At 39.8% G+C, this 72,089-nt stretch overlaps 3 protein-coding genes, 1 long non-coding RNA gene and 1 other non-coding gene across 5 annotated transcripts; 4 read left to right on the forward strand and 1 right to left on the reverse strand.

The window, feature by feature from the left end:
• Nucleotides 1–2,832: 2,832 nt before the first annotated feature.
• Nucleotides 2,833–4,347, forward strand: LOC138869786 (uncharacterized). Its single transcript, XM_070147457.1, has 3 exons — nt 2,833–2,860; nt 2,948–3,022; nt 3,887–4,347. The coding sequence occupies exons 1-3, from the start codon at nt 2,833–2,835 to the stop codon at nt 4,345–4,347; spliced, it is 564 nt and encodes a 187-aa protein (XP_070003558.1).
• Nucleotides 4,348–11,030: 6,683 nt separating this feature from the next.
• Nucleotides 11,031–12,260, forward strand: LOC104218394 (uncharacterized). Its single transcript, XM_070147458.1, has one exon. The coding sequence runs from the start codon at nt 11,031–11,033 to the stop codon at nt 12,258–12,260; it is 1,230 nt and encodes a 409-aa protein (XP_070003559.1).
• A 13,117-nt stretch (nt 12,261–25,377) lies between these two features.
• On the forward strand, nt 25,378–43,261 carry LOC138873191 (uncharacterized). The gene is made up of 3 exons (XR_011401192.1): nt 25,378–25,931; nt 42,354–42,680; nt 42,957–43,261. It is a non-coding gene; the product is annotated as an uncharacterized lncRNA (long non-coding RNA).
• An 11,925-nt stretch (nt 43,262–55,186) lies between these two features.
• Nucleotides 55,187–55,293, reverse strand: LOC138882012 (small nucleolar RNA R71). Its single transcript, XR_011403474.1, has one exon. It is a non-coding gene; the product is annotated as a small nucleolar RNA R71 (small nucleolar RNA).
• LOC138869791 (uncharacterized) lies at nt 55,265–56,755 on the forward strand. The gene has a single exon (XM_070147462.1). It carries the CDS (start codon nt 55,265–55,267, stop codon nt 56,753–56,755), a length of 1,491 nt encoding a protein of 496 aa, XP_070003563.1.
• Nucleotides 56,756–72,089: the final 15,334 nt, after the last annotated feature.

Consider the following 72,089-nt stretch of genomic DNA (forward strand, 5'->3'; position numbering starts at 1 on the left):
TGCTTTGTGATGACGGTGGTAGTCAGGATTCCATTTGATGCAGTGTTAAAATCTTTAAAGTGCGGCACCCATTGATCTTCAGGGAGAATAGCAGGATTTATGAGTGAGGAAGCAGCTCCGGTGTCGATTAAAGCAATAACTCGAGTTGGTTTATCCCATTTGGATAAATAGACCTTGATTTCTACTTGAGGAACGACTACGAGAGCGTTGATCTCCTCTCGGGCTTTGATCACTGGTTCTAAAATTTGGTAGTGATCATTGTCTTGATCTTTATAGACATCAAGAGAGAATAATGTTTCTTCATTAGGTTCATCATCCACAGAGAATATAGATTCAAGGTCCTCCTCTTTTCCGAGATGTATGCCGGTGTAATCTTCAATCTCTTCAAGGAGTTTGATAGATCTTCTCGATTGGGACAGTTCTTAGCAAAATGTCCAATTTGTGGCAAATAAAACATCTGTTTTCTTGTGAAAATTTCCTGGCCTTCTACATCTGAAATATTTTATGCGTCTCTTGAACCTTGATTTCCCATCTGGAATTCTTAGCCATTTGAACCTCCTAAATTCTCTCCGTCGCCTAGAAGTGTGGCAGGAACATCTTGACCCAGTGATTAGGTCAGATTTGCGGCATGCTTTGTCAAGTGCTGGATTGTGTTGGATAATTTGTTTTAGGGCAGAGCACTTTGTACAAATGTCATCTAATGCGACGAAAATAGCTTGCCTGATATAACCAATTTGAGGGATTGTTACAGACTGAAACTTTTCTTCAATGATGGTCATGGTTCGGCTTACCAACAACTTTGGAAGGGAAGAGACAAATGCTTGCTTTAGATTGATGTCTCCACCAATCTCGAAGTATATCTTCGCCATTTTTTGAAAATGCCTGTCAATGTCATTTCTGTCGAATGATACACACCTCATCTCGAAGAGTTTTCTTTACATTTTCTCTTGTCTTTGGCCAGTTTCTCCACAGAAAACTTCATGTAGGATTCTGATGTTGAAGGAAAAATCTTGGGAAGTAAGAAAAGTATTTTTGTTTTGAATTCCAAGTGAGTTCTACCAATCTCTGAGAATTCCTGAGAATCGTGAAGTGAGTTCTGACAGGATGATATACTTTTCTCGTTCCACCAAATTTTTGGACACCATCCAAGTATAGAAGTCTTGGATCCTTTGAGGCCATATTGAAATCTTGACATCATCTAAGGTGAAAGTGTGGAAGCCAGTTCCAACTGGTTTTGACGCCATGGGCTCATATCTTCTTTCTAGGATTGGTTCATCTGTCATGCCTTTTTGTTCCTCATCTACTTCAGATACTTCTGGGTTTCTTGGCTGATTTACAAATATTGGGGGATTGTCATCTTCGGAAGAGTTTGTTGTGGATTCATTGCTTGATTGAGAGCTATCTTCCATTGTTTCATTGTTTGATGAATTCAGAGATTCCGACCATGGAGTATCTTCTTCTGATATGTATCTTGGCTGGGAGACATAGAGGTCTGGAGCCTTCTGGTCAGAAATCATTAGATTTTTGGGGTTCGATCCTTTTGAAATTTCTCCTTGGTCTCGCCTTTTCTTTGTTTGTTTTTGCGCCGCAAGAGCGTCCTTCCTTTCGCAAACCATTTTAGCAATATCAAAATCATGTTCTTCTTTTAAGGGTTGGGTGAAAGTGATTGGATTTTGTGAGGTAAATGGAAAAGTAGAAAAGGTGTTGTTTAATTTATGTGGGGAATATGCTTGTGGAGACATAGGGAAGAAGGTAGGTTTTGAGGGGAAAACTGGGGTCTTTTGTGGCTCAAAGTGGTCATTTCTCAAAAGTTGAATTTGTTCTCTAATGGAAATAGTCTCTTTTTGTTGTTGTTGGAAAAATTGGAAAAGTGAAATTCCTGGAGGACAAATCTCGTATTGTGAATTTGCCAACCTCAATTCCAAGGCTTTGATTAGTCCGGCATGGTGAGACAATGTTTGCTTCATCTTTTTCTCAATTTTTCCACTTCGCTCATCATTTTGTTTTGTGTATGGGTCACGTTCTTTATGGTCTTGCCAATGTTGTTCAATACCTTGTTTTGGTGGATGGAGTTTTCTGATTGATAGTTCATTGTTGCTTCGATGTCACTTGTTGGGGGTTTTTCTCCAGTAGGTAGCACTATATTTTTCTTGGGAATTTTTGGAGCATGGCTTATACCCTCCTTTTCAAAAGGTTGGAGTGAAGGAAAATCTAGGGTATGACTGGAGCTTGAAGGACTTAGCATGAATATCTGTGATTGTGTGGGATTTTTGGTTTTTTGAGTTGGTGAAGTTTTAGGTTCAGGTGACTTTTTGGATTCTGGGGTATGAGCTGATGTTGATTTGGGTTTGGGTGTGGTTTTGCTATCCTCCCAGCTTGGAGTGAATTTTTTGGCCATTCCTGGGGTTTGTAACTGACAAGAAATTCATATTTACCTAGACGGCTTAATGAGCCAATTGAAGGATATTTATTTTCATATTTGGCTCGAAATTATTTTTCAGTGGTCTTCCACTTATTCTTGGATTTTGGTTTAGTTTTGTTGAGGCCGAACCTTTCCCAATGACGCTGGTGGTGTTCATCATATTTTCCAATTGGATCTTCCAAACAGTCTTGGCAGTCGCAATCAAGATCCCAAGGGCAGTGTCCCGTAAATGGGCATTTGAACCACCAAGCCCTTTTTCCTTCTCTGTCAAAATTTTGACACCAATCATGTTCTCCCATAATGCTTTATATAGTCCAAAAGAACTCTCCATCAGGTTCAAGGTATGTATCTATTGTATCATTGGGTTGAATCATTTGGCAAGAAAAGATGGTTTTATTGGGTTTTTTGAGATGGGAATGGTCAAAGCTTATGCAGACGGTTTTGTCATTTCTTTTGGTAAAAGTTGGTTCACCGGATTGCAGAGATTCTTCCGTTTCTCTTAACTTTTCATAATTTGTGATGTAGGAATCAAGAAGAATTTTGACAAGTTCATCTCTGGAAATTTATCTGGGTATTTGGGTGCACATGGTGTTTCCTTTGGTAGCATTAATATTTAAGAGTAAAGTATTTTCTCCTCCGGGAAGGCAAAGATCCATGGCAAGATTTTGGACTCGCCACGCCATTTGGTGATGAAGAGTGGCTTGGATGGAATCTTTGGCTTAAGGGGCTCCTTGGATTTGGACTTGAATTTTTAGTGCTTCGGTTAAGTATGGATCATAAAGGAACATGTTGAAATTTGGAAAGATAGTTATGAAGACAGTCCTAGCATTCAGTGTAACTTCTGTAGTACCCAAATTTGCATGTTGGTACTCCAAGTATCTTGTATCTAGAAGGGAAAGTTGATTAGGGGTTTATGAGAGGTAGTTCAGTGGAGGATACTTTTTGTTCATCGGGCAGGATATCTACTTCATAGAGGTAATCATATTTTTTGGACAAGGTTTTATATAGAGTAGGAGACATATTCATTTTTTGCTAGGGAAGAGGATGATGGAAATGACTCAGACATATTTAGTAAACTATTCCTCCCTCCGAAAGGATGTGCTGGCTCTGATGACCAGGCACCTGCGCCCCCTACTAGAGCCGCTCGAGGCCGGGGCTGGGGTAGAGGCCGAGGATGTCTACGTGATGCAGCCAGAGCACCCGAGCGAGCTGCTACCGAGGAGCCACCAGTAGTTCCAGCCGGAGCACAGGCACCTGAGATGCCTACTACTACTACTCCAGCTCTTCAAGAGACCCTTGCACAGTTCATGAGCATGTACAACACTCTAGCTCATGCAGGGTTGATTCCCCTTGCTCTAGCCTCATCTCAGGCCGGGGGAGGAGCACAGAATCCTGCTGCCCACATCCCCGAGCAGCGGGTTTAGGTTGATAAGATTCTCGATATCATACCGATATCTCATGTAGCCCCAGCTCAGCCCGAGGGTAGGGAAGCAGTCTCAGAGGAGGAGCAGCATAGGCTCGAGAGGTACAAGAAGTACAACCCTCCTACATTCAGTGGTCTAGCATTAAGTGATGCTCAGGGATTTCTGGAGGAGTGCCACTATATCCTATGCACTATGGGCATAGCAGAGTCGAGTGGAGTTTCTTTCACTGCTTTTCGGCTTCGAGGAGCGACCTATCAATGGTGGCATGCTTATGAGTTGGATAGTCCGGCTGAGACAACTTCCCTTATATGGACACAATTCTCGGACATGTTTTTGAGAGAGTATGTCCCTCACAGCCTCAGGGACACATGGAGTGCGGAGTTTGAGCAGTTACGCCAGGGTACTATGACTATTTTAGAGTATGTAGTCCGTTTCAGTGACTTGGCTAGACATGCACCGGCCTTGGTTTACAGTTCGAGAGAGGGTCCATTGGTTTATTGAGGGACTAATTCCTAGTATCAGGACTAGCATGGCTCGGGAGTTGGAGATGGATATCTTATATTAGCAGATGGTGAGTATTGCTAGGAGAGTGGAGGGCATGCTTGCTCGGGATAGGGAGGAGAGAGAGGCCAAGAGGTCTCAAGAGTCTGGCCTTTATTCTGGTGCCCGTGTCCCAGTTGCAGTTCGTCATGGCAGGGGCTATGTGAGTTGCCCCGTTCATTTAGCTCTTCCAGCCGCCAGTGGTATTCCAGCTCTTCCTAGACCTCATGAGCCTTATTATGTACCGTCAGTATCTAGTACGCCTCCTGCACGGGGTGATTTCAGCGGTCCATCTAGCAGACCTGGACCGATCCAGCCACAGCCGCCACATCCTCCCAGAGCTTGTTTTGAGTGTGGCGACACTCGTCATATGGTGAGGGATTGCCCCAGACTTAAAAGGGGTGCACCTCCATAGACTTCTCAGCCACAGCGTGCTCCACCAGGTCCTTAGGCTATGATTACAGTGCCAGCTACCACCCTACCTACTCAGCCAACCAAAGGTGGAGGTTAGGGAGGTAGAGGTCACCCTAGAAGGGGAGTCCATACTAGATACTATGCCCTTCCTGCTCATACAAAGACCAATTCTTCCGATTCTGTCATTATAGGAATTGTTCCGGTCTGTCATAGAGATGCATCAGCTCTATTCAATCTAGGCTCCACTTATTCTTATGTGTCATCTTATTTTGCCCCGCATTTGGGCATATCTCGAGATTCCTTGAGTTCCCCTATTTATGTGTCTACTCCCATGGGAGATTCTCTTGTTGTGGACCGTGTGTATCGGTCATGTTTGATTACTCTTAGTGGTTTTGAGACCAGAGCCGGTTTATTATTGCTCAGCATGGTAGATTTTGATGTTATCTTGGGCATGGACTGGTTTTCATCCCATTATGCTATTTTTGATTGTCACGCCAAGACCGTGACGCTGGCTATGCCAGGTTTACTGTGATTAGAGTGCAGGGGTACCTTAGATTACACTCCCAGCAGAGTTATTTCATTTCTTAAAGCTCAACGAATGGTTGAGAAGGGGTGTGACACGTATCTAGTCTATGTGAGAGATGTTAGTATTGATACCCCTATAGTTGATTCAGTCCCAGTAGTGAGGGATTTCCCTGATATGTTTCCAGCTGATCTTTCGGACATGCCGCCTGACAGAGATATTGATTTTGGCATTGATTTGTTGCTGGGCACTCAGCCCATCTTTATCTCTCCTTATCGTGTGGCCCCTCTTGAGTTGAAGGAATTAAAGGAATAGTTACATAAATTGCTTCAAAAGGGTTTCATTCGGCCTAGTGTGTCACCTTTGGGTGCTCCTGTCTTGTTTGTGACGAAAAATGATGGTTTTATGCATATGTGCATTGATTATCGCTAGTTTAACAAAGTCACAGTGAAGAACCGGTATCATTTTCCTCGTATTGATGACTTATTTGATCAGTTACAGGGTGCCAGATTATTTACCAAAATTGACTTGCGTTCTGGTTATCATCAGTTGAAGATTCGCGAGCCAGATATCCCGAAGACTGCTTTCAGGAGTTGGTATGGTCATTACGAGTTCCTTGTCATGTCATTTAGGCTAACCAACGCCCCAACAACATTTATGCATTGATGCACAGTGTATTTCGGCCTTATCTTGACTCGTTCTTCATTGTCTTTATTGATGACATTCTGGTGTACTCCCGGAGTCGGGAAGATCATGAGCAGCACCTGAGGACTGTGCTTCAGACCTTGAGAGAGAAGAAGTTATATGCAATGTTCTCAAAATGTGAGTTCTGGTTGGACTCTGTGGCCTTTTTGGGTCACGTGGTGTTGAGTGAAGGGATCAAGGTAGATCCGAAGAAAGTGGAAGAGGTGCAGAGTTGGCCCAGACCGTCCTCAGCTACAGAGATCCGGAGTTTTCTTGGTTTGGCGGGATATTACCGTCGATTTGTTGAGGGGTTCTCGTCTATTGTAGCACATATGACCAGGCTAACCCAGAAAGGTGCTCCATTTAGATGGATAGAGGAGTGTGAATAGAGCTTTCAGAAGCTCAAGACAGCTTTGACTATAGCCCTAATATTGGTATTGCCTTCAGGTTCGGGGTCTTATACAGTTTATTGTGATGCGTAGCGAGTTGGCCTCGGCGCGGTGTTGATGCAGGACCGCAGGGTGATTGCCTACACGTCCAGATAACTGAAGGTGCATGAAAAGAACTATCTTGTCCACGACCTTGAGTTAGCTGCTATTTTTCATGCCTTAAAGATTTGGAGGCACTATTTGTACAGTGTCCCTTGTGAGATCTACATTGATCATCGGAGTTTGCAGTATCTGTTCTAATAAGAAGGATCTTAATTTGCATTATAGTAGGTGGTTAGAGCTGCTTAAGGATTATGATATCACCATTTTGTACCACCCTGGGAAGGTCAATGTGGTGGCCTATGCTTTGAGTCGTCGGTTAGAGAGTTTGGGTAGTTAGCATATCGACCAGCAGCAGAGAGGCCTATGGCGTTGGATGTTCAGGCCTTAGCCAACCAGTTTGTGATATTGGATATTTTTAAGTCTAGTCGAGTATTGGCTTGTGTGGTCACTCAGTCTTCTCTTTATGATCGTATGAGGGAGTGTCAGTATGATGACCCCCATCTACTTGTCCTTAGGGACACAGTCCAGCACGGTGATGCTAAGGAGGTCACTATTGGGGATGATGGTACATTGAGGATGCGGGGTAGGCTATGTGTGCCTAATGTAGATGGTTTGCGTGAGTTGATTCTTTAGGAGGCTCATAGCTCGCGATACTCTATTCATCCGGGTGCCGCGAAGATGTACCAGGACTTGAGGCAGCATTACTGGTGGAGAGGATGAAGAAGGACATAGTGGAGTATGTTGCTCGGTGTCTAAATTGCCAGTAGGTGAAGTATGAGCATCAACGACCAGGTGGATTGCTTCAAAAGTTAGAGATTCCGGAGTAGAAATGGGAGCGGATCACTATGAATTTCATTGTTGGACTCCCACAGACTCAGCGGAAGTTTGATGTAGTTTGGGTGATTGTAGATAGGCTGACCAAGTCAACTCATTTCCTTCTTGTGATGACTACCTATTCTTTCGAGCAGCTAGCTCGAGTTTATATCCGTGATATTGTCAAACTTTATGGCGTGCCGGTATTTATCATCTCTGACCAGGGCACGCAGTTTACATCACGATTCTGGAGTGCGGTACAGAATGAGTTGGGTACTCGGGTGGAGTTGAGCACAACATTTCACCCTCAGACGGACGGACAGTCCGAACGCACTATTCAGATTCTTGAGGATATGCTCCGTGCATGTGTGATGGAGTTTGGAGGTTTTTGGGATCAATTCTTGCCAATTGCGGAGTTTGCCTACAACAACAGTTATCAGTCCAGCATTCAGATGGCACCGTATAAGGCTCTATATGGTAGGCAGTGTTGGTCCCCAGTGGGTTGGTTCGAGCCGGGCGAGGCCAGGTTATTGGGTACGGACTTAGTTCAGGATGCCTTGGAGAAGGTTAAGGTGATTTAGGATAGACTTCGCACAACTGATAAGTAGGGATTTTAGCCTATTATTTGCACTCTTTTACTTAGGTTTTGGGTCAAAATACGTGAAGGTATTCCCGAAACTAACTTAATGTGCTTGCTTGCAGGGTTTGTTCGAAATGAGCCAAAGAATCCATAATCAATTCATAAAAGAGTCAAACTTGAACAAATCCAAGACTGGTATAATAGCGCGGACCGCGATAAAAGTGTGGCCACGTAAAGATCAACGTTGAGGCGGACATAATTCACGGACCGCGAAATGGAGATTCAGAGAAGTGGTTTTGGGCATAGGCATGGGCACAGACAACGACAGAAAGATGCGGGCGCTAAATTACTGGAGTGGTCGCATTTTGAATTCCGCTGACAACGTGTGCTAAGGATCAGAGACTTTGCAAGTTATGCAAAAACGAAGAAAGCGGTCCGCATCAAGAATACGCGGCCGCGAAAATCGCCCACGCGGACGCGATGAAAAATACGTGGTCCACGAAAGAAGTTCCAGCCCAGTCTCAGATGTAAAGAAACGCGGATCGCGCTCAATATTATGCGGCTGCGAAAGCAAGTGGGGACCGTGGTTAGAATTATGCAGCTGCGAAACCTCTGCAGGGGCATTTTAATCTGAAAATTTCAGCCTAGTATAAATAGATCTTTTTCACATTTTTAGGTTATGTTATGTTTGGTTGAGCATGTGAGACGGCTAGTTTTTCGTATTTGGGCAATTTTTTACAAGATTTACCTTATAACATTAGATTTTCATCTTTTAATTTAGTATTATGGATTTTCTCTTCTCTTTATCTTTGATTTCTACTATTTTCATGAGTAGCTAAACCCATAGCTAAGGTTGTGACCCAACTCTAGTGTGGGTAATTAATGGGTCTTGAATTTTAGGGCTTGAATGTGTATGAGTTAGTAATTTTTAGCCTAGTTCTTGCTAGAACTATTGAATTTGTAATTGCAAATACTAATTTATGCCTTTATGACTTAGTCTCTACTTAAGAAAGAGGGATTAAGTCTAGGAAAATTAGGCTAACAAGAAATTGGGGTGAACTCAAGAAATTGATAGCCCCAATTAAAGGGTTAAACCTAGATATAGTAATACCCGACTTGAGATAAAATCACTTGAATTGCATGAATACCCATTTGGACTTGAGAAAGCCAAATTGGGCAAAATCATTCAAACTACCGAGAGGTATAGAGTGAGTACCCGGGTATGATAGATATATTACGGCCCCAATTAATCACATGATTGCCCTACATTCTTGCTACCCGTTAGATATCCACCTAGGTAGAAGTCACTACCCTAGTCCCTTCAAATCATTGAAAACAAACAACAAAAATATTGTACTTAGTTTCAAATACTGCATGTCATAGAATAGAAGTAGAAGTAGAAAACAAACCAACCATTTTTAGAAGCGCAATTAATAGCAAAACCCGCATCCCTACTTGGATATAAACCTAACTCCAAACAAGTTAACTCCCTGTGGATTCGATCCCGACCTTGTTGGGTAAAACTACATCGACCATCCTCGCTACTCAATAGTAGTGCAGGCTTGGACCCAATCAATTTTTGGCGCATTGCTGGGGAGTTAGACAATTTTAACTATATATCTGAGTATTTGTGTGTTTTGTTTTCCTTTCCTTCCGTTTTTCTAATTTGTGTGTAAATTGCTTTTAGATACCAAATGTCTCTTAACAGTGATGCCCTCGGAAATTTTCCATTGGAGGAGGAGGTAGATGATGATAACGTAGACGAGATTCAACCCGAACCTCAAGCACAAAGGAGAGGCCGACCACCTCATGATAATATTCCAAGCCCTCCCCCACCTCTAGCAAGGGCAGCACACCGGGTGTTGCCCAACAAAGGATATGCAAGTGTAATAGTCCCGCCCCGAATTAGGATAGGCAACTTCCAAATAACCAATGTTATGCTTACACTCTTGGAATAGAGGGGCTTCTTCACCGGAGCTCCACACCAAAATGCCTACAAGCATCTCAAGGGTTTTTTGACACGTGTTGGGGGAGCAAGCAAACCGACGTTTTTTAGGACGCACTGAGGTTAAGGACATTCCCATTCTCTCTAAGTGGAAAGGATTTGGATTGTCTAGAAAGGTTTCCCAACCATTCTATCACCACTTGGGATGAGTTAGCCTAGAAGTTCATCGCAAAGTTCTTTTCTCGGGGACATATGGCGACGCTAAAAGATGAGATCCTTGCTTTTAAACAAGAGCCAAATGAACCGTTTTATGAGATTTGGGAAAGTTATCAGACGATGGTTAAAGAGTGTCTAAATAATGATATGACCGAAGTCATGATCCAACAAACATTCTATCGTGGCATAAATACAACAAACCAATGTGTGGTTAACCAACTCGCTGGGGGGAAATTCATGGACATGCCATATGCCGAAGCATGTGAAATATTTAATGAGATGGAAGATACCTCTTCGACGTGGCAAAGTCGAGTTAATGTGCCACAAGGTGACCCTAATGGTATTTACCTACACAAAGAGCTCCATGACCACGACCAAGCTATAGTTGAGTTGATTACTACCATGAACCAATTGGCCAAAGCGCAGTTGCAACAAGTTCAAGGGCCAAACCAAGTGAATGCCATGGAAGGAGTGAATATGATGATCAACAAGAGAAGGCAACGAGGTCAACAAGTTCAAAACAATCCGGACCAATTTGAGCAAAGTGGCAGTGGGTACAATCAAGATGATTCCTATGATGATCAAAGTGAGGAGGTGCAATATGTCAACAATTATCAAGGTTAACGGGGCAATGCTCCGAATCAACAACAGTGGAGATCACAAGGAAATTAGGGAAATCAAGGTCAATAAGGCAATTGGAATAGTGGCAAAAACAACAATCAAAGCAATTGGGGGTACAATAACAATCAAAATTAGGGGAACCAAGGAAACCAAGGCAATTGGGGTGGCAAAAAGAATAGTAATTGGGGAGGTAATAACAATCAAGGGGATTGGAACAACAATAATCAAGGGGATCGGGGGCCGGGCTTTCAAAGGCCTCCGATGTATCAATAACCAAACAACCCTCCTCCATATCCATAACAAGGTCCTAGCTCATCCAATCATGAGATAGGACGGATTGAATCCATGTTTAAGTAAATGATGAAGAAAAACGCCGACTCCGATGCCCAATTGGCCTCCCACAACACTTCCATCCGCAACTTGGAAGTCCAACTTGGCCAAACTTCTCAAGCTTTGAATACTCGCCTTAAGGGGGCACTAACAAGTGATACGGTAGTAAACTCGAAGGGTGGGAACAATACGGGCCATGGGATGACGGTGACTACAAGAAGTGGTCGGGGTGGAGTTGCTAGTACCGCTAATCCAAGAAAGGTTGTGAGTGATGATGTGTTGGTGCAAGATGATGATGAATCGAGAAATGATTTGCATGTGAATGATGAGAATGGGAATGATGAAGTGAGGATAGACATTGATGACAACGTGGAGGAGACACAAAATGATGTGAACCCATCTATGAAACACGTGATAGACATACCAGAAATGGTAGTGCCCCAAGCCAAGGCTCCCTTGCCAAGGCCTCCTCCACCATATCCTCAAAGGCTCGCAAAGCAAAAAAATGAGAATCAGTTCAAGAAATTCATTGATATGACAAAACAATTGTCCATAACTGTGCCTTTGGTTAAAGCTCTAGAACAAATGCCGGGAGATGCCAAGTTCATGAAAGACATGGTAACAAAGAAGAGATCCATGAATTGTGAAATGATTAAAATGACGCATCAAGTGAGTGCCATTGTACATTCCATGGCTCCAATGCTGGAAGACCCCGACGCATTTACAATCTCGTGCACTATTGGTAGTGCCAATATCGCCAAAGCTTTGTGCGACTTGGGGGCAAGCATTAACTTGATGCCATATTCTGTGTTCAACAAATTGGGGATTGGGCAGCCAAGGCCCACCTCCATGAGGTTACAAATGGTGGACAGGACAATGAAGAGGCTATTGGGGATCATTGATGATATGCTAGTTCGGATCGACAAATTCATACTTCCCACAGATTTTGTGATACTTGACTGTGAGGCTGACTATGAGGTGTCGATCATATTGGAGAGACTTTTCCTAGCTATAGGGAAGGCCTTAGTTGATGTGGAAGCAGGGGTGCTCACCTTCCGGGTGTGCGATGAAAAAGTTGTGTTCCATGTTTGCAAGTCAATGAGGCAGCCCAATAGCAACGAAGTATGTTCGTTTGTGGATCTTGTGACCGAGGTGATTGTTGAAGACACAAGTACTGTGATTAATGTGGAAGACCCTTTGGAAGCTGTGTTGTTGACCCATGATGTGATTGAGGATGAAGGCTTAGTTGAATATTGAAATGCAATTTTCTAAATATGTCAAAGCTTTACAAGGAATGGGTTCATATACATATGATCCCCAGAAACTTTCCTTGGACCTTGAGAACTGGAAGACTCCACCAACAAAGTCCTCAATCGAGGAGCCTCCCACATTAGAGTTGAAGCCTTTGCCGTCACACCTCAGGTATGAGTTCTTAGGACCTTGTTCCACTTTACTTGTTATTCTTTCCTTGTGCTTAACTAACGTGCAGGTAGATACCACCTTTGCGGTGCTCCAAAGGAGGAAGAAGGCAATAGGTTGGACATTGGCGGATATTCGGGGTATAAGCCCCGCCTTTTGCATGCATAAAATCATATTGGAGGAAGATGCCAAACCCTCCGTGGAACATCAAAGAAGGTTGAATGAGGCCATGCAAGAGGTTATCAAAAAAGAGGTTATCAAGTGGTTGGATGCTGGGGTGGTATACCCCATTTTTGATAGTTCATGGACTTCACCGGTACAATGTGTCCCGAAGAAGGGGGCATGACTGTGATTACAAATGACAACAATGAGTTGATCCCTACAAGAACTGTCGCGGTTGGAGGGTATGCATGGATAGGTTAGGCGGACGTGCTTATTATTGCTTCTTGGATGGGTATTCCGGGTATAACCAGATTTTTGTTGCACCTAAAGACCAAGAGAAGACCACCTTCACTTGTCCGTATGGTACATTTGCATTCTCAAGGATGTCGTTTGGCTTGTGTAATGCACCAGATACTTTTCAGTGGTGTATGATGGCAATATTCACGGATATGGTGGAGGACTTCCTCGAGGTTTTCATGGATGATTTCTCTGTTGTGGGGGATTCTTTTGATGAGTGCTTGGGCAATCTTGATAAAGTTTTAGCACATTGTGAAGAGACTAACTTAGTACTTAATTGGGAGAAGTGTCACTTTATGGCCGAGGAGGACATTGTCCTTAGCCATAAGATCTCCAAGAATGGTATTGAGGTGGATAAACCAAAGATTGAAGTGATATCAAAACTTCTTCCTCCTACTTCCGTAAAAGGAGTGAGGAGCTTTCTAGGGCATACAGGTTCTACCGTCGGTTCATCAAGGATTTCACAAAGGTAGTGAACCCCTTGTGCAAGTTGTTGGAAAAAGATGCCAAATTTGTGTTTAATGATGATTGCATGAAGGCTTTTGAGATACTCAAGTATAGGTTGACTACCACTCCCATCATTACCGCACCAAATTGGAGCTTACCATTTGAGCTCATGTGTGATGCTAGTGAGTGGCGGTAGGAGCGGTGTTGGGGCAAAGAATCAACAAGATATTCCATTCGGTCTACTATGCTAGCAAGATCATGAATGATGCCCAAGTCAACTATACGGTGACCGAGAAAGAACTCTTAGCCATTATCTTTGCTATTGAAAAGTTTCGCCCGTACCTCATGGGTACCAAAGTGATTGTTCACACCGATCACGTGGTGCTTCGTTACTTGATGAGTAAGAAGGACTCAAAGGCTAGATTGATGAGATGGGTACTTCTTCTACAAGAGTTTGATCTTGAAATCATAGACCGAAAAGGGAGTGAGAATCAAGTGGCGGACCACTTGTCCCGTTTAGAAGAGGAGGGGAGGCCCCATAATGGCCTTGCGATCAATGATTCATTTCTGGATGAACAACTCATTTCCATGTCTTTGACCAGGACGCCTTGGTTTGCCGATGTGGCCAACTATCTTGTGAGCGAAATTGTCCTGAATGAGTTCTCTTCAAACCAAAGAAGGAAGCTCAAATCGGACTGCTTGGATTATTATTGGGACGAGCCTTATCTTTTAAAATTTTCACCGATGGTGTTATACGAAGATGTATCCCAGAAGAAGAACAATTGGGTATTCTTGAAGCTTGCCATTCCTCACCTTATGGTGGTCACCATAGTGGGGCGAGAACTGCTACAAAGGTCCTAATCTGTGGATTCTATTAGCCTACCTTGTACAAAGATGCTAACGAACTTGTTAAGCAGTGTGATGAATGCCAAAGAGCTGGTGGGATTTCCAAGAAGAATGAGATGCCTCTCACTACCATCCTTGAGATTGACATTTTTTATGTGCGGGTTATCGACTTTATGGATCCATTTGTTAGTTCACGTGAGAACACTTATATTCTTGTTGCTATGGATTATATCTCCAAGTGGGTGAAGCTGTGGCTTTACCCAACAATAAAGCACAAAGTGTGATGGCCTTCCTGAAGAAAAACATATTCACAAGGTTTGGCACCCCAAGGGCCATCATTAGTGATGGGGGTTCTCATTTTTGCGACAAAGCCTTTGACACTTTACTCTCCAAGTATGGTGTCACTCACAAAGTATCAACCCCCTATCACCCTTAGGCAAGTGGACAAGTTGAGGTCTCCAACAGGGAGATCAAGAGTATTCTATCCAAGACTATCAATGCAAACCGGACTGATTGGTCATGGAAACTTGATGATGCTTTATAGGCCTATAGAACAGCTTACAAGACTCCAATTGGCATGTCTCCGTATCGGTTGGTATTTGATAAAGCATTTCACCTCCCGGCAGAATTAGAGCATAAGTCCATGTGGGCGTTGAAGAAGTTGAACCTAGAGTGGGATGTAGCTGCCAATCTTCGGGTGGAGCAATTGAATGAACTTGATGAGTTCCGATTTCATGCTTACTCCAGTTCATCATTGTATAAGGTCAAGATGAAATACCTACATGATAAGTATATCCGGAATAAAGAATTCAAAGAAGGCGACCTTGTTCTCATATTAAACTCTCGATTACGTATGTTTCCGAGAAAGCTAAAGTCAAAATGGAGTTGTCCCTTTGAAGTGGTGCATGTAACTACTTTTGGTGCTCTAGATTTTAAAAACAAGAATGGGGAGATCTTTAGAGTCAATGGGCATCGAGTGAAGCACTACCTTGGCAAAGTTGATGATGGCCACGATGTGGCATTGCTCCATTTCAAGTGAATGATGGTAACATGCGTCGTTCCGCGATATTAAATCAAGCGCTTCTTGGGAGGCAACCCATGTGTTCTTTTTTCTTTTTGATTTTCTTCTTAGTTTAGGCTTTGTTTTGGACTAACTGGTTGTGAAGTTTATGTAGGAATTGTTTGTGTAGTGCAGGACTTTAGCTGGAAAATTTGCCAAAGTATGGGGAATTTCACGGACCGCTCCCAAAAATCTCGCGGTCCGCATTAGCAATATGCAGTGGCACCTATTGTTCGCGGATGCGTATCAAAATAACAGCTCTCTGAAGTTGAGTTTGCATCCGCGTTCATAATTTGGCGGACCGCAGTGACTTTCATGGCCGGGTCCATTTTTTCGCAGATCGCGTCCAGGTTTTTGCAGCAGCTCTGTATAAAGGTAAAAAGCACGAATCGCGGTAGAATTTTGCGGACCGCGCTCAGGTAAGGCTGTGGGTCCCCATCTATTTGTTATAAATAGAAGGTCCTTAACACTTTTACACTTTTAGAACCACAAATTTTCCCCACACTATAGCACTATTCACCTTCATCTCATTTGGCTCTCAATCTCATTTCACACTAATCAAGAGTCCAATTTCCACTAAATTTCACAACTGGTTTGCTCAAATCCTTGCATTCATTTTATCTTTTGCTCTTCTTTTCTTTTTGTTTTAATTTTTTCTTTTTAGTTAGGGTTTGAATACTATCTTAAATTGATACTTAAATTCATGTGGGTAATTTTTACATGCCTAATGGGGGGATAGAGTTATTAACTATGCATGTTAATTACACTAATTTTTGCACTTAGTGAAAACCCTAGGTTTCAAATGTTCATCAGGGCCCGATTTGTTTGAACTTCGCATTCCACGGTCCACGTTTCCTAATTTATGAGAACTAAGAATGGATGCATGTTCACGGACGTGGTGACTTTTCCGCGGCCCGCATTTGAATTTAAGCGGTCGCGTCCTAAATTTCACGGTCCACATTATTGAGTTTCAGAGAGTTTGATAACTGCTTCCGCGGCCGCTTTCACTTTTATGCGGACCACGTTCCGTCTTTTGCGTCCACGCCCATTATTTCGCAGTCCACAAAAAACCATGATTAGAGAATTGGTATTCTGAACCCAACCTCTTCACGGCCGCACCCATTTTTACGCGGTTCGCGATGGCCCTTCCACGGCCGCACTCACTTTTTAGCGGTCAACGATGCCATGTTCTGAGAAGCACTGTGTTCATTTCATCTGCATTTCTTTAAGGATTAATTGAAGCCCAATTCTAATGATCTTTCACTACCTGTTTGCTGCAGACAATGGTACGCTCAAGAGGTAGAGGTGATACATCTAAAAGAAGGGCAGAACCTTCCCAAGGCAGGGGCAAAGGAAAGACCAAAATACCCCAAACAGCACAAAAGTAAATTGGCAAGATGAGAGTTGCAATCAAAGCTGCAGATAGAGCCGTGGACCATTCAGAACTAGTGAGTATGTCCCTTCCTGGGAAGCTTCGAAAGGAGACTCTGGGCCAACTCATGTCCCCACACAATTCCAGGAGAAATTCCAGTTACGAGATGAACCTACACCCTCTTCTGAGTCGTCTGATGGATCAGAGGAAAGTAGTGAGGCTTCGGCATCATCTTCCTCACATGCTACAACTTCGACTCACCAGCGGTCCCTATTGATGTTGATGATGACAAGGTCCCGGATGACGGGAGAGGGGGTGATACTAATGTTGGGGTTTGGAAAGGTCAAGAAAACCGGAGGTGTGGCAACATAGATTTGTGAGCGAATTAGCTTATCAGAAGTTCCGAGAATGGTGGCCCCAAAGGTCACTCACCCTTGAGAGACACTTCATAGAGAGAGACCTTCTTCCCCACAATCCAAATGTCACGAGGCAGTTTGAGGAGAGAATATGGTGGAAATGGTTCACCAGCAAAGTTCCGGATGCTAATGAATACCTTGTCAAAGAGTTCTATGCAAATGTTGCCTACATAAAAAAGGGCACCATTGTGACAAAAGTCTGAAATTTGAAGATCCGGTTTAATGGCCACACGTTGAATGAATATGTCGGTTTCGAGGATGTGGAAACCGTGGAATACTTGGAGAAGCTGGAACTTGGTGAAGTAACTCATCCATGGTTGGCAGTGATATTAACCCCAGGGATGACACCGTCATGGCTCACAGTTGGAGTCCCAATAGCTAGAAACACCCTCAGCTTTGAAGCCAAAGGGTGGTCCACATTTGTATGCAGCTGGCTGGATCCATGTCAGCATGACAATATCTTACCACTCACACGGTATGTCTTGATAGACTCCATCACGATGGGGTATCCTATCAATGTGGGGAACCTCATGTACTATCACATCACAAAGGCAGTTGGAAAGGAAGAAAGATCCTACCCCTACACCAACTTCCTCACCATGTATTTCGAGGACCAAGGAGTTGAGAAGAAGATCTATGACCCTAAGACAAAGCCAAAGAAGCCCTTCTCCTGGTATAACACCAAAGGATCGGACAACCCTAAAGCAAAAGGTAAAGCCGTTATCTCCACTGGCCAGTCTGAAGAGCCAGGGGTAGTGGCTGTCGGGTCAGAGCCTTCCACAGCAGGGGGATCTTCAGCTGCCATACCTCCTCCTTCATCCAGGCTATCCATCACCATGCCATTGTCTGTGCCCTCTTCTTCCACTTAACCTCAGACTGCACTGTAGGTTTCTCAGACTTTATCCAGCATCAATAACTGGATGCAGGCAACTACATCAAATTGTCTGTCTTATCCAGCACAGTAGCAGTTCAGTCAGCCCTAGCACAGCCTCAGGTACCTTCATCAGTAGAGGAGTCGTTGAAGGAGCTTCTGGACAACCAGAAGAAGCTCCTGGACAACAAGAAGAAGCTCCTGGACAACCAGAAAAAGATCATGAACACTTTAGATATATCATGGCAAGGCTATAAAGGATCTGGGCAAGCAAGTCAAGAAGATGAAGAAGACTCGGGCCTCAAAGGAGTCGGTGGAGCAGCTGAAGAAGGATGTAGAGAGGTTCACTTCTGCTGGAGACATCCCACTAGACTTGCTCCTGGAGGAGCACGTCCCAACAACACAAGTAGCAACGCATGAGGCACCAACAACTGGCCAATTTGAGGTGCCAACTGCCACTACACATGTTGCTGCAGAGATGATTCAGATACTCTACAACCCCGTGGTCCCCTAGTCAGATTTGGAGATCCAGTTAGAGGACCTGGAGGGAGCTGCTGATCCTATGCAGTCCGCGGACCCCACTCATTTGCCGAACCCGATGCAAACCACATAGGGAGTTTTCTTTACTCTCTAACCCTTTCCCTGATTTTGTTTTGATATTAGCATTGAGGACAATACTATCTTTTATTTTTTTGGGGGGGGAGGGGGGTCTATTTTGATTTGGTGATAATTGGATAACATTTGTATGTAATAACTATGAGACTATTTTTTCTTTTATCTTTACTTCTTGTTATTTTACTTTTGGTATGTATATATTTATTACTTTCACATTTGGTATGTATATATTTTACCGTTTGATGTATATATTCATTTTCATTTATGTAAATATTCGCTTTACTTTAATTTTGTATATATTCAATTTGATTTAAGTAGTTTACTTCATAACTTCTTTCGTAATTTTACTTCATAACTTCTTATTTCCTTTAGTAGTTTCTTTTTAAGGTGTTAGCTTCTTTTTTATATTTTTGTGAACAATAAGCCTTTGGTTTTCTTAATGCCACGGTTCTTTCCAAAGGTGTATGTTGTGTGAATCGGGTGGCTCTTCCTGACGATGGATGGCGTGACAACCTTCTTACTCCGTTTTTCTTTTTGCATTGATATGTTGTAGTAGTGAATAAAAGTGTCTCAGGCAAGCTTCACTTGGGACTAGCACATTTAACTTCGACCTTATGGTTAGAAACAAGTTAACTTTCAAAGAATAGTTCTAGTTGTGACCTTTAGACTCTTGTGTTAACTAAACAATCATCGAGTGACTTCTTGGAGCCATTTGTGATGCTCAATCTTAGCTAGGGTTGTTGTGGGCCCTCGACTCTGTTCTCTTTAGAAATCCAACATCTTGTGAGGTGAGGTATTAAATTGTAAGTCCAAGTCCTGTGACAATAAGTCTAGAACTTGCCCTGAATGTTTGTCTAGGAAAAATTCTAAGTGTAGCTCGACTTGAGAAATGATTATAGGCTCTGCTTGATCCAATTTGAAACTTGAAAGCATCCATAGCCTACCAAATATGATACCCCTAGTCAACCCCGTTGAGCCGAATCCCTTTTTCTTTTAATAACCATGATACAAGCCTTTATCCGTTCTATAATGACCCTCTCTTGGCACCCAACAAAAACATAAATTTGGGGGAGAGACGAGGAATGTGAAAGTGATAAAAGGTAGAAAATAAAGAAAAGGGAAGTCAAAAGAAAAGAAAGAAAAGCCAAAAAGCCAATGAAAGCCAAAAAGAAAGTGAATAAGATAGAAAAGTGAAGTGATTCAATGAATGCAATGATGAAAAGCATGGAATGATTAGAAAAGGAGAAAAATCATCGTCATGAACAAGAAAAAGTGACAGTGTGTCTCTCTAGTGCCCCTAAGGAAAAAGAAAATGACTCAAAGAGTCAAGAAAGTGTGAGTCGAAACGAGAGAATGAAGTGCTTAAGGAAAGATGAAACCTTCATAGATCGATAAATCCTACCTTGATCCAAAAGCCTTCATTACATTCCCGCAAAAGCCCTATATAATTTCGAGTTGAGTGAGCTTACATTAGTGGTGATTCACATAAGGGGCAAGCTTATGGTACTTAGAGCCAGACTTGTGACATCCCCTTGTGAGAAACGAGTGTACTTCTTCACAATCCTTGTTTTGAGTACTACAATTCTTAAGTGAGATTTGCTTATGAAGAGTAGAGGAGAAAGAGTTTGGGTTCCACAACGACCTACGTAATAGAGCGAGCTTCCTTGGCGAATTCAGTCAACTCTTGATGCTTTAGTGTTGCATTAAAACTATGGTACTCAAAAGGTTTTGTGTTGTTGATAATTCATTTGTGTTGAGGGTAATTGTTAGTCCCAATTGATGCTTGATGAAGACATCTTAGGACAGCTGAAATTTTCCCTTCGTATTCTTGTGGAGGTGGGAATTACCTTATTTGCTTGAGGACAAGCAAAAGCTTAAGTTTGGGGGAGTTGATAAGTAAGGATTTTAGCCTATTATTTGCTATCTTTTACTTAGGTTTTGGGTCAAAATGCGTGAAGGTATTCCCGAAACTAACTTAATGTTCTTGCTTGCAGGGTTTGTTCGAAATGAGCCAAAGAAGCCATAATCAACTCATAAAGGAGTCAAACTTGAACAAATCCAAGACTGGGATAAGAGCGCAGACCGCGACATAAAAGTGCAGCCGCGTAAGGATCAACGCTGAGGCGGCCATAATTCGTGGACCACGAAGTAGAGATTTAGAGAAATGGTTTTGAGAACAAGCATGGGCGTAGACAACGACAGAAAGATGCGGCCGCTAAATTACTGGCGCGACCGCGTTTGGAATTCTGCTGACATTGTGTGCTAAGGATCAGAGACTTTGCAAGTTATGCAAAAACGAAGAAAGCGGTCCGCATCAAGAATACGCGGCCGCAAAAATCGCCCATGCGGACGCGATGAAAAATACGAGGTCCGCGAAACAAGTTCCAGCCCAGTCTCAGAAGTAAAGAAATGCGGACCGCGCTCAATATTACGTGGCCGCAAAAGTAAGTGTGTGGCCACTGTCAGAATTATGCGGCCGCGAAACCTCCACAGGGGCATTTTTGTGTGAAAAATTTATCCTAGTATGAATAGTTGTTTTCACATTTTTAGATTATGTTATGTTTTGCTGAGCACATGGGACAACTAGTTTTTCCTATTTGGGCAATTTTGTACAAGATTTGCTTTATAACATTAAATTTTCATCTTTTAATTTAGTATTATGGATTTTCTCTTCTCTTTATCTTTGATTTCTGTTATTTTCATGAGTAGCTAAATCCATAGCTAGGGTTGTGACCCAATCGTAATGTGGGTATTTAATTGGTCTTGAATTTTAGGGCTTGAATGTGTATGGGTTAGTGATTTTTAGCCTACTTCTTGCTAGAACTATTGAATTAGTAGTTGCAAATTCTAATTTATGCCTTTACGACTTAGTCTCTGCTTGAGAATGTTACACCCTGCAATATTATGATGATGTTACGTCCTGCAGTATTACATTACGGTGATGTTACGCTTTGCAACATTAAGTTATGATGATGTTGCACCCTGTAGTATTGCACGTTGAATTTGTCGTAAGGTAATTGACATCAGTCCAAGTAAAAGATTATTTGGAGATCATAAGAATTATGCTATTTCACAAGTGATGAGTAAATTCCTGAAGGTGAAAGGGGAAGCAAGTCAAAGAAAATAAATTTTCGTTAAAGTTTGGCATTTTGGGGTAAAATACGGCCCGAGCTAAAATATCCGGTATTTATGGACTAGTGTCATACAAGGTACTACATGACCATGCTAGTAAGGTGTACAAGGTATATTACAAAAGAGTAATATTTTAATTAAGTTGAGATAATTTTTTAAATTATGCGGGTAATTGATTAATTACCGGATAACATGACATTATCCAGTTAACTAATAAGTGGATAGAAATTACATGTGGCAAAAAGCCACAATAGTAAGAGAACGACTCTTACTAGTTTTATGATTAGGTGGCAAAACGCCACAATAATAAGAGAATGACTCTTACTAGTCTTATACTTAGGTGGCAAAAAGCCACAATATTTACTTTAATATATTCAATACCTCTAAAAAGAGATGACCAATAAACGGGAAAAATTACTCCAAACCGTCTGCCCTACAACTTTCAGAGTTTACATTTCTAGTTGGCATTTCCCTAAGAAAAGCCAACAAGCCTATCATTTCAAGTTTGTCACCTTCAACATTCCCAATACACTAGCAGTCAAGCATGTTGCTTCCTCTTTACTCAGAACGTGAAAGTTCAGAACGTGAAATTCCCTTACATCCAAAACGTGAAATTCTCTTAAATACTACAATGTCCAAACGTGAAATGTTAATTCAAAGAAAGCCCGATACAATCTTTCTCAAGAATATCATACGGATTTTTCCCCTACTTCGGTCTGTCATTACGTGTTTTATCACAAGAGACGTATGTTAGAGGAATTATCAACAAAATCGATCCAGGTATGTTAAGGTTATCCCTTCTTTCTTTTGCCATGATCCATACGATACAAATGAAACGAGCAAAATACGCAACTTTCATAAATGACTCTATTCTTAAAAATACTAGGGGTGCCTATATTCTTAATTCCCCATGTGTCATATTATTCTATCAACTGTTCATGGGTCTAAGAAAAATACAAAAGTTGAAAGAGTTTACTTTATGATATTACTCAAAGGCAAAATGGTCTTATGACATTCCGAAAGATTTTATTAACGTACTTTTCATGCATTGCATTCATGTACATTGACCCATGACCAGATGATATTATATACGCATATATATGCATGTATATATATGTATATGGGATATGGGAAAGGTTATGGCATTATATACATACCATTACCTGATTAGCTGGTATACGCTGATAATTTTGTCCACAGTGGCCAAGATGATATGATGGGATGCCCTCAGAGGTTGATGATTTTATGAAATATATACATATGCACGACATGACATTGATACACATATGCATGATACTATAATTATTTCATGATATACAAAGCTTTTCAGACTTACAGGTGGAGTCATTTACTCAATATTTCCTTCATGTCTGTTATGTACTTATTATGTGCCTTACATACTCAGTACATTATTCGTACAGACATCCCTTTTTGCCTGGGGACGTTGTGTTTTATGCCCGCAGATCCCGATAGACAGGTCGAGAGCTCTCCAAGTAGGCTATCAGCTCAGCGGAAGATGTTGGTGCGCTCCATTTGCTTCGAAGTTGCTTGTTTGGTTAGTATAAGTTAGATGTGTATTGTTTGGTATGGCAGGACTCTGTCCCGAACTTTATGAAAATTATGTATTCTTAGAGGCTTGTAGACAGATGTCATATACGTAAAAGATTGTATGGCCTTATCGGCCTATGTTCAGTGTTCAAGTAGTTATTTTGGTCTTAGAGGCCCATATGTCTTATGTATAAGTTGACATTACCTGTTGTATTCTACCTACAGCCTTTCCAGCTCAGTTATTTATGATAGTATGACATGAAAAGATATATTATGTTGGTACTCGGTTGACTATGGTACCGGGTTCCCGTCGCGACCTATCGGTTTGGGTCGATACAGAGAAAGAGGGACTAAGTCTAGGAAAACTAGGCTAAAAAGGAATTGGGGTGAACTCAAGAAATTGATAGCCCCAATTAAAGGGTTAAACCTAGAGATAGTGATACCGGACTTGAGCTAAAATCACTTGAATTGCATTAATACCCATTTGGACTTGAGAAAACCAAATTGGGCAAAATCATTCAAACTACTGAGAGGTATAGAGTGAGTACCCGGGTGTGATAGCTATATTACGACCCCAATTAATTACATGATTACCTATATTCTAGCTACCCGTTAGATATCCACCTAGGCGGAAGTCACTACCCTAGTCCCTTCAAATCGTTGAAAACAACCAACAAAAATATTGTACTTAGTTTCAAATACTGCATGCTATAGAATAGAAGTAGAAGTAGAAAACAGACCAACCATTTGTGGAAGTGCAACTAAGAGCAAAACCCGCATCTCTACTTAGATATAAACCTAACTCTAAATAAATTAACTCCTTGTGAATTCGATCCCGACCTTGTTGGGTAAAACTGCATCGACTATCCTCGCTACTCAATAGTAGTACAGGCTTGGACCCGATCAACAACCCAATCTAAACATAAAAGTTATGCGGACCGGAAGGTTCGCGATGTGGCATTCATGGTCGGAGAGCGGGTCTTGCTCCGGGTTTTGCCTATGAAAGGCATTATGAGCTTTGGAAAGAAGGGCAAGCTGAGCCCAAGGTTTATTGGTCCCTTTGAGGTGTTGCGGCGAGTTAGGGAGGTTGCTTATGAGCTTGCCTTACCTCCCAGCCTAGCAGGAGTTCACCCGATATTTCATGTTTCGATGCTCCGGAAGTATCACGACGATCCATCTCATGTGTTGATTTCAGCTCAGTCCAGTTGGACAAAGATCTATCCTATGTTGAGGAGCAAGTGGCTATTTTGGACAGACAGGTTCGAAAGCTGAGGTCAAAGAACATTGCATCAGTAAAGGTTGAGTGGCTGGGTCAGTCGGTCGAGGAGGTGACTTGGAAGACCGAGCAGGATATGCGCAGTCGTTACCCTCATCTTTTTACCACTCCAGGTATGTCTCTATACTCGTTCGAGGACGGACGATTATTTTAAGAAGGGGAGGATGTAACGACCCGACTGGTCGTTGTAAGAGTTAGAGCCCCGATCCCTTATTAACTAATTTCTCAGTATCTATTTCTGCTATTGTGGCTTGCCGGGAGGTTTCATTTTGGTTTTTGAAAATGTTTGGGACACTTAGTCCGTAAATGGAGGTTTAAGCCTTGGGATTTGCATCTTAGTCGGAACTATATGAAGACGACTCCGGAATAGAGTTCTGTCGATTCCGTTAGCTTCGTTGAGTGATTTTGGGCTTATGGGTGTAAGCACATAATTTTTGACCCGTCACGTTTTAGGTTATTTTTAGTTTTTAAAACATTCATTTAACGTAACTTTAATTTTTGTGGAGTTTTAATCAATTTTTACTTCAAATTACAATTTAAAAATACAAAAATATTTTTTATCTTTAGTTGAAGGTCAATTAGTGTATTTATGTTTATAGTATTTTAAGTTTACTATAACTTTAGCCTATCTAAGTTTATTTTAAGCCTTTGAAAAAAACTAATAATAATAATACAAAAAAAAATAATAGTTTTATTTTTAATATAGATTAACATTTTATCAGTAGAGAATGAATTTTAGAATGATTCTTGACTTATTTTCACTTAAGAGGTCCAAGAAGGCCCAAAACCGGATCTTTCAAAGAGGCCCAAATCGGCAGCCCTAATTCCCAAAAACACACCCATCTGCTGACCCACCTGGCCCATATCCCTCTCTTCACCTACTTAACAGATATCTTCGTTGAAAAAAAAACCTAAAGCAAAAAAGGGAAAAAGTTGCGCAGCAGCTTAAGGAAAACGAGAGACAGCTTTCAACCACCCAAAAATAGACCCTTTCTCTTCATTAGAATTCAGCAAATTCTAGCCTTCAAGATCCATTACACGAGAGAGGCAGCAGCTCCTTCATCGCAAAAACTAGTCAAGAAATCAATGTAAGCATACAACGATTCATGTCCTACTTCATCACTCAATAATCATGAAAACGGGCTGAAACTTTAGCCATTGAAGCAACCTTTAAACTCCACCAAAACCAGTGAAAATTAGCTCCTAAATCACTGACCTAACTCTGTTAAACCAACTTCGTCCACCTCTGTTTTTTGACGGCAAATGAAACTCCGTTTCATCCATAGAAATATTTTCTCCTACTGTGGGAATGGAAGTCATTTGAGGGGTTAATAATCGTCCAAAACTCGAAATAGCCGTAGAGTTCGTTGTTGAGAAACTCCCTTCAGTTGAGGTTGCCGGAGCTCAGGTCGTGGTCCCTTTTTCTGGTGAAATCTTGTTGCCGATTTCTAAAGCTTTAATCTATCGGTTAGTCATTCTGTTCGAATTTTTGATTTGGAGTTTTATCCCATCCATATTGAAAGAAAGTTTTCAGATACGTTAGTACGCTTGAATTTGCTAGTTAGATCTTCTTTTTTTAGTACTAATTTTAGTGTTCTGTTTTCATTTTTAATATTTTTTTAATATTATGTCTCTGTGTTTGAGTGTAAAAATGTACGTTAGTACGCTTGAATTTGCTAGTTAGATCTTCTTTTTTTAGTACTAATTTTAGTGTTCTGTTTTCATTTTTAATATTATGTCTCTGTGTTAGAGTGTAAAAATGTACAGGTTTCTCATTTTTCCCTTTATATTTGCTTTTCTGCATTTTGATTATATAAGGTTTTGTGAAGCATAATATAACTTTATTTCCCTCAAATATTGAAAAATCAACACTGTCAATGGAGACAAGAGTATAAGATACCTTTTGAATATTGCTTATATTTTTACTATACATATTTCAGTGGGTTTAAAATATTTTTGAACAAAGTTGAACAAAAAAATCTTAAGCTAAATTAACATAAATATCCTATTTTAGTAAGGATTTAAATTTTTACATATCTCAAAAATGCTCAAAAGCAGCTGCGTGTGTTTACGTATTATTTAGTCTTATCGACTCCTTGCATAAATAAGTGGCAAATCACCTCAAGTGTTAGGAAGTAATTAAACAAATTATGAACAAACGTTAGTTGCTTTAGGCATGATTAATAAATCATCGTGGCCATGAGTACAGTTCCCGTGACATTGTCACGATACGTAAATCCCATTCGGGTATGCATTTCATGTAACCTGACCATAACTTCTAATATTAATAAAATTAAACATGCAGATAGTGATGCGATTCGCAATGTGTACAAAACAAACGAGTGCACGATATCACGACTTGTTCAAGTAAACTCCATAAATAACTAAAAGCGGTTTTAAAGGTAAAATGCATAATAGAGTTTATAACATATAATAAATCAGATAATTAGGCTAATTATTAATAGTTAAGCGATCGTGCTAAAACCACGAAACTCGGGAGTGTCTCACACCTTCTTCTGATTAACAGAATTCCTTACCCAGTCTTTTGTGTTTGCGGACCGTAAAAATAAAGTCATTTTCCTCGATTTGGGATTTAAAATAAACCGGTGACTGGGTACACTATAATTATCCCAAGTGGCTACTCTGAAATAAATAAATAATCTCATTTCAATTAATGTCACTTAAATTAGAAAAACTCCCGCTTCCTTTGAAAAAAAGGAGGTGTGACCGCTTTGGCGACTCTGCTAGGGATGAGAACCCAGAACTTTTGGTTCAGGGTTCAGAATTTGAGCTTAGAATAACTGTTATAGTTGACTTTGGTGTATTATCTGATTTTTTACGTGTTTGAGCCTAATGTGGTAATTACTTCTTTTTATCGTTTTGATATTGTTTGAACTGTCACAACCTAAAATTCACTAAGGGTCGTGATAGCGCCGGACACCATTGTCAGGCAAGCCAACAACAAATAACTAGTAACTTCTCGTTTTAAATATTTCTGAAATCACTTTTTCTATACGTTTAAACAATATATAATAAATTCCACTGAATAAATAATGAAACATTTAACAATTTCAAAATACTGACTACTTCCATAGACATCCCAGAATCCGGTGTCACAAGTGCATGCAAAATTACTAAGGAATCGAATAAAGTACAATAACTGTCCGGAATACAAATTGGACAGAAAGTAAATACAATACACTGAAAGAGACTATACTGGTGCGGGTCGTCGAGAAATGCAGTTCACCTAGTCCCCGTATCATCCATGCTGCTATGCCCAGTAGGCCACTAGGAATACATGTGCCTGTGCAACAAAAATGCACAACAAGTGTAACATGAGTACAAAAACAATGTGTACTCAGTAAGTATCCTGTCTAATCTCGAAAAAGTAGAGACGAGAGGTCGACTTCGACACTTACTAGTGGTCCAATAATGATACGTCCATAATATAATAAATCGAAGATTTTTATAACAGGATTGTAATTCAATAGAATGAAGCAAGTAAACAATTCTTTCTTTTATAGGAAATTTCCAAATTCCTTTTCATCTTTTATACATTTATTCTCAAGTTAGGGAGAACAAATATCAACATCTATAAATCCCAAGGCAAGTAATGCAAGCATACACAAATCATGCCGAGGATGTACGGTCCGATCCAACAATATTTAAACTGTGCACTGCCAGAGGGTCGAATGACGTGAACGATAGATGCATCTATTTAATCTACCGAGGCGTTCAGCCCGTTCTACAATAGATAAACACATTCAAACAATCAAATCAATAATTCATCAAGGAGCAAATATTCAAGAAAAAACAAGTTTCTCTTTTAAAAGTCAAGAAATGATATCTAGCCCTTTTTAGAAATTCATTTACACGTTCGATATGTTTTAAGCATTTTAAATTTGTCAACAAGGTTGCAAGTACTATAAGAAAGCATGCTTTTGGGCCCTAAACTACCCGGACTTAAGCATAATAGTAGCTACGCATGGACTCTTATCACCTCGTGCGTACGTAGTCCCCGCAAATAAGAGCACATAACCAATTAACTCACCTATGGGGACAATTCCCTCTTACAAGGTTAGAAAGGAGACTCACCTCGCTCCAAAGATCCATAACCGGTATTCCACACCCTTCTGAAGACAAAAATCGATGCATAATGCTCCAAAACTAGTCAATAATTATGCAAATCTATTAACATAAGCTCAATTACTCACTACAACCAATTTATAACAATTCTTAACCCCGATTGAAAAGTTGACAAAATTTCCCTCGGGCCCACGTGCCCGGATTTCGAAATTTTTCGAAGATAAAGTTTACCCATGAACTCATGAACTCAAATATATGATTTTCTCCTTATTTCATACCCAAAATCGTGGTCAAATTCCAAGAATACGAATTTTCTAAGTTTCCCCTCAAACCCTAAGTTTCCACCAATTTTCATGCTCAAATCCGAAACAAAACCATGTATTTAACGTCTAATGAGTGGGAACAACTTACCTTGATATAGATGAAGAAAATTTCTCTTCCGAAAGCTCCAAAATCGTCCAACCTGAAGTGAAAATGGGTGGAAATGAACCAAAGCTCGATTTTTAAAGAGAGCTCACTGCCTCCAATCCTTTCGCACCTGCGGTCTCTTGACCGCTTCTGCGGTCCCGCAAGTGCGGACCAATGGCCACTTCTGCGATCCGGGGCTCCCAGCCCATTTTCGCTTCTGCGCTCATTCTTCCCCAGGTGCGGCCCCGCTTCTGCGGTGACTTGATCGCATCTGCGGTCCCAGCCTTCACCCTTTACCATCGCATCTACGTCCCTTTGGCTGCTTCTGTGGCTCCGCACATGTGAGCAAATCTTCGCAGGTGCGGTTATACCAGATATCAGCTGCTTCATCTATTCTTTCCAACCCCAATTCAATCCGTTAACCACCCGGAATTCACCCGGGCCCCCCAGGACCCCATCCAATCACACATACCAGTCCCATAACTTAACATGGACCTGCTCAAAGCCTCAAATCACATCAAACAACATCGAATTTATGAATCGCACCCCAATTCAAGCTTAATGAACTTTAGAACTTCAAACTTCTACATTCGATGTCAAAACCTATCAATTCACGTCCGATTGACCTCAAATTTTGCACACAAGTCATATTTTATATCACGGACCTACTCCAACTTTCGGAATTGGAATCCGACTCCGATATCAAAAAGTCAAACCCTCGGTCAAACTTCTCAAAAACTTTCAAATTTCTATCTTTAACCAAATGACTTCAAAATGAACTACGGACCTCCGAATTCACTTCCGATCGCGCTCCCAACTCCAGAATCACCATACCGAGGTATTCCCAGACTCGGAATCCCAAACGGACATTGATAACCCTAAAATGCAATTCAACCCAAACTTATGAAATTTCTTCCAAAATGCTAACTTCTACAATAGGCGCCAAAATGCTCCCGGGTCATCCAAAACCCGATCCGGGCATACACCCAAGTCCGAAATCATCATACGAACCTACTGGAACCATCAGATCCCGAATCCAAGGTCGTTTACTCTGAAGTCCAATCTTAGTCAATTCTTTCAACTTAAAGCTTTCGAAATGAGAATTCCCTTTCCAAATCAACTCTGAATTCCCCGGAATTCAATTCTGACCATGCGTACAAGTCATAACACCTGAAGTGAAGCTGCTCATGGCCCCAAACTGCTGAACGACGCGCTAGAGCTCAAAACGACCGGTCGGGTCGTTCAATGAACTGTATATAAAACTATTACAAAACCATTTTTCTCTCTGAGTCTTCTAAATCTTCCCGGGAGCGTGCGCTTCACGTGGCTCCTTTTCTGTTAGAGTCATATCTTAACTTTAGAACGAGGTTCAGATAAGTTGCAAGCCGGCAAAGCTTCTGTATTCCCGGTACGCTGCCTTCCGGCTCGAGTTATCTGCTCGGGTAAGCCAGGTCTAGAACAATATACCCTAGGATTTAATCTTAGAATAACATAGCCTCATGTCGGATCCCTAGTAGGAACGTTTATTTGCATCACGTGCATTTGACTTTGGGGACTCAACATAGGGGTTAGGTCCGTCTAAGACAGGTGTACCCAAATTAAAAAGACCATCATGATGCATCTTACGTGTTACTTGCACATATGTTTGTTTCGGCTTGCATGTTGAATGTCTTCTAGAATAGGGAAAGGAAAAAAAAGGAAAAAGAAAATTAAAAAAAAAAAACAAGAGTGAGAGGTAAGTATTTGAAATCAGAAACTCTGCGAAATTTGAAAAAAGAAGAAGAAAATAAGCCAATGTTTTCAAAAAGTCATGTTTCCTTGTTCCGTCAAAAGTGGACGAACTATGTGAGGCTGATTCTCACCAGATGTGAGATACGTAGGCAAACCTAATCGGTTCCGGCCCAAATTTTTTTTTTAAAAAAATCAAAAATATTTTCCTTTACTTTCTCTTAGAAAAGTCTTACTTTGAGACCACCATTTTCAAAAAAATCAAAAATATTTTCCTTTACTTCCTTCTTTAGAAAGTCTTTCTTTTAGACCCCAATTTTTTAAAAATACAATAATATTTCTTTTAATATCTCTCAAAATCCAAAAATATTTTCATTCTTCTTTCTAAAATTCAAAAGAAAATTCAAGATTCAAAAAATATTTTCTCTTTTCTTCCAAAGTATTTCTTTCGTAAATTCAAAGTAAAAGTCCAAAAATCCAAAAATATATATTTTTTCTTCTTTAGAAGTTTTTCTTTCAAAATCCAAAAAAAATCAAAATAAAATAAAAAATCAAAATCCAAAAATATTTTCTTTCTCCTTTATAAGTCTTTCTTTCGAATTTTTTTAAAAAAAAAGAAGAAAAAAAATTCAAAATCCAAAAAAGACTTAGTTTATTCACTTTATTCCCAATCTTTCCGAACTACGCGAGATCTGATTCATGTCTCCACATGATACGTAGGCAACTTACATAGGGTTCGATCTAATCGTTTTTGAAATTTTAAAAAAGAAATAAAAAGGAAAAAGGAAAAAGGAAAAAGGAAAAAGAGAGGAAAGAAAATGAGCAAATCAAGGAGCGCTAGAGAGAAAATGAAGAAGACAGGGGCAAGAGAAGTAAAATTGGGATGATGCCAAGTTGACTTTGCACCCTCAAAATCATTTTAGAACCGATAATTGTGATTAGGTACATTGCACATAATGTGAAATTATCTTATGTTAAAAGCCCTAACGCTAATGTGATAACTTCATTTGTTCTTCTTTGTTATCTTTATAGAGCAGAAAAGTGATTGGTTTGTAGTTCTTAAACTGGTAACTCATCCCTACAATATAAACTTGAAAGGCAATGGCAAACGATAATGGAATTGAGTTGGTTGATACTGGTGCCCAAAAACAATTGGTTGAACTAGAGACTGGGTTGGTTGAAGAGGTAAGGATGTTGAGAAAACATATGGCGGGCATGTATCAGACTTGGATGACTGGGAAGGCACCACCCCTGCCACCACCTAGCTTCATAGATGATACCCTTACCCAAGCTCCGGTTATAGTGTCAAATGACCCACCATATTCTCCAGATTTTCCCGTTTACCATAGCTTTCCTAACCTCCCTAGTAGCTGCATCGTTCGTCCTCCAACTACCTTTCCCAAAAATAGCCCTCATGTCATATCCACTCCCCAGTATCACAACTTCTCAACAACCTTTCATTCATAGATCCAATAGTGAACACCGGTTCAAACCTCTTGATACCTAGTATTACTCTCAGAGCTGGCCCGCCAGGTCCCAGTCTCATATAATCCTAGCTCTCGAAATGAGCCTCATGTTGAGAATGAAAAATGCACAAGGACAGTAGAGCAAGATGAGATATCCAAGAAGGTGAAAATCTTAGAGCAATCTCTAAGAAACATGCAAGATACATGGAGCCAGGTGAGCGTGTCTTACAAAGACTTGTGCTTGTTTCCTGACGTCCAATTGCCTATTGGGTTTAAGATGCCAAAGTTTGATTTGTATGACGGACATGGAGATCCTGTGGCCCATTTGAGAGGTTATTGCAGTAAGATGAGAGGTGCCGGTGGGAAAGATGAATTACTGATGGCATATTTAAGTCAAAGCCTGAGTGGGGCGGCGTTGGAATGGTACACCCGCCAAGACACTAGGAGGTGGCACATGGGATGACTTGGCTCAGGCCTTTGCCCGGAACTTCAGTACAATATAGAAATTGTCATGGATGGCATGTCCCTCACCAAGGTGGAACAGAAGCCTAATGAAAGCTTTAGGGAATACAGGCTCAAATGGAGAGAGAAAGCTGCCCGAGTCAATCCCCCGATGGAAGAAGATGAGATGGTCGAGTACTTTCTTCAAGCCCAAGAGCCTACTTACTTTGGGCATTTGATCTCGGCTGTGGGTAAGCCTTTTAATGATGTGGTAAAAATGGGAGAAATGGTAGAAAATGGGCTGAAGTCGAGCATGATCATGAGCTATTCCGCTCTAAAAGCCACAATACAAGCAATTTAGAACGACACAAGAAGCTTGCTGGGTTAGAAGGAACATGATGATGTTGCTATGGTTGTCTCAGGATCACGACATGGCCCGACGGGTCCACCTCACCAATATACTCATCCTCGATCCCAATCCCAACCCCAAACCTATACCCGAGATCCACATAATCCACCTCAATATTATTCTCCAAACAATGTACGATCATTTGTCCAACCACTAAGTCACTCTTTATGGCAAGCGCCAACACCGTATAATACACTTTTTCCTTCACAACATTTTCGAGCATCCAACAACCCTAAAAAACTGGGGCATGGAGGGGAGCAAAGGCAAAGAAATAGTTTCACGCCAATCAGAGAATGCTACACAAGCTTGTTTGAAAAGTTAAAACATTCTGGCCTGATTAAGCCGCTCCTTGGCTATAATCCGGACCCATAGGCAAAATGTTTTGATCCTGCTGTATAGTGCATGTACCACTCTAATGTCCAAGGGCATAACATCGTAGATTGTCGTGCTTTGAAAAGGGAAATAGAAAGAATGATTCAAGAAGGGATAATTGTGATCCAGGATAGTGACACCTAGAATATCGCACATAATCCTTTACCTACACATGATGATGCACACTTTGGGGATGATGCGTGGTGACAGGGAGTATGAGAATCCTCTTGGAAACTTACTGACTGAAGTTAATGATATTGAAATTGGAGTGGGCTCTGGTGATTCTAATGAGCAAATTTGTAGCTAAATGTCGAGCTTAGCAATTGAAAAGTCCTTTCCTCCTCACTAGGAAGAATCTTGGTAGCTTGTTTTGATTTTTTTTATTATCTGGGTTACTTCGGGGTTGTGATCCAGATTTTATTGGTTTTATTGTGTCATACCCTTCTATCCATCTATTGTGTTTATGCGAGTCTTGTCTGTCTGTTCTGTTGTATTTTCATTATCCGGGTTATTTTAGGGTTGTAACTCGAATTTTAGGTTGTTTTTTTCTTGTCGTTAAACCCTTCCATCTGTTACTCAATGAAATATCGTTTGTCCTTTTGTGCCATTTCGTGCTTAGTTCTCTTTACGCCAGATTTAGTGACATGGCATGTATGCGGAGTCTTTAGCCAGATCTTGAAATCTAGTTTAATCGTGGAATAATGAAACACAATTTTGAATATGATAAACAGATGCGTTTGAGGAACAAGTAAAGATTCACGCATTCTAAGATAACCTGAAGCTTGAATTGAGTGAAACTTAAGCAGTTAGTCTAGGAAATCAAGAGGTTGATAAGAACATACAAGGAAATGTCTCTCAAGCAGTTTGAGGTAGATCAGTCAGTGTTGAAATGCATCCCTCCACATCAAGATAAGGCTGAGTCAAGTCTGCTTCGAACTGGCGAGGGTCATTCATTGAGACAAAGGTATTGCCCATTGGCACTTTGAGTTTGTGTTGATGCCATCAAGAGACATTGTGCATAGTTCTTCTTATTTTCAATTGCATGATTTGTATTTGGATTTCTCGAAGTTTGGTATGACGAAGGCATTTTATTTTGTTACCCAAATACTATTATCCTTTACTACCCCTTTTGAGCCTTATTTACTTTCTTTCATACCCCTCTTTTGGAACCAGAAGTAGAATTAGAAAATAGAGAAAGGAAAAAAAAGAAGAAAAGAAAGAAAAGGAAAGAGAAAAGAAAAAAAAAGAAAAAGAAGAAAAAAAAAGCAACAAAAACAAAACATCGTTTATGCTTGAACTACGTTCGACTTGATTCCTTTTAATGATACGTAGGCAACCTTAAACGGTTCGGTCCCCTCAAAATAAAAATCCAAAATTTCCCAAACCCAAAGAAACTGGGGCAAAAGTTTTGGGTTTGCAAAAGATCTGATTCCAAAAGTTGTAACCTTGAACCCTTTCATCTTAAGCCGTTTTCAGCCTGCATGCTGCTCTTTCTTTCTAACCCTATCCAAAATCTTACACTACGGTCCAAAGAAAGACCTTTCGATCAATCTTTGAGGAATTCCAATTCAAGCGAGATAGATGTATGATTCACATCATGGGTAACACTTTGTTCATGGGTACAAAGAAAATTAATAAAATGAGAGTGCCTTATTGGTGAAAACCCTCACGGGCACCGTAAGGTGTTGGAGAGCTGAGAGAAAATTTAAAATGAGATAGTCTTATTGTTGAAAATTCTCGCGGGCACCGTAAGGCGATGGAGAGCTGAGAGAAAATTTAAAATAAGAGTCTTATTGGTGAAAATACTCGCAGGCACCGTATGGCGATGGTGAGTTGAGAGATGAACAAATGAGAGAGGTCTGCTATGAAAACCCTTCGGGGCACTACAAACCGAATGAGGTTCATGACTTTATAGAGAAATTGGATCATTGAAAGCCCGATTTTTGAAGTATGAAGACGGGACATGAACTGAAAGTGTGATTGGTTGGACGGATTAGGTCACTTAATCCAAAATGCATGTCATGATCAGTGGAGCAGGTTTCCAAATCAGATTAGTTTCTACTTTGTTCTTTTTCCTGGGTAGACAATTTTCTTATTAGATGCCATCTCTTTTTCTTCTTTTCCTTACTTTGTTCCTCCTATTTTGTTTGAGTTCATTCTGAGTCTATTTTTGTCGAAACAAGTGAAAAATGATTTCAAAATCTGCTACCAGCTTTTTAGTCACACAAAGCAGAGTCTAGCAAGCATGTCAAAATGGCATAAGACATAGGAGAATGGTGTGTGCATTGACTTGGTGATGTCACGAACCCAAATATCGGTCGGGATGTCGCTTATCACATTACTAGGCAAGCCAGCCAATCAACTAACCATGACCCATTTTCCATAAAGATTTAAGCCATTTTCTAACATAAGTTTTAAATACTGAAGTCATTATAAGTGTTAAAACAACATAAATATGCGGAATGTCAAAATAACAATAACTACATAGCCCCAACAATCTGGTGTCACGAGTCTAGAGCCTCTAATACAAGTCTGAATACCTAATACATCAATAGTCTAGGAAATGCGGAAAGATAATAAGATAAGAGGGAGAGAACAGGGCTGCGGACGCCATGCAGCTACCTCGAAGTCTCTATTCAATACTAAAACAGCTGAAAGCCCTCACTCGGTCGCTCGGGCGCCTGGATCTGCACACAAGGTATAGGGAGTAACGTGAGTACGCCAACTCAGTAAGTAACTAGAGTAAATAAGGACCGAAAGCAATAACGAGCAGTTCAAAAATACATAACTGGATAATCAACAGAATATCAGGTTATCTTTACAGTTTAAAATCAGTTTTTGTTATAAAATCACATTTCCAGTTTAAACATTTGGAATCAAATACTTAGCGGTATATCAAATAGAGGCTTATTTAAAAGAAGAGTGAAATCAGTGAAAACATCATAACAAGGCCTCTCGGGCAAGGAATCACTCACAATATGGCCCCTCAGGCAGCCTCTCAGTCACTCGTGACTCGACTCTCGTCACACAGTACTCACTCTCAGCACTCCGCTCATTAGTATCTCATAATAATACAAATCATAGTACCCGTTGCGGCGTGCAGCCCGACCCATATATAATTGTCTACTACGCTCACTGGGGGTGTACAGACTCCGGAAGGGCTCCTATAGTCCAAGCGTCATATTGCTGCGGCGCACAACCTGATCCAATATATATATATCGCTGCGGCGTGCAGCTCGATCCAATATATATATCGCTGCGGTGTGTAGCCCGATCCAATATATATATATATATCGTTGCGGCATGCAGTCCGATCCATAATATATACATATCATATCCTCACTATTAGGTTCTCAACCTCTCTCAGTCATTAACCTCACAGCCTCTCTGGCATAACCATGGAACTTAGGGATCTCAGTCCAAGCAGTCCTCACAATTAGGAGTAAAGTGATAAAACTAGTTTTAACATTTAAACAAGTAAAACATAACTGAGGATATGCTTTTAGCAAGTAAAGTGAGGAAAACCAGTCAAAATACCCTTAAAGGTTTCTACAGATCAGCACAAGGCCCCAAACAAGGCATACAACCCATAATACAGTATAAATGACTTAAATAAGGGATTAATAGTCATTACGAGACGGACCAAGTCACAATCCCTACCGGTACATGCCCACACGCTCGTCACCTAGCATGTGCGTCACCGCATTTATCAAAAACAAGTCAAATACCGGGGTTTTATACCCTCAGTTCCAGATTTACAATGATTACATATCTCAAACCGGTGAAAAACTACTCCGCAATGCCTTTTCCACTCGAATCGGTCTCCACGCACGTCGAATCTATCAAAAATCAGAACGAGGACGTCAAAATATGCCAAGGGAACGAAGCCCAAGCGAAAACAATCGAAAAACACTAAAAATCTCGAAATTAGCCAAACCCGACCCCTAGGCCCACATCTCAAAATTCAAAACTTTTTACATCAATAGATTCCTCGTCTCCCCGCGAGTTCGTACATATCAAAACACTAAAATTGGAGTCCAAATGACCCCTCAAATCCTCATTTAAAATGTCTTAATCTCAAACCTTAATTCCTCAATTTTTGGCTTATATTCCATGATTTATTAGGTAGATTTCACAATAGGATCGAGTTTAAAGTCCGAAATTCTTACCTCCAACCATTTCCCCTTGAATCCCTTTTCAATCTCCTTCAAAAAGCTCCAAAAACGACCAACAATGGAGTAAAATAGACCCAAATTCGTGGAGAAGACGACCTTTTAAACATTCTGCCCAGGCCTGAAAATCCTTCTTCGCGAACGCGGTCAAAGCCTCGCGTTCGCGAAGCACAAAAATTCCGTTGACCGAAATTCTTCTTCGCGAACGCGATACCCCTTCGCGAACGCGATACCCCATTGCGAACGCGATGCCTCAGCTTCACTAACCTACGCGAACGCGACCCAGGCTCACGCGAACGTGATGCCTACCAATCTAGCCCTTCGCGAATGCGGGACTACCCTTCGCGAATGCGAAGGCCAAACATGACGCCTCCCTTCCTGACCCTTCGTGAACGCGAGGGTCCTCTCGCGAACGCGAAAACCAAATCACCTACAACAGCTGAAACCATCTTTCTGCAATCTTTCTTAACTCCAAATGATCCGAATGACCACCCGAAACTCGCCCGAGGCCCCCGGGACCTCAACCAAAGGCACCAACATATCTTAAAACCTTATTCAAACTTGTACCAATCTTCAAAACACCTCAAACGATATCAAATCATCCAAAACACATCGGATTCAAGCCTAAGTTTTTAAAATCTTCCGAAATACGCTTTTGATCAAAAACCCAACCAAACCACGTCTGAATGACCTGAAATTTTACACACACATCCCAATTAACACAACGAAGCTACTGCAACTCTCATAATTCCATTCCGACCCCTATATCAAAATCTCGCCTATCAACCGGAAATCGCCAAAATCTCAACTTCGCCAATTCAAGCCTAAATCTACTCTGAACCTCCAAAACCCATTCCGGTCATGCTCCTAAGTCATAAATCACCTCCCAAAGCTAACCAAACTATCAGAACTCACACCCGAGCCTTTTAACACATAAGTCAACATTCGGTGGACTTTTTCCAACTTAAACTTCCGTAAAGGAGGCTAAGTGTCTCAAACCTTACCAAAAATTATTCTGGACTCGATCCGACCAACCCGATACCATAAAACACGAATAACGAAGCATAAAGAAGCAGAAATCGAGGAAACGGGGCAGTAACTCTTGAGACGACTGGCCTGGTCGTCATAAGTGATAATAGATGTTCTTTGGGATTGATGTAAAATGCAATGATTTGGTGAATACGAGTGCAGTGCATCAGGTATAAGGTATTGGACATGAACGCATCAGGAATATTTCTTGTGGTAAGGGTTGTCCGGAAAAATGGTTGGTCGATAACAAGCACTGTCTTCCAAGTTGAGGTCCAAGTTGATCGTGACAAGTGCAAGAGAAATCGTCCTCGTAGTCAAGGTCACAAACTAACCACCATATTTTAAACTCACAAGTTTTCTTTGTCTGAAATAGGGATGAAAGCTATGTTCATATCAAAGCTTGGAAGCTTGTATTTTTCAGGTGTAATGCCTCAATTCTGCTTACGCAAAGGCTATTGAGAAGATCACACCTCCTATGCATTTTCCCTAGTTGAGAAGAACCATACCTCTTAGGCATTTTCCCTTGTTGAGAGGAATGTTTGGCTTTCTTTATGTTCAGGAGTCCCGCCTGGAAAATAGGGTCAATTTTCAATTTTGTTAAGTCAGATAATCATTAGTTTTCCTTGAGTTCAAGGGTCCCGCCTGGATAATAGGGTTAGTTTTTACTTTAGTTAAGCTTAGTTTATAATCTTCCTCAAGCTCAGTCTCACATCTACTTCCTAGTCTGAGTCTTTTTGTTATACTTTTTAGGAGACACACTTCCTAAATTGAGATTTTACCCCTAGGAGACGCTTTTCCTAGTTTGGGTCATTTAAGTTTGAGTCACTGAGGTTTTACCCGTAGGAGACGTACCTCCCAGTCTGGGTCTTTCAAGTTATATTTTTGTTTTAAGAGACGCACTTCCTAAGTTAGATGTTATTTACGTTTCACCCCTAGGAGACGCATTTCCTAGTCTAGGTTTTTCTCATTTCATTTTAAGAAATGCATTTCCTAATTTTAGACTACAAGTTTCCCTCCTAGGAGATGCAGTTCCTAGTCTGAGTCGTTCAAGTTTTACCCCTGGGAGACGCATTTCCTAGCCTGGGTCTTTCAGGTTATACTATTTAGGAGACGCACTTTCTAGTCTAGGTCTTTCAAGTCATATTTTTATATTAGGAGACGCACTTCCTAAATTGAGATTTCACCCCTAGGAGATGCACTTCCTAGTTTGGTTCATTTAATTTACCCCTAGGAGACGCACTTCCTAGTCTGGGTCTTTTAGGATATACTTTTAGGAGACACACTTCCTAAATGGAGATTTCATCCCTAGGAGACACACTTCCTAATTTGAGTCATTGAAGTTTCACCTGTAGGAGAAGCACTTCCTAGTCCAGGTTTTCAAGTTATATTTTTGTTTTAGGAGACGCACTTCCTAGTTTGGTTCATTCAAGTTTCATTCCTAGGAGACGCACTTTCTAGTTTGAGTCACTGAAGTTTCGCCCCTAGGAGACGCACTTCCTAGTCTAGGTTTTTCAGGATATACTTATAGGAGACGCACTTCCTAAATTGAGATTTCACCTCTAGGAGATGCACTTCCTAGTTTGATGTCGTTTAAGTTTCACCCCTAGGAAGTCTAGGTTTATCTCATTTCATTTTAGGAAACGCACTTCCTGTTTTAGATTACAAGTTTCAATCCTAGGAGATGCACTTCCTAGTCTGAGTCGTTCATGTTTTACCCCTAGGAGACACATTTCTTATCTGGGTCTTTCAGATTATACTTTTTAGAAGACACACTTCCTACTCTAAGTTTGTCAATTTTGTTCCTAGGAGATGCACTTCCTAATTTTTCAGTTTTACTCACAAGAGACGCACATCCTAGTCGAACCTTTAGTTTTACTCTCATCATTGCATCCTTAATCAATAACACATGTGATTTATAGTTCTACTAGCAACTCATAAATCTTCCTAATGTAATGTGATGACCTAGAAGGTCATCACCTGTTTTTAAAATGAATTATGTGTTTCGAGGCCTTAAAAACCTCTTTCAGCATCACCTCGATTTTGCGTGCGCAGTCCGTGGACTACGGTCAACATTTTAGGTAAACGGACCCGGACCAGTGATTTGACGGTCTCGGAAGGTCCGTGGAAAAATATGGGACTTGGCCGTATACCCGAAATCGAATTCCGAGGTCCCAAGCCCAAGAAATTAATTTTTAAAGAAAATTATTTTTTGGAAATTTCTATGAGTTTTGAAAATGAAATGCATTTAGAATTTGATGGTATCAGGCCCGTATTCTGGTGCTGGAGCCCGGTACAGGTCTTATATGTGAAATAAGACAAGTCTATGAAATTTGGTAAGAAACGGATGTCATTTGACGTGATTCAGACCTTAAATGCAAAATTTGATGTTTTAAGAAGTTTTGAAATATTTCATTGATTTTGAGGTTTAATTCGTTGTTTAAGAGGTTATTTTGGCGATTTTATCTCACGGATAAGTTCATATGATGTTTTTGAGTTAGTATGTATGTTTGGTTTGGAGCCCCGAGGGCTCGAGTGAGTTTCGGAAGGTTTAGAACTTGTGAAAATTTTGAGGTTGTTCAGTTTCTGATGTTCTGGTATGTCCTTCTTCGCATTCGCGGGAGGACCCTCGCGAACGCGATGAGTTAGTCAGGCTGAAGGAAATTTCCTTCTACGCGAACGCGAGGCCCAGGTCGCGAACGCGAAGCTTTGGGGGTTTTCCCTTCGCGAACGCGGGCCTGGTATCGCGAACGCGAAGGCTTATGGGCCTGGGCAGGGGAGGGGTATTTTACCCTACGCAAATGCGTCCACACGAACGCGAAGGCTCTGGGCGTTGAAGCTCCGCGAACGCAAGCCTTGTGTCGTGGTTTATTTGGCCTGACCCATCGCGAACGCGATGAAGGCCTGTCCAGTGATTTTAAAAAAGAACCAAAACTGGATTTAGCAAAAATTTCATAACATCTTCTTCCAAACTCCAAATTGGGTAATTTTTGAAAGGATATTTTACCACCAATTCATAGGTATGTAATCTTAGACTCATTTTCTTCAATTTCCATTAACACTCATTAGATTTCTAGGCTTAAATCATGTTCTTAAGGGTAAAAAATTAGGGATTTGGGTAGAGTTAGAGCTTTTTGTATAATTGTGATTTAGAACTCGTTTTGGGGTCGAATTTTGGAACTAATTATATATTCGGACTCGTGGGTGAATGAGTGATCGGGTTTTGGTCCCAACCTCGTGTTTTGACCAAGCGGGCCGGGGGTTAATTTTTGACTTTTTGGGAAGAATGATGGGAAAGCTATAATTAAGCATTGGAATTGGATTGTTTAGCGTTTATTGATGTTATTGAGTCGATTATGTCTAGATACAATTGATTTGGAGCCGAATTCAAAAGGAAAAGCGGTGTTTGAGGCTTGAATTGGTCGTGGAAGTTCGAGGTAAGTGTTTGGTCTAACCTTAGTTTGAGGGATTAGGAGTTGTGTCCTATTTGCTACGTGTTTCTTGTTGAGTACGACGTATAGGCATGGTGACGAGTATCTATACGTTATTGTCGAGCATGACCGTGAGTCTTGGATTGTAATTTATTGTGTTCTTAAATAATACTATGGATGCTTAAGTTCATGATTCTCTGTATTGAGCAAGGATTGTGATTATTCTCGTGGAAATTATTTATGACTAAGTATTGGTGTTAGCTGAGGTAGTTAGATGTTGGAACAAGATTGATTATAATTGTTTCTCCCTTGCCAGGATGTAGTTATTTATACTGTTGATTCCCTTGCAGGGATAGTGTAGTTCTTTATTGATCCCTTGCCGAGGCTCTTGTTATGATTGTTGTTGATTGAATATGTGGATCGGGTTGCAGGCCGCAACAATGATATATTTGGATCGGGTTGCATGCTGCAATAATGATATATTTAGATAGGGTTGCACGCCGCAAAATGATATATTTGGATCGGGTTGCATGCCACAACAATATTATATGTAGATCGGGTTGCATGCCGCAACAGTGATAAATGATTTGGATCGGGTTGCACGCCGCAACAGTGTTGTTATATATATTGGGATCGGGTTGCCCGCCGCAACAATTGTTGATACAAAGTATTTATAGGTTGGATACAAGTTTCTTATTGTTTTGCTGTGAAATCTAAGTTGTTCTTATGTTGTTACTCTTGATTACTGTTGACATTGATATACTTTCGCAGCATGTGCCCCCTCCCATCTTTACTTTTTTATTTCTGTTTTATTTTCTGTTGTATATTATATAACTGCACAGGTTATTTGGTAGTCTGGTCCTAGTCTCGTCACTACTTCGCCAAGGTTAGGCTAGACACTTACTAGCACATGGGGTCGGTTGTGTTGATCCTACACTCTGCACTTTGTGCAGATTCCGGAGCAGCTCTTGGACCATAGTATTTGGGTGGCTACCTTCAGTCCACGCGGAGATTCAAGGTAGACCTACAGGCGTCCGCATGCCCTGGTGTCTCCTCTTTCCTTTAATTCCTGTTTCATATCTTTGGTGTAGAAACAATGTATCTTTTATTTTCAGACTTTGTATTTAGCACTCTTAGACCGTCTGTGGTACTGTGACACCAGTTCTGGGTGATTAAGGCTTAAACAGTTGTATTAGATTCATATGTCGGATGTTTTACTATATTTCTTTCGGTTATTGAAATTTCTGATGTTTTCACGTTATTGCTTTGCAAATGCTAAAAGGTATAAAAATGGATAAAGGTAATCTGTTCAATAATTGGCTTGCCTAGCTCACATCAGTAGGCGCTATTACGACTCCCGAGGGTGGGAAATTCGGGTCGTGACAAGTTGGTATCCGAGCTCTAGGTTACATGGGTCTCACAGTTCACAGACAAGCTTAGTAGAGTCTAAGGGATCGGTACACAGACGTTTGAATTTATCCCAGAGGCTATAGAGTTAGGAAAAAAAATATCACATTTATTCTTCCCTATCGTGCGATTTGGTTTCTCAATGCTAATTGAGTTTCTACTCTGTTCTTTCGCAGATGGCGAGAACACGCGCTTCCTCATCCACTGACCAACAACCCGAGCCCCCAGCAGCAGCTCCCACAAAGGGTAGAAGGCGAGGCCGAGGCCGTGCTAGAGGTCGAGGTAGGGGCAAAGCTCAGCCCAGAGCAGCAGCACCAGTGGCGGAGCCTCAGGTTGACTTTGATGATGAGGTTTCGTCCTAGATAGTTCCGATGGCCCCAGCTCAGGTCCCAGAGGGGTTTATTGCTACCCCAGTCCTCGAGGATGCTCTGTTCTGTCTAGTGGGCCTTATGGAGAGTGTCACCCGGCAGGCTTGCTTCATGTAGCACCAGTCGTCTCTCAGGTTGGAGGAGGAGCCCAACTCCTGCTACTCGCACTCCGGAGCAGATGGCTCCCCAGTTTCGGACTCCAGCAGCTCAGCCAATTGGAGCAGTTCAGCCGGGTGTGGTAGCTCAGACCGGTGATGGAGCAGCTATGTCTGCCGATGCTTTGTGGAGATTGGACAGGTTCACCAAGCTCTTCACTACTACTTTCAGCGGTGCATCTTCTGAGGATCCCCAGGATTATCTAGACAGTTGTCATGGGGTTCTCAGGAATATGGGGATAGTAGAGATCAATGGGGTTGATTTTGCCACTTTTCGCTTGTCTGGATCCGCCAAGACTTGGTGGAGAGACTACTGTTTGGCTAGACCAGCCGGATCGCCAACCTTGACTTGGGAGCAGTTTACTCAGCTATTTCTGGAGAAGTTTCTCCCTATCACTCAGAGAGAGGCTTATCGGAGGTAGTTTGAGTGTCTCCAGCTATGAGACCAGACTCATCGACTTGGCTCGTCATGCTCTAATCATACTTCCCACTGAGAGAGAGAGGGTGGGGAGGTTCATTGATGGACTTATTCATTCGATTCGTCTTCAGATTGCTAGGGAGACAGGGCGTGAGATTTCTTTCCAGGAGGCGGCCAATGTGGCCAGGAGAGTGTAGATGGTTCTGTCACAGGGAGGTGGTCATGGGTCGGACAAGACGTCCCGTCATTCAGGCAGATTCAGTGGTGCCTCATCTGGAGGCAGGGATTCGTATGGTAGAGGTCATCCTCCTAGGCCCTTTCAGTCAGCACTTCAGGTTTCTCACGGTGCTTCAGGCGGCCGTGGTTCTCACATGCAGTATTCTGATCAGCAGCCCTATAGTGCACCACCAGCTCCTATCAGTGCATCGCCGCTCTAGAGTTTTCAAGGTGGTCATTCAGGTCACCAGGGTCAATTTCAGTTTCCTCAACCGCATCATTCAAGTGAATGTTTTGAGTGTGGTGAGTATGATCATATCAGGAGGGATTGTCCGAGGTTGGTGGGAACTCAGTCGCAGCAGCAGGGTTCCCGTGCTATGGTTCAGGCACCAGGTGTTCCACAACTCGCCCAACCAGTTAGAAGTGGGGGTAGAGGTGCTATAGGTGGAGGTAGAGGTGCTAGAGGTGGAACTCAGACCGCTAGAGGTCGTCCCAGAGATGTAGTCCAGGGTGGTGGGGCCCAACCTCGATGTTATGCTCTTCCAGCCAGGCCTGAGGCTGAGGCTTCCGATGTAGTTATCACAGGTACTGTTCTGGTCTGCGGCCGAGATGCTTCGATTTTATTTGATCCAGGGTCTACATACTCCTATGTGTCATCTTATTTTGCACCATATCTGGTCATGCCTAGTGATTCCTTGGGTGCCCCTGTATATGTGTCTACACCGGTGGGTGATTCTATTGGGGTAGATCGAGTCCATCGCTCTTGTATAGTTGTGATTGGGGGTCTTGAGACTCGTGTGGATTGATGACTCATGGATATGGTTGATTTTGATGTCATATTGGGGATGGACTGGTTATCACCTTACCACGCTATCTTGGACTGTCATGCCAAGACTGTGACCTTAGCCTTGCCGGGTTTACCCCATTTAGAGTCGAGAGGGACTCCCAGTCATTCTACCCGTAGTGTTATCTCTTATGTGAAGGCTCGACGTATGGTCGAGAAGGGGTGTTTGGCCTATTTGGCATATGTTCATGATTCTAGTGCCGAGGTTCCTTCTATTGAGTCTGTGCCTGTTGTTCGTGAGTTCCCTGAGGTATTTCCTTCAAACCTGCCCTGGTATGCCACCCGACTGGGATATTGACTTTTGCATTGATTTGGCTCCGGGCACTCAGCCCATTTCTATTTTGCCGTATCGTATGGCCACGGCTAAGTTGAAAGAGTTGAAGGAGAAGTTGCAAGACTTGTTTGAAAAGGGTTTCATTAGACCCGGTGTTATTTGTTAAGAAGAAAGATGGAACGATGCGAATATGTATAGATTACCGGCAGTTGAACAAGGTTACAATCAAGAATAAGTATCCATTGCCGAGGATTGATGATTTGTTTGATCAGCTTCAGGGTGCCAAAATATTTTCGAAGATTGACTTGAGATCTGACTACCATCACTTGAGGATTAGGGCATCCGATGTCCCTAAGACAACTTTTCGCACTCGGTACGGGCATTATGAGTTCTTGGTGATGTCATTCGGGTTGACGAATGCCCTAGCAGCTTTTATGGATTTAATGAACCGAGTGTTCATGCCTTACTTGGATTCGTTTGTAATAATCTTCATTGATGATATCTTGATATATTCCTGCAGCCGGGAGGAGCACAAACAGCACCTTAGAGTGGTTCTTCAGACTCTGAGGATAGTCAGTTGTATGCTAAATTTTCGAAGTGTGAGTTCTGGTTGAGTTCAGTTGCATTCATGTGTCATGTTGTGTCAGCAGAGGGTATTCAAGTGGACCCGAAGAAGATTGAGGCAGTCAAGAACTGGCATAGACCAGCATCTACTATAGAGATCCGGAGTTTCTTGGGATTGGCAGGCTACTATCGTCGGTTTGTAGAGGGGTTTTCAGGCTTTGGCCAATTAGTTCGTGAGGTTGGATGTTTCTAAGCCTAGTCGGGTGTTAGCTTACACGGTCGCTCGCTCTTCTTTATTCGAGCGTATCCGTGATCGGCAGTATGATGATCCCCATTTGTGTGTCCTTAGAGACACAGTGCAGCACAGAGGTGCGAAGTAGGTTACCTTAGGTGATGATAGAGTTTTGAGATTGTAGGGTCGAGTTTGTGTGCCTAATGTGGATGGACTTCGAGAGTTGATTTTAGAGGAGGCCCGTATTTCCCGGTACTCTATTCATCCGAGCGCCGCAAAGATGTATCAAGATTTGCAGCAGCATTATTGGAGACGAAGAATGAAGAAGGATATCATTGCATATGTGGCTCGATGTTTGAATTGTCAGCAGGTTAAGTATGAGCATAAGAGGCCGGGTGGTTTGTTCCAGAAGATTGAGATTCCTGAGTGGAAGTGGGAGCGGATCACTATGGACTTCGTTGTTGGACTCCCACGGACTCAGGGGAAGTTCGATGCAGTGTGGGTTATTCTTGATAGACTGACCAAGTTAGCGCATTTCATTCCTGTGGTAGTCTCCTATTCTTCCGAGAGGTTAGCTGAGATCTATATCCGGGAGATTGTTTGTCTTCTTGGTGTGCCCGAGTCTATCATTTCGGATCGAGGTACGCAGTTTACCTCCTATTTCTGGAGAGCGGTTCAGCGAGAGTTGGGCACACGGGTTGAGTTGAGCACAACATTTCATCCTCTGACGAATGGGCAATTCGAGCGGACTATTCAGATTTGGGAGGATATGCTCCGAGCTTGTGTCATTGACTTTGGAGGCTCGTGGGATCAGTTTTTGCCTTTAGCAGAGTTTGCCTACAACAACAGCTACCCGTCGAGTATCCAGATGGCTCCTTCTGAGGCTTTATATGGTAGGCAGTGTCGCTCTCCGGTTGGATGGTTTGAGCTGGGAGAGGCTCGATTGTTGGGTACGGATCTGGTTCAGGATGCCTTGGACAAGGTTAGGATTATTTAGGATAGACTTCGTACAACTCAGTCCAGGCAAAAGAGCTATGCCGACCGCAAGGTTCGAGATTTGGCTTTTATGGTCGGTGAGCGGGTATTGCTTTGAGTGTCGCCTATGAAGGGCGTGATGAGATTTGGGAAGAAGGGCAAGCTTAGCCCTAGGTTCATTGGCCCATTTGAGATTCTTGATCGAGTGGGGGAGGTGGCTTATAGGCTTGCATTGCCGCCGAGCTTATCAGTCGTGCATCCAGTGTTTCATGTGTCCATGCTTCGAAAATATCACGACGATCCATCCCAAGTGTTAGATTTCAGCACTGTCCAGTTGGACAAGGACTTGTCTTATGAGGAAGAGCCGGTAGCTATTCTAGAACGGCAGGTTCATCAGTTGAGATCGAAGAGTTTTCCTTCTGTTCGTGTTCAGTGGAGAGGTCAGTCTGCTGAGGCATCGATCTGGGAGTCCAAGTCCGATATGCGGAGCCGTTATCCCCATCTTTTCCCCAACTCAGGTACTTCCTTCTTATGTCCGTTCGAGGATGAATGGTTGTTTTGAAGGTGGAGAATGTAAGGTCATCACCTATTTTAAAGATGAATTCTGCATTCCGAGGCCTTAAAAACTCCTTTCGGCATCACCTCGATTTGCGTGCGAAGTCCGGGCGCAGAGCCGGAAAGCTATTTGTGAAAATTTTGGGTAAACAGATCCGGATCTATGATTTGACGGTCCCGGAGGGTTTGTGAAAAAATATGGGACTTGGGTGTATGCCCGGAATTGAATTCCGAGGTCCCAAGCGCGAGAAATGAATTTTTAAAGAAAATTATTTTCTGGAAATTTCTATGAGTTTTGGAAATGAAATGCATTTAGAATTTGATGGTATCGGGCCTGTATTCTGGTTTCGGAGCCCGGTACAGGTCTTATATGTGAAATAAGATAAGTCTGTGAAATTTGGTAGGAAACGGATGTCATTTGACGTGATTCAGACCTTAAATGCAAAATTTGATGTTTTAAGAAGTTTTGAAATATTTCTTTGATTTTGAGGTTTAATTCGTTGTTTAAGAGGTTATTTTGGTGATTTGATTGCACGGATAAGTTCATATGATGTTTTTGAGTTAGTACCTATGTTTGGTTTGGAGTCCCGAGGGCTCGGGTGAGTTTCGGATGGGTTTCGGAAGGTTTAGAACTTGTGAAAAGTTGCAGGTTGTTCAGTTTCTGATGTTCTGGTATGTCCTTCGCGCTCGTGGGAGGGCCCTCGCGAACGCGATGAGTTAGTCAGGCTGAAGTAAATTTTCTTCTACGCGAACGCGAGGCCCATGTTGCGAACGTGAAGCTTTGGGGGTTTTCCCTTCATGAACGCGGGTCTGGTATCGCGAACGCGAAGGCTTATGGGCCTAGGCAGGGGGAGGGGTATTTTACCCTACGCGAACGCGTCCACACGAACGCGAACGCGAAGGCTCTGGGGGCTGAAGCTTCGCAAATGCGAGCCTTGTGTCGCGAACGCATTGGTTTATTTGGCCTGACCCGTCGCGAACGCGACAGGCCTGTCGTGAACGCGATAAAGGCCTGTCCAGTGATTTTAAAATAGAACCAAAACGGGATTTAGCCAAAATTTCATAACTTCTTCTTCCAAACTCCAAATTGGGCGATTTTTGAAAGGGGATTTCACCACCAATTCATATGCATGTAATCTTAGCCTCATTTTCTTCAATTTCCGTTAACACCCATTCGATTTCTAGGCTTAAATCATGTTCTTAAAGGTAGAAAATTAGGGATTTGGGTAGAGTTAGGGCTTTTTGTATAATTGTGATTTAGACCTCGTTTTGGGGTCGAATTTTGGAACTAATTATATATTTGGGCTCGTGGGTGAATGGGTGACCGGGTTTTGGTCCCAACCTCGTGTTTTGACCAAGCGGGTCGGGGGTCAATTTTTGACTTTTTGGGAAGAATGATGGGAAAGCTATAATTAAGCATTGAAATTAGATTGTTTAGCGTTTATTGATGTTATTGAGTCGATTATGTCTATATACAATTGATTTGGAGCAGAATTCAAAAGGAAAAGCGATGTTTGAGGCTTGAGTTGGCCGTGGAAGTTTGAGGTAAGTATTTTGTCTAACCTTAGCTTGAGGGATTAGGAGTTGTGTCCTATTTGCTACGCGTTTCTTGTTGAGTAGGACGTATAGGCATGGTGACGAGTATCTATACATTGGTGTCAAGCATGACCATGAGTCTTGAGTTGTAATTTATTGTGTTCTTAAATAATACTACAGATGCTTGAATTGATGATTCTCTGTATTGAGCAAGGATTGTAATTATTCTCGTGGAAATTACTTATGACTAAGTATTGGTGTTAGCTAAGGTAATTAGATGTTGGAACAAGATTGATTATAATTGTTTCTCCCTTGCCAAGATGTAGTTATTTATACTGTCGATTCCCTTGCAGGGATAATGTAGTTCTTTATTGATCCCTTGTCGGGACTCTTGTTATGATTGTTGTTGATTGAATATGTGGATCGGGTTGCAGGCCGCAAAATGATATATTTGGATCGGGTTGCATGCCGCAACAATATTATATGTGGATCGGGTTGCATGCCGCAACAGTGATAAATGATTTGGATCGGGTTGCACGCCGCAACAATGTTGTTATATATATTGGGATCGGGTTGCGCGCCGCAACAATTGTTGATACAAAGTGTTTATAAGTTGGATACAAGTTTCTTATTGTTTTGCTGTGAAATCTAAGTTCTTATGTTGTTACCCTTGATTACTGTTGACATTGATATACCCCCACAGCATGTGCCCCCTCCCATCTTTACTTGTTTATTTCTGTTTTATTTTCCGCTGTATATTATATAATTGCACAGGTTATTTGGTAGTCTGGTCCTAGCCTCGTCACTAGTTCATCGAGGTTAGGCTAGACACTTACCAGCACATGGGGTCTGTTGTGCTGATGCTACACTCTACACTATGTGCAGATTCCGGAGCAGCTCTTGGACCATAGCATTTGGGTGGCTACCTTCAGTCCACGCGGAGATTCAAGATAGACTTGCAGACGTTCGCAGGCCCTGGCGTCTCCTCTATCCTTTAATTCTTGTTTCATATCTTTGGTTCATAAACAATGTATCTTTTGTTTTCAGACTTTGTATTTAGCACTCTTAGACCGTCTGTGGTACTATGACACCAGTTCTGGGTGATTAAGGCTTAAACAATTGTATTAGATTCATATGTCGAATGTTTTACTATATTTCTTCCGCTTATTGAAATTTCCGCTGTTTTTACGTTATTGCTTTGCAAATGCTAAAAAGGTATAAAAATGGATAAATGTAATCTGTTCAATAATTGGCTTGCTTAGCTTACATCAGTAGGCACCATTACGACTCCCGAGGGATGAAAATCCGGGTCGTGACATGTAAACTGGGGTAGAAAAGTTTCTTTATTTTTGTCTGTTTTGCTGTAATAGCAGGAGCCCACTAGAGAATGAAAGAAGTTATTTCAGAATTCAATTCAAGTTAGAAGTAGAGAAGCTCGCCTCAAGAACGCGAGTCGACAGTCTGAGATGACCAAAAGAAGAAGTATCAATCCATAATAAAAGAAAAGAAAAAAAGAAGTGAATCCAAAATGCAGAATAGGTGAACTGCTCAAGACATGGTTGAAGTTACGAGCATTACATGTCCCGTCTTGATCCGAAGAAGACGTGGAAGAATGAATCTGCACCTGCAGCTGACAAGCATCAAGGTTCAAATCAAAAGTCTGCATGAAGAACCAATCAAGACTCAAGATCAAGTTTCAGTAGATTTATAGATAGGAATCTTGTAACTCATAGCTGATAGGTTTGCTTAGTTCTTTTAGATTTTGATTTGATATAATAACAGGACCGCGGACCGGAACCTCGACGGAACTATGTTTCACTCGACTCTTTCATCCTCTCCACACACTCCATCACTTCATTCACTTCTGAACTATACGTGGTCTGATTCCTTTATAGCCAAGGATATGTAGGCAGCTCAGATACCAGGGCTCGGTCACGATTTTTTGTCCATCTTTGTTTTGTCTTGAATAAGTGTCGGGTCAGGAACCAATTATGTCGCTTACTTAATTCTTTGCTCGAAAACACTTCATTTTTCCAAGCAAAGAGAGGCAGTTGTAAGCATGTAATTTTTGACCCGTCACGTTTTTAGGCTATTTTTAGTGTTTAAAACATTCATTTAACGTAACTTTAATTTTTATGGAGTTTTAATCAATTTTTACTTCAAATTACAATTTAAAAACACAAAAATATCTTTTGTCTTTAGTTGAAGGTCAATTAGTATATTTATATTTGTTGTATTTTAATTTTACTATGATTTTAGCCTATCTTTGTTTATTTTTCATTTAATATAGCCTTTGAAAAAAAAAATTAATAATAATAATAATACAAAAAAATAATAGTTTTATTTTTAATATAGATTAACATTTTATCAGGAGAGAATGAATTTTAGGATGATTCTTGATTTATTTTCACTTAAGAGGTACAAGAAGGCCCAAAAACAGATCCTTCAAATAGGCCCAAACCGGCAGCCCCAATTCCCAAACACACTGACCCATCTGCCGACCCGCCTGACCCATATCCCTCTCTTCACCTACTTAACAGATTTCTTCGTTGAAAAAAAATCTAGAGCAAAAAGGGAAAAAAGTTGCGCAACAGCTTAAGGAAAGCGAGAGAGACAGAGCAGCTTTCAATCGCCCAAAAATAGACCCTTTCTCTTCATTAGAATACAACAAATTTCAGCCGTCAAGCTCCATTAAACGAGAGAGGCAGCAACTCCTTCATCGCAAAAATCAGTCACGAAATCAATGTAAGCACTCAACGACCCATCTCCTACTTCATCACTCAATAACCATGAAAACGGGCTGAAACTTAGCCATTGAAGTAATTTTTAAACTCCACCAAAACCAGTGAAAACTAGCTCCTAAATCACCGACCTAACTCTGTTAAACCACCTTCGCCCACCTTTGTTTTTCGTCGGCAAACGAAACTCCGTTTCATACATAGAAATATCCTCTCCTACTGTGGGAATTGAAGTCATTTGAGGGGTTAATAATCGTCCAAAACTCGAAGTAGCTGTCGAGTTCGTTGTTGAGAAACTCCCTTCAGTTGAGGTTGCCGAAGCTCAGGTCGTGGTCCCTTTTTCTGCTGAAATCTTGTTGCCGATTTCTAAAGCTTTGATCCATCGGTTAGTCATTCTGTTCGAATTTTTTATTTGGAGTTTTATCTGATAAGAGAAAAATATCATGCATAAGTTGAGCTGGAATCTAAATTTTAGTACTAATATTTTTCTCTTTCTTTGTAGGAAACAATTAAACTAATAAGAAAAAAGGAACAATGAGAAGAAAAAGTTCACTTTTCAAATTTGCAAAGAAGAACTATAATGCTGAAAATTAAAAGTAAAGTGGTATATGCAACTTTACAAATGATGAAAGTAGTTGTGCACATGAAAAAAGTCCAAGCAAATGGTCCACCTACCGATTTGGAGGATTACATTTCAGCAAACTTTACAACTACAAGCACTTGCAAGTTGCCAACTTGGGAAAATATATGTGAGAAATCAATGTACATCATATACTTTTCCATCTATAAATAGTACTACATTGAGCTTCTGATAAAGACACAAAATTGAGAGAGCTTCTTCTTTTCCTTGCTTCTTTCATTACTTTCTTTTCTTCTTTTAGCTATTACAGTATCTTCATTTCTAGTTCCGAATAAATTATAATATTGGAAATTACTCTAGCACATATTTTTAATTAAATAAGGGAAATTATTATCTTGAATATTTCTCTTTATTTTCTTATTTAATGGGCAAGAATATTTCCGTTGTCAGTACTAACTCCATTATGGAGTAACTTTTCTTGTGTTGGGAAAGTGATGGATCTTAATATTTCTATATAATAGTAGATATTATCCCTCAATTTCACATGTTTGAGCTGAAGTTTTTCATTTAAATTTTGTCTGCTTTATAGTTAGGTGTTGTTTAATTTGTTAACATCTATCTATTTCGCACTAAACATTAACTTCTTACTAATTCTGTAATCGAAAGAGGCGGAAGAGTAATATAGTTAATGTTGGTATTGATAAATGTTAACTTTTATTTAGTGACATCTAACTCTTATATGTTAAAATTGATTCTACACTTATTTGTAATCGAAAGAGACGAATATTGTAGTAATCAGTTATGACAAGTAGGGGTTCGAAAGGGACTTACTAAAAAGAGCAAGTTTTGGTTTAAACATATATTTCTGGCTCTTTAATATTACTATTTTGACGATCAATTTGTATAACGGAGAAGAATGCAATTAATTGTTCAACTTAAGTAATGATATATAAATGTAATCGTGAGAGGCATTTATACATTTGTGAGAAATAAAAATTCAAGGATAATTTTATCTATTATATAATAGAAATATTAAGTGAAGTTATGATCCCAACACCTTTTTATTATATTTGTGAAAAATAAAATATTTTCTATTGCTCTATTCATGCATTTTTAGTTAGTTAATTCAAAACTCAACTCTTCCTAATTTTCTCAAATAGTAATTAAAACAAGAAACGTCTATAGAATAGATAAACCAATCTCTGTGGGTTCGACATCTTTCTATACTATAATTTGACAGCGTACGAGTTTAAATTTTATACACGCCAGACTCTCGTCAAATTTTTGGCGCCGTTGCCGGGGATTGGCAACATCTACTTCAGATTAATTGTTTTGTGATTAATTTGAGAACATATTATTATTATTATTATTATTAGTAGTAGTAGTACTAGTATTAGTATTATTGTTATCTTTATTTTTTTTGTTACTAGTGTAACTATTGTTACAGTAATGCCTTTCTAGTTTTCTCTTATTAATAATATTACTACTTACTGTTTTCCTATCGTTTCTTTCTTCATCTTTTTAATTTTTATTTTTATTCTACTGTATCATTCTGTTGTTTCTAGGATCAGCTAGCTCATTTCATAAAAAAAACATATTTTATTTTCTATTTTTAATTAGTATCACTAGTTATATTAATTACTACTACTATTTTAATATACATTTTGTTTCTTTTTAGTATCACCACTACTATTTTAGGAACTAAGTTTGATTTTCTTTCAAAAAAAATTCTTTGCTTTAAGGAATTCAAGTAGTTTATGACCTGCTCTTCTACAAAAGAGTTAGCGAATTACGACTCAGAAATTGAAAAATATCTTCGATTGCGCAGGAAAGGACAAACATCATCTCCTCAAAGTATAACTTGTGAAGAAATGGAGAATGAAGAGCTTAATAATAACCAACTTCCACCACATCAAGTGGAAGAACAATTCGATGAGGTGGCTCCACGACGTGACAGAATACTCAGAGATTATGCAAGGCCGAACTATTTTGAAGGAGAATCAAGTGTGAGGAGACCACCAATTGCAGCAAACAACTTTGAAATTCGCATAGGCTTGATTCAAACCATTCAACAGTCATGTCAGTTTACTAGTGATGCAAGTGAAGATCCTCACACCCATCTAATTTATTTTCTTGAATTAGTTGAAACTTGCAGGTATAATGGAGTCACAACAGACGCTATTAGGTTACGACTTTTTTCTTTTTCATTAAAAGGTGAAGCAAAAATATGGTGCCAAAGTCTGCCAAGAGGTTCAGTCACTACGTGGGACCAAATGACTCAGAAATTTCTTAATAAATATTTTTCACCTGCAAAAACATTTAAAATGAAGCAAGAAATCAATAATTTTATGCAAACAGATTCTTAATCTGTATACCAAGCATGGGAACGATTAAAAGCAATGTTAAGAAAATGTCCACACCATGGTATCCAAGATCCTGATATCTTATATATTTTTTATCATGGTCTTAAACCATCTACTAGAAATGTTATTGATGCAATATCAGGAGGATCCATAATGAGCAAAACCATTGCAGAAGCTATGCAATTGCTTAATGAAATTTTAAAAAATATTATTCAATGGCCCTTTGACAGAATGATGGTTAAAAAAGCAGCAGGAGTGAATCAAGTGGAAGCTTGGAATTCATTAGCGCAACAAATTGCAACTCTAACACAAAAAGTTGAGGCCTTTCAAGTAAATACTCAATCATCATCTCAACTTGAGAATTGTGACGTTTGTGGAGGTAATCATCCCAATCATGAATGTCAAACTTCAACACAAAAAGAGGAACATGTAAGTATGATCGGTTATAGAAATAATTACTCATTCGGTAGTCCCATGGCACAAAAACATCCAGGATTTCAATGGAGTAATCCTAATGGTGCTGAAAATCCTCAAGGAGTTTTTAATCAAAATCAGCACCAGCCCCACAGAGCTCATCAACAAAGCCTTGAAGACCTGATGTACAAATTCATTAAGGCTACTTACGAGAAGGTTGAAAGTCAACATTCAACTATCAAGAATTTGGAAATTCAGGTAAGCCAATTAGCAACCCTCATATCTGAGCAAATAAAAGGTGCTTTACCAAGTAACACCGAGAAAAATCCAAAGGAACACCTCAAAGCCATCTCTCTATGGTCAGGTAAAACTCTTGATGATCCATATGTAGATAGACAAGGAAAGCCACAAGAAGTGAAACACGTAAATGAAGGTGAGAATAAAATAGACCCTGAACTTCTAAAAGAACAAAAAGATAAAGGAAAAAAAGTACAAGAAAATGAATTGATGACAAATCCTTACTCTGTACCCCTTCCATTTCCCCAAAAGCTAAAAAGAAAAAAGCTTGACAAACAGTTCTCAAAGTTTCTAGAAATTTTAAAACAGCTTTACATTAACATACCTTTTACAGATGCTTTGAAGAAAATGCCGGCCTATGCTAAATTTCTTAAAGAAATTTTGTTAACTAAAAGAAAACTGGAAGAAGTTTTAGTAGTTAAGCTTACAGAAAAATATAGTGCTATACTTCAAAATAAGCTTCTACAGAAACTTGGTAATCCATGCAGTTTTACAATTCCTTGTACTTTGGGAGGTGCTCACTTTGAAAAAGCATTATGTGATTCAGGTGCTTCAATAAATCTAATGCCTTTTTCAATTTTCAGGAAATTAGAACTTGGTGAAATGAAGGACACTGGTGTGTCTCTACAATTGCCTGATCAAAGTACTAAAAAACTGAAAGGAATACTTGAAAATGTCCTTGTTAGAGTTGATAAATTTATATTTCCAGTAGATTTTATAGTACTTGAAATGGAAGAAAATACTAAGGTGCCATTAATTTTAGGCAGACCATTTCTTGCAATAGGAAGAGCAATAATTGATGTTCGTCAAGGATAATTAATTTTGCGAGTTGATGAGGAAAGAGTGATTTTTTTATGCAGAAAATAATGAAATATCCTGAGGATGAGTCATCATCATCTTGTTTTCAAATTGATTTATTGAATCACCTTGTAGATGAATATAAAGATGATCAACTGATTACTGATTCATTGGAAAGATGTTTGGCACAGTCAGGTACCATAAGTGATGATGATATCACAATCAGAAAAGAAGCTGAAATATTGGAAAAAGATTCTGAAAATGAGAAAGTCTCACTAGAAGATGTTCAACCAAAAATTGAACTCAAAACTGTTCCTTCTCATTTGAAATATGTTTTTCTTGAACCTGAATTATTTTCAGTAATTATTTCATCTTCTTTGATTGTAGAACAAGAAATAAAACTAATGAAGGTGTTAAGAGAACACAAAAGAGCCTTAGGATGGACTATAGCTGACATCAATGGAATCAGTCTAGCTATTTGCTCACATAGGATTCTTATGGAGGATAATTACAAGCCAATAGTCCAACCCCAGAGGAGACTAAACCCAGCAATGCAGGAAGTCGTCAAGAAAGAAGTGGTGAAACTTCTAGCAGCAGGTATCATTTATCCAATATCTGATAGTCCTTGGGTGAGTCCTATACAGGTAGTACCAAAGAAAGGAGGTATGACAGTAATAAAAAATGAAAATAATGAACTCATACCTACTAGAACAGTCACATGATGGAGAGTCTGTATTGATTATAGACGACTTAATGATGCCACAAGGAAAGATCATTTTCCTTTACCTTTTATTGACCAAATGCTTGAAAGAGTTGCAGGCCATGGTTTTTACTGCTTTCTTGACGGATATTCAGGATATAATCAGATACCAATTGCTCCAGAAGATTAGTAAAAAACCACATTCATATGCCTCCAAGGTACGTATGCTTACAGAAGAATGCCATTTGGACTATGTAAAGCTCCTGCTACATTTCAGCATTACATGTCGGTAATTTTCTCAGACATGACTGAAAAGTTTCTTGAAATTTTTATGGATGATTTAACACTTTTTGGTATGACATTTGAAGATTGTCTCTATAATTTAACTTTGGTGCTTAAAAGATGTGAAGAGACAAATTTGGTTCTTAATTGGGAAAAATGTCACTTCATGGTAATGGAGGGAATTGTTTTAGGACATAAAATTTCTGCTAAAGGAATAGAAGTTGATAAGGCTAAAATTGATCTTATAGCTAGATTACCCCCTCCTACCACTGTTAAAGGTATTAGAAGCTTCTTAGGGCATGCAGGTTTTTATAGAAGGTTTATAAAAGATTTTTCAAAAATTTCAAAACCTCTAACTAACCTACTGATGAAAGATGTGAAGTTTGAATTTTCAGATAATTGCAGGAAAGCATTTGAGATTCTCAAGGAACATTTGACTAATGCTCCAATTGTTGTTTCTCTTGATTGGAGCGAACCATTTGAAATAATGTGTGATGCAAGTGATATAGAAGTTAGAGCAATATTGGGACAAAAGAGAGACAAGATTTTCAGGCCTATTTACTACGCCAGTAGAATCCTCATTGAAGCTCAAAAGAATTATGCCACAATTGGGAAGGAGCTACCTGTAGTAGTATTTGCATTTGACAAATTTCGTTCCTATTTGATAGGAATGAAGGTTATAGTATTTACTGATCATGCTGCTTTAAAATACCTCTTAGCAAAGAAAGATGCTAGACCTAGATTGCTAAGATGGATACTTCTTTTGCAAGAATTTGATCTTGAAATAAAAGATAAAAAAGGTTCAGAAAATCAGGTGGCTGACCACCTATCACGTTTGGAAATCCTCCAACTGAAACAACAGATATCAAGGAGGAATTTCCTGATGAGCATGTTTATACAATCGCTACAGTTACAAATCAGACACCTTGGTTTGCTGACATTACCAACTACTTAGTTGGAGGATGGATCCCAAAAGATTTATCTTACGAACAAAGAAAAAAGCTCGAAAAAGAAATAAGATACTATTTTTGGGAAGATCCTTACTTTTTTAAATTTTGTGCAGATGGTATGATCAGGAGATGTGTAGCAGAAATAGAGATGAACAATATCCTAAGCCACTGTCATGATGGAGCTGTAGGAGGACACTATGGAGGAAGATGAACAACTGCAAAAGTGCTTGAAGTTGGTTTTTTTTTGGCCCACTTTATTTAGAGATGCAAGAAATTATGTCGCCACTTGTGACAAATGTCACGACCCAAACTGGAGGGCCATGACTAGCACCCGACCATACTTGTCGAGCACCAACGTACCTTTTTATCTAACCTTCTTTATTATCTTTTAGGGCCGACGAGATCAATATAAATGGTAGACATTGATCATGGACAACCAACAATAAAAGATGATGGTATGAATATACATAACATGGGATGACAAGACAATCAAGAAACTATATATAAGGTACGAGCTACCACACTACCATGAAAGACTATACAACAAAAATCAGCCGACAAGACATACCAAACTATACATGAGTCGACACCTGTCTATGAGCCTCTAAAGAAATGTAAGTGCTGCGATATTGCCGGAACAGGACCCCGACATACCTATAATGTCTATAACAAAAATGCATACCAAGACCACGACAAGTTCGAAGAAGGGATCTCGCCAATCACCGCTAAACTGGACAGCGCCTACTATGGTGGGGGAGTTGCGCCTGCCTGTCTATCAGGACCTACAGCACGACATGCAACATACACAAATAAAAGGACGTCAGCACGAATAAAGTACTGAGTATGTAAGGTAGGGAACCATAAGTACGAATAGTAATGTAAGCCGGGATAGAGAATATACAACTTGTAACATCTGGGTACCTCTGAGGGCTATTGACATGAAATGCATGATACATATGTATATATACATAAACTTTTAAAACATATGCCTCTATGGGCATCATCATCATCATATCATACCCGACCATAATAAGCTTGGTAAAAACGTATCCGGCCATCAAAAAGTTTGGTAAAATCGTACCCAGCCACATGGAGTTCGGTAAAACCCAATTGATCAGTGGTTGCACAATAGGTGTCGTACCCGGTCGACTATAGCATGGATCGGTAGAGTAAAATAGATACATATATATTATTGCTCGACTCATGGAATCACGTTCTAAACCTTTTGGAGTGACGTAAGGTCGGTATCCTCTGTACACGTTATTAGGACCAACTCTTCACCATGAGCCTTATAAGAATCAGAAATTACTAACAACATTGATAACATAAAAATAAGAGAAGCAACATCAACATCAATCGTTCCATAAGAGAGGAAACAATGTAAGTACTGCTAGCTTCTAAGAGTAGAATATCTTTAGAAGCTCGTTCATTACATTATGTACAATCGGAGTCATGCAAAAGAAGGAAAGGGATAGCCTCACATACCTTATATATACTTCCCAACCTCAAGCTATGCAAATGTCATGACTCCTTAGTCTACAGTAGGAGAAATGACACTATCGTTAATGTTTAAGCGTCATAACTATTATGTACCGACCATAACCTATTTTACGATGAAACGGACAGCACCTCCCCTATTTATATGACTTCCCACAAGTGAAAACAATCACCAAACAGACCAAACAACATCAATGTTAATCATATTGAGCCTCCCAAAATAGTCCACCAACCGATAACATTACTACAAAGCCTTTCGATATATATTTCACAGGTTCTAGCTTCAATGACTTAGCCGCAACTTGGATAATCTTAAATACATGTAGAGTAAGAGGTTCCTTAACTTTAGATAGAAAGAACAACTCCAATTTGACCTTCCAATGCTTCCACAACAACAAGGAAGCAAAACTAGCAATCAATTAGGGTTTTTCGGTACTAGAATCACTTTAGAAGACTTGAAATCACCTAGGGTTGATATTAAGAACTTGAGGGAGTATTTACAGAACATAAACCCCTTAAAACAACCTCCCACACGAGCTAGAACAACACAAAAATGAGCAACAATAAGAAGAACAAGAAACTTACTAGTGCCACGGGATACCCAACACTTGATTTTTGTTGTTTGCCCTTTGTTTGGGTCTTGAATCTTGAGAGAACCTTGAGAGGGTGTTTCTAGGGTTTTAAGGTCTGAATATACTGAAAAAATGACTTAAAACGGGTTGGAGGCATCATATATATATATATATATATATATATATATATATATATATATATATATATATATCCAAATGTCTTAAACTACCTAAGGGGCCCCATAGAGAGGTGCTTGGCGCAGTCTCCCAAAAATGCAAATATCTCTCTATTCCGAGATCATATCGACAAACGGTTTAATGTGTTGGAAACGAAACTCATAGATCTTCAATTTAGTGGGTAGATAACCCCGTAATTCTAAGTAAATTGAGAGAAAATCTTAGTAACATTTGACCTAATGCTTAAGTATAATTATGAACATAAGTTGCGACAACTTTTGTTGACTTTTGTTTCATAACTAGTTTGACTTCAAGTCTTATAATACGGATATTATATGATTCAAATACCTTAAAACACAACCTCTTGAGTATATTAATCACCTCTAGGTTTACCCAAAAATATGGCTGACAACATCCTTGATTCGTTTAAGTTCTAATACTTGTTAACCACCCTTATACACCTTTGTATCATTTAATACCAATAGGATTAACTTCTTATCATCTTAAAGATAATCTCTTCATGGATTTACGTCGACTACCTTATGGCATGAACTAACGTACGTGAATATGGGTTGTAACAACAAATGCCAATGAAGCGGTAACATTTCAAAAAGGGATGAGATGCCTCTTAACTCTATCCTTATGTGTGAAATATTTTATGTTTGGGACATTGATTTTATGGGTCCTTTTCCTCCTTCAAACGGTTGTGAATATATTTTAGTTGCTATTGACTATGTCTCAAAATGTGTAGAAGCAACGGCCACTAGAAAAAATGATGCTCATGTTGTTTGTGCTTTTATCAAGAAAATTATTTTTTCTAGATTTGGAACTCCACGAGTTATCATAAGAAATCGGGGAACTCATTTTGTAAATAAACAATTTGCTAGTTTATTGTCAAGATATGGAGTAACTCATAAAACATGAACTCCATGTCATGCTCAAACAAGCGGACAAATTGAAGTATCCAATAGAGAATTAAAAAGAATTTTAGAAAAAACTGTTGGTTCTTCTCGAAAAGATTGGTCTTTAAAGTTAGATGATGCTTTATGGGCATACAGAACTGCTTTCAAAACTCCCATAGGCACTTCTCCTTATAGATTAGTTTTTGGAAAAGCTTGTCATTACCCGTGGAACTTGAACATAAAGCATATTGGGCTATAAAGTTGTTAAATCTAAATTTGCCATATGCAGGTAAAAATCGTCTATTGCAGCTTGATGAATTGGAGGAGTTCAGACTTCAAGCATATGAAAATGCTAAAATGTACAAAGAAAAAACAAAAAAATGGCATGATAACTTCATTCGCCATAAGGAGTTTACAATTGGAGACCAAGTTCTTTTATACAATAGCCGGTTGAGATTATTCCCGGGAAAATTCAAGTCACGTTGGTCAGGACCGTACATTGTAACAGAAGTTACCCCCTATGGTTCCATTGAAATACAACATAGAGATGGGGGAGACAAATTCAAAGTAAACGGTCATCGTTTGAAGCCTTATATCAGCAGATTCTTCAACAAACAGGTTTCAACAATCCTTTTTGCCTAATTTTTAAAATAAGTCGAGCTGGCGACGTTAAACTCAGAACTATTTTCTTTCCCTCACTTTAATTGCTTAAGTAATTAGTAGTAACATATAATATTTCCTTTTTAGTAAGTTTATTTAATAAATTTAGTTTCTTTTCTTCTTATAAAAAAAAGAGTAAAAAAATAATAATTGCATGTTTGTATTAACACACACACACACACACACACACACATATATATATATATATATATATATATATATATATATATATATATATATATATATATATATATATATATGTGTGTGTGTGTGTGTGTGTGTGTGTGTATTTAGTATGTATTGATATATTTTGCCATGATAAAGAAGCACTCCCATAATTTCGACAATGAAAGTTTTCTCCTATCATGAAAAAGAATATTTTCTTTGCCATAATCTGGTTTTTGTTATATGAGAAAAACCTTTTTTTAACATAACACATGAATATTATATATATATTACTAAGCAAAATTATATAGTCATGGCATAAAGTTTGAGGGCACTAACATTACCCATGGATGCCAAATAGTTACAGACATTGCTAGATAAAGTTCTAATGTCATTACAAACTCCATGTTTGTTCTTTGTAATTTCTTGCTCAACAAAAAAAGGTGGACGTGCATGGTAATAACATTTAGACGTTGAAACATTTTTGATGGCTTCCTTGGCTAGTATATGGGCCACCATATTTCCTTCTCTAAAATGATGCTTCAGCGTTAGGATCTTCAACTGGTGCATTAGCCATCTGCATTCACAAACAACATTAGAATAGTTAGAGTTATTTTCGTAAATGAGCTTAATAACCTCAGTGGAATCAGTTTCAATTTCTATCCTTGTGAAGTTCATGTCTCTTGCTATTTTTAACCCTTCTAATATTGCTTGTAGCTCTGCATGGATAGGAGAAATTGCTTTGCATGGTTTATGGAAGCCTACAATCCAGTCACCTTTGTTGTTTCGAAAGACTCCTCCAAGTCCTTCCCTACTACTCTTGTTATCAAAAGCACCATCACAGTTTAATTAAATAAAGCCTTTGTCAGGCTTTATCCAAGTAATTTCTACCTTGATTGTTCTTTCCACAAAAAGTTTTCTTTCAGTGAAAAAAGTAAATTCCCAAGATGCATGTATGACCTTTCTTATGTCTAGGTTGTTATTTAAGTTGTTGATGTTATTATTGTTCCTGTTTTTCCATAGTTCCCATATACAATAGGGAAATATAGTAGTCCACTTTCCGGAATAATTGCAAATCCCAATGAAGAAATCTCTTAAGTTTGCTAGCCAGTTTTTATTATTCTCAATATTCAGAGGTGGTAAGCCCATTTTATCCCAAAAGTGCATTGAGATAGAACAAATAGTAAAGATGTGTTTTATGTCTTCAACTCCTGCTCAATAGATTGTACAGTTGGGATCAATATTGATACCTCTTTTAGCTAAGTAGGTCCGACAAGGAATATGGTTGTGCATGCATTGCCATAAAAAGAATTTAATTTTAACCGGGCAATGGAGCTCCCAAATCCATTTAAAGGGTCTTGTGGTAGGGTCATAATCATAGATTAGTTTATAGCAAGACTTAGTCGAATATTTACCTGAAGAATTAGGATGCCAACTTATTTTGTCAGTTGTTGAACCTTTGTCAGGAGTAGGAGGGGAGAGGCTGTTGTTGAGGATATTGTCAGGTAGTTCAAAAGAGATGACCTTGCTATTCCATTCATTCCTCTGAATGAGGTTTTTTAAACAAAGGTCCTGATCATTTATGTTGAGGGGACCTTCAATTAGGCTTCTAAGTGGTTTATAATTGTAAATCCAAATGTTGTTCCAAATATTAATATTGGAGTTGGTACAAGGGTGCCATAGAATCCCCTTATTGCAAACTTTCCAACCTTGCAAAATAGATTTCCAGATGAAGGAAGAGTTATGTATGGTATTCCTAGTGCCATATTTGGATAGGAAAATTTGACCCCAGGGAGATGAAGTATTATTAAGGAGTCTCCAAACAAGACTAGAAAGAAGGGCAAGATTTTTTGACTTTGCTTGATGAATCTCTAATCCTCCCTCAGTTTTATCCCTAGTAACAACTTGCCAATTGATTAAATGTAGTTTTTTGTTGGAGTTAGAGAAACCCCAGATAAAGTCCCTTTGGACCTTGTCGATCTTTTTTTAGGATTTTAGGAGGTAGAAGAGTGTATTGCATGGAGTGAGTAGGGATAACACTCAAAGTGCTTGAGGCCAGAGTGGTTCTTCCTGCCATGTTCAAGAAGGAACACTTCCAGTATGACAATTTGGATTGCATTTTGTCAATTAAAAACTGGAAGTCTTTAGCTTTAGGAGAGTGGCTAAGAATTGGAAAGCCTAGGTAATTGCCAAATTCCTTCGTTGATTTAATACAAAAGAGGTCCGTTCAAAAAAATTTTAATTCAAGGGGGCAGTGGTTTTGGACTTTGTTTTGTTAATGGCAAGTCCAGATTCAGTGCAAAATAAATCAAGATAGGATTTGATAAAAAAAACTCATTTTTTTGTTAGCCTTGCCCACCAGGGTAATATCATCCTCAAAGAAGATATGAGAGAAGTTAGGATTTTTATGTTTAAAATAGATGGGGTCCCATTGCAATGTATCTACTTGATAATTTATTAGTCCAGATAATAACTCAAGGCAAAGAATGAAAATATAGGGGGAAAGTGGGTCACCTTGACGAATTCCTCGACTTGGTTGGAAGAAGCTAGTTCTCACACCATTTACTATGATACTCATGGAGCTTGTACAAATGCAATGCATTATTAGACGGGATAGTTTAGGGGGAAATTAAAAAACCTGAGAGTTTTATAAACAAAGGACCATTCCAACCGATCAAAAGCTTTTTCTAAGTCTAATTTAATGATCATGTCAAAATTAGACTTCTTGTTTTTGTGTAAATTATTCATAATCTCTTGGATTATTATAGAATTGTCACACGCTCTCCTATTTTTAATGAAGCTAGCTTGCATTGGGCTTATTAAATAAGGGAGGTAAGGTTTTATCCTATTAGAAATAATTTTAGTGATGATTTTATAGGAGGTGTTGCAAAGGCCGATTGGCCGGAAATTTTTGAGGTTATTTGCGTTGGAAAATTTAGGTATTAGACGAACAAAAGTATCATTGAATCCATTAGGAAGTGATTGAGATTCAAAAACTTTGTGACAGTAGTTAGTAATGGAGGGGCCAATAGTATGCCAATATTTTTGATAGAAAAATGGATGAATGTCGTTCGGACCCGGGGCCTTAAAAGGTTTGAAGGAGAATAGGGCATTCGTAATTTCAGAATTATTAAGAGGGTTGTCGAGGCTGCTTAAATCAATTATTTTAGTGAAGGAGGTCTCATCAAGGTTAATGTTATTAGGGAAGGATATTTTTGAGGTCCTATAAGCACTTTTAAAGAAGCTTAGCGCATGGTCTAGAATTAAATTGGGATCCAAAATCCTTTGACCATTATCGTCAGTAAAATACATAATTGCATTACGACGCTTTTCCGTTATATGAAAGAACTTGGTGTTAGCCTCACCTTCGTTAATCCAGCTTATTCTAGATCTAAGTTTCCAGAAATCATGTTCCATTGATAGAATGGAGTTATACTCATGTTGTAAATTGGATTCCAGGTCTTGTAAGAAGTGGCTCTTGTGATAATTAGGAGAGTATTGGATGCCACTTAGTCTAGCTAGGATCCTTTTTTTCTTTTTGAAAATGTCACCAAAGGTTTCATTTTTCCAATTAATGACTTCATTTCTAAAGTGTCTTGACCATTGGCAAGGTTATCATTAATCCAACATTGCTTAACTAGATTAATAAAATTCGAATGCCTACACCAAATAGTTTCTAGACGAAAGGGTTTATTAAAGTGGTTAACATTTTTAGGGCAAAGAGTCAGTAGTAAGGAGTTGTGATCCAAGTGTGTGTTAGGGAGGTGAACTACCATAACTTTGGGGTATAAGGATAGCCATTCCTCATTAAAAAAAAATCTGTCTAACCTTTCTAAAATAAGTCCTTTAGATTTTTTTCTGAGGTTAGACTATGTATATTTCGGGCTTTTATAACCCAGGTCTAATAGACGACACTTATTAATAATGTTCTAAATAGAGTTACTACGTCTATGATTAATAGGATTACCCCCTAGTTTGTCATTAGAACTAATCATGTCATTAAAATCCCCCTACCAACCAAGGGCCTTTGTAATTAGCACTAATATTTTCTATATTATTCCAAAGGATATTCCTTTGGTCTATTTTTATACTAGCGTAAATAGAAGAGAATAACCAAGTGGAGTGGGGGGGGGGAGTTACCTCAATCAGTGCATGGATCTCTTGATTCCTCCTAACAAAGTTATGCACCATAACAAGACTAGCATCCCATAGAATAACCATACCTTCAGATTGGCCATCACTTGGAACTTCAATCATTTCAGAGAAGGCATAGTCGCTTAGAAGAGAAAAGTGACTTTCCATTCTAGTTTCTAACAAGGTAACCATGCATGGCCTATGGGTGTCTATCATCTCTCTGAAGTTAACCCTACAATTTTCATTGTTACCCCCACGAATGTTCCAGATAATAATGTTTGTGGGCCAAAATATCATGGCTTGATTGTTGGTTGGACCATTGTCCGTTTGACTTTGAAACATTGGGTTCCTCCTTAAGCTGGGGACTAGGATCATTGCATGATTCCCTACTGTAGGATCTGGGGTGGCCTCACATCCATTGAGCATTTGTATAGAGTTTGGGGGCAACTGAGTACATACCTCTTCTCTAGGAGGTCCCTGAAGAGATAGACGTTTACCTCGTTGAGGCTTGAAAATTATAGGACTAGACCTGACCCTAGTAAGTTTATCTCCTCTTCCTCTTCCATTAGAACATTTTCTGGTTCTAGAGCATTAGGAGGGGCTTGGAAAGGTGGATCTAGGTTTGCTACTGGGCGTGGGACAACTTGAGGTATTTGGAGTGGTGCAACTTGTGGATTTTCCGGTTGTACTGGGATTGCATGTGGGGAGTTTGCATGTTGTGGCTGCCCTAGACTTGTGGGTTGTTCGATGATAGGGACCATGGCATGATGATAGGAATCATGTTTGAGATTTCTCCCGGTGGAAAGAAGGGTAGGTCCAGTTGGGAGGAGTGGTTTTGGATGAGATTGAAATGAGGAGGTAGGTTCCATTGGTGCCTCATGGCTTGGACTTGATCCAAGTTCATCGATGGTGCAAGTGGATGAAGTATGTTGTTCATCCATACGTGATTGAGGTAGTTGTTCATTGCCTTGTGCATTCCCTCCGACACTAGTTGGGCTAGAAAGTGAGAGTTTTGAAGGACTATCACTGTCTCGTGGCCATCGAGTATCATGTTGAAGATTATAGCATGGCCCATTAGAGCTTGTTCTACCCATGAGAGTGGTTGATGGTCTTGGGGTAGTGGTGGTTGGATGTAGAAGATTTGGTTGGTTGTTTGATGGTTTGGAGGAATTGGAGGGTTCGACATGGTTATGGCTCTTTGATGTCTCACTATTTGATCTAGTCGGAACCTTCTACTTTGGAGATTGGATTTCTTCGCATCTTTATAGGGAGGTTGGTCGTTTATATTATGAAGGAAATGAGTATTGTCTTCTACTGTTTTTGAATTCTCCAATGAAGTAGAGCTAGTAATTATAGTAGAGTCTAAATGCATATCTGGGATATTGCTTGATGGAGTGGTATTCGTAAGATTTTGTTTAGATTTGGAGTGGAGATTTTGGTTGATAGGTTCAACCATTTGTGCAAATTCTAGAGTTTGCATGGGCACGTGTAAGCTAGGGTGAAGATGAGGGTTATTTTCCATGCAAGTTGAATTATCATTTTTAGAGGAAATTAGGGGCTTGTTTAGGGGGAGCCGTGTCGGGGGGGTTGTTTAGGCTCTTGATGGGGTAAGTAAGGTCTTCATTACCTTGGGTAGGGAATGATTATTTTGCATGTAATTTAATTGGTCCTTTGCATTGGGTGCCATTTGGACGTCCATTTCATGGACCCCTTCCACGTCAGCAGCCATGCAAGTAGTATTAGTGCTAATAGAGTTATTATCAATGTTATTATAATTAAAGTTGATTAACTTTGGTGGAGGAACCAATGCTTCAAACATGTTGCCCGTTGCAATGTATATTTTTGTGGTTTGATTTTTCCCACTGATTTTAGGCTGTGTAGGAGTAATGGCATTGTCATTATCAATAGATTTTCCTGTAGTAGTTTCATTTAATAAGGGATATTGAGACATACCTGGAAGGAATGTGATGGGGTGTTGCAACTTACCAGAAGTGTGAGTCATCACCTTTAGGCTTTGATTGGATTTTTTCTTCTTGGGAAACATAACCGTTTGCCAATTACTTTTGTTTGCCTGGGCAGTCAAACCTTCCATTTTGTCTTGAGGATCACCCAATTTCCTGGATTGGCTGTTGGCTGGAGTTTCTTGGGTAGTTGTAGTAGAGCATTTAGGAAAAGTGTAGAGACAATTTACCATTGAGTGGCCTAGTCTGCCACATATTTTTGCATAAAAAATTTGCACCTTCATAATGAATTTCTTGTTTGTGTTGTCCTATGAAGACGTAAGAGGGAACGGGTACATCAAGGGGGATTTCAATACAAAGCCTAGCATACCTTCCTCTTAGTGTTGATGATGTGCAAGCATCAATTTTAAGTAACCTACCAATTTTGTTACCAACTTTTGTTAAGATGAGACCATCATAGAATTCAGTAGGTAATTGAGAAAGACGGATCCAAATAGCTGTGTTTGCGATTTTAGCTTCTGAAGCAATGAAATTTGGAACCCATTTCTGGACTGAAAGAAAATTTCCAAAGATAAACCAAGGGCCATTTTGGAGAGCTTTAAGCATACTATCTTCATTGTTAAACTTGGTGATGTAGAAATCCGATCCCAAATCAATTAGAGGAAAATTTTCTTTAATTTTTCAAAATTCTTGAATTTTTCTTTTAAGAATGTGGTGTTGAGCTTTTTTTTTTCTTGAAGCTTGATTATGGTAGAGAATCTCCATGGGTGGTAGTTAAGGTCTTCCGGGGATAGATGGATCCCTTGTCCTTGATCATCCGTAGGGTTGCTTGCATGGGTGGTATTAGTTTCATTATGGAACTCTTGAAACTTATCTATAGTGGGATCAATTACCATATATATTTGATCTTCATGTATTCCATCCAAAAGTATTTATTTGAAACTTATGTTAGGAGGTTCAGGCGTTGTGGTAGGTTGTGTTGTATCAATGTTTGGTGGTTTGGGAGGGATTTGATGATTTTGATTAAGAAATTTCATTGTGAAAGTCTTGAGGTAACTAGAGAGAGGATTTCCCAAGAATATGATAAAAACCTTGAGAAGCCAAGGAAAAGGAAATAAGTCCAGAATCGAAAAAAATCAGGGAAGCATCTTTATCTTCTTCTTTTTTTTAAAATTTTTTTTTATCATGAGGACATGATATTATTTAAGCTTGGGGTAGAGGAATATTTTTGTTATATATGTGTTTCTTTAAAAAAAAATCTTTTTCCTCTATTAAAAGCAAAAGGTAAAAAAAACTGAAAAAAAGAACTTGATAAAAATTGAGTTGCCTTATTCTTAAGGCGACTTATTTCATGTACTTCCATGGATTTCTTGTTCGGTTCTTTTCCATGGTCATAATATTTTGAATCGAATATTTTTTTAGGAATTTTAGTTGTTTAATTTGTTTTGGTAAATAAGTTGGCTAAACTTGATTTGACTTGAAAAATATGAGACTTAAAAAAAACGAAATTGATTAAGTACCAATCACGGGTTTTATGATTACCTTTCTAAGCTCATACTTACTTATTGGTGATTGAAATCATAATTTTTATGGTTCCAAGTGTATTGTGCGGTTAACTTATATTGTCTAGTTCTCCTGCTTATTTGGAAATCTAGAACTTGCCTTGAATGTGGTTTGAAGCAAAATTCTAGGTAGATCTTTGAGTTGAGAAATGAAAGTAGGCCTTCTTTGTTGAACCACAGTTTAAATTGACCTACCTTGATGATCTTTATCCCTAGTTAGCCCAGTTGAGCCTAAACAAATTATTATTATTATTATTATTATTATTATTATTATTATTATTATTATTATTATTATTATTATTATTATTATTATTATTATTATTATTATTATTTTGGTAGCCAAGCTTTAACTCTTATCTTGTTTGTTGTTAAGACTTATTATTTGTTCATCCAATTCACTTTGGGCACTTTAAGAGTTGATCTAAATGTAAAAATCTAGGGGTGAGGTGTAATTGTGGAAAGAAATGATGTAAGAACAAGTATTTGAGCTTGTTGATCTCTTGAGATGTTTTTATAAAAAGAAAAAAATAGTTGCTTCTGAAATTCAAAAAAATAAAAAATAAAAATTGTGAATGGGTTAAAAAAGAAGAAGAAGAAGAAGAAGAAGAAGAAGAAGAAGAAGAAGAAGAAGAAGAAGGGGGATGTCGATTGCTTAAAGAAATATGGAAGACAATCGTGCTTGAGCGATAAAGTAAAGTGTGGAGCTGTGACGACCCGGCCAGTCGTCTCATGAGTTACCGCTCCGTTTTTCCCATTTCTGTTTCTTTATGCTTCGTTATCTGTGTTTTATAGTATCGGGTTGGTCGGATTGAATCCGGAATGATTTTGGTAAGGTTCGAGACACTTAGTCTCTTTTAAGAAAGTTTAAGTTGGAAAAGTCAACCGGATGTTGACTTATGTGTTAGAGGGCTCAGACATGAGTTCTGATGGTTCGTTTAACTTCGGAAGGTTATTTATGACTTAGGAGTGCAATCGGAATGCATTTTGGAGGTTCAGAGTTTATTTATGCTTGAATTGGCGAAGTTGAGATTTTGGCGATTTCCGGTTGATAGGCAAGATTTTGATATAGGGGTCGAAATGGAATTCCGAGAGTTGCAGTAGTTCCGTTGTGTCATTTGGGATGTGTGTGCAAAACTTTAGGTCATTCGTACGTGGTTTGGTTGGGTTTTTGATCAAAAGCGGAATTCAGAAGATTTTAGAAAGTTTGGCTTGCATCCGATGTGTTTTGGGTGATTTAATGAAGTTTAAGGTGTTTTGATGATTGGAACAAGTTTGAATAAGGTATTAGGATATGTTTGTGCTTTTGGTTGAGGTCCCGGGGGGCCTCGGGGTGATTTCAGAAGGTTAACGAGAAGTTTGAATTGTTATTGCAGCTGTTGAATTGCTGCTTCTGGTATTTTTGCACCTGTGAATTGGGGACCGCATGTGCGGCGCCGCATATGCGAGAGAGTGGCCGCAGAAGCGACTAGAGGTATGCTTTACGGGACCGCAGAAGCGGCTAGGAGAACTGCATCTGCGATGTCGCAAATGCGGGCGAGGAACCGCAGATGCGGATGGCTGGGAACTTAAGTGATTCCGCAGAGGCAGACGTTGAATCGCAATTGCGGTACCGCAGAAGTGGGTATGGGACTGCAGAACGAAAAGGTGTAGGTAGAAGGTATAAATTGTCTTCTTCGCGAAATTTTGCTAAGTTTATCATTTTTGAAGACGGGAAAGAGGTTAAGGCATAGGATTTTAAGAGGAATCAAAGGATATCAGTTGGGTAAGTTCCCTAAGCTTAATTACTTGGG

The sequence above is a fragment of the Nicotiana sylvestris genome, chromosome 1 (assembly GCF_000393655.2).
Source record: "Nicotiana sylvestris chromosome 1, ASM39365v2, whole genome shotgun sequence".
NCBI lineage: Eukaryota > Viridiplantae > Streptophyta > Magnoliopsida > Solanales > Solanaceae > Nicotiana > Nicotiana sylvestris.

Excerpts from the sequence above, each read along its gene's own strand:
- LOC138869791 (XM_070147462.1), top strand. The coding sequence starts at position 55,265 with ATGTTAAGAAAATGTCCACACCATGGTATCCAAGATCCTGATATCTTA.
- LOC104218394 (XM_070147458.1), top strand. The coding sequence starts at position 11,031 with ATGATGAAGAAAAACGCCGACTCCGATGCCCAATTGGCCTCCCACAAC.
- LOC138869786 (XM_070147457.1), top strand. The coding sequence starts at position 2,833 with ATGGGAATGGTCAAAGCTTATGCAGACG. Across the intron at positions 2,861-2,947 it reads GGTCAAAGCTTATGCAGACG|GAATCAAGAAGAATTTTGAC; the intron begins GTTTTGTCATTT and ends TTTGTGATGTAG. Across the intron at positions 3,023-3,886 it reads TGCACATGGTGTTTCCTTTG|CCCCAGCTCAGCCCGAGGGT; the intron begins GTAGCATTAATA and ends TATCTCATGTAG.